Below are 72,089 nucleotides of genomic sequence, written 5' to 3' on the forward strand. Positions count from 1 at the left end.
CCCGTTTCCCTAAACGTAAAAAGCTTCGCAATTTAACATCACAAAGGTCTTTAGATTCCACACACTGGAGATTGGTTCAATCTGATGAAATCCCTTGGAGGAGTTCGTCAAAGTATGAGGCCTGAAACAAGGGGAAAATGTCGCCAAAATGACACATTAATTTTAAAATGGCTGACTTCCTGTTGGATTTGGGGTATTGCTCCAAGAGACTTTTTTGTACATCTTGATATCTTCTATAAGTTTACCAGGTTTCAGACTCATAAATAAAACACAGAGCTGGGGCTGATGATTTGAAATTTTATAGGGGGCGCTGTGGAGCCATTTTGGGATATTCAAGGAAGGTGATCACATAACAACAAAGCCTTCATCACATTGGAGGTGAGGGCCAAATTCCAAGACATTTTAAACTTTCCAAGCCCCTCAAAAGCCACTTCATTTTTCATGGTCAACCGCCTTCCCACCAGGGTGCGCCTTTCAGTTTAAAGTCACAATTTTCGCACTGGAGCATCATGAGGCACTGATGGTGATATTCACCGCTTTTGAGGTGGCCACGATGAACCTGTAAAAATCAGTACAACAAAGTGAAAGCCATGACATTTCCTGTTGCCACTAGGTGGCGCTCTGCGTATTCCCGACAATGGGCACATCAATCTGTTCAGGGCGGGTCTGACATCATACCTGTAAAGTCTGGTTCTGATCAGCTTGGATTTCATTGAGTTATACTAATTTGTTTCTCCATGGCGAGACATCAATGTTCGCCATGCTGCTGGGGTCACACCCTTTCGCGAAAACTCACAGTTTTCACTGTAACCCAACACCAACTCCTTAAGGCTTTCCTGGAGAAATTTGAGGCTGCAGATGTCACCCATCACAATACTGTATCCCAAAGTGTAAAACATGACATTTCCTGTTCCCACTAGGTGGCGCTGTCCCTTATGTCAAATATGGCAGTTGAAATATGTTCAGGGGTGGAGCCTTATCATATGTGTACTCTTTGGTCCAGATCGGACAATGTATGACAGAATGAGAGGCAATAAGATTTTCATGGCGAATCATCGAAATTCGCCGTGGCGTCACCGCCTCACCGTATTACGAAAACTCAAAAGCTCCGCAATTTAACATGGCACAGGTGTGTAGTTGACACTGACCAAAGATGAAGCTTATACGACCAAATCCCAAGGAGGAGTTCGCGAAAGTACAAGGTGTGGAAATGGTAAAATCAGAGCCCAAATGTGACATTTAATCCAAAATGGCGGACTTCCTGTTTTGTTTAGGACATGGCCATAATAGACTTTTTTGTGTGTCTACTAACGATAGATATGTGTTCCAATTTTCATACATGTAGGTCATACCCACACCGGGGGCTCGCGTTTTAGATTTTTCTAGGTGGCGCTACTGAGCCAATTTTCCCTGGCCATGTCTGAGGACATTAAAATACGTAATTTTTCACCAGACCTGACGCGTGTGCAAAATTTCATGAGTTTTTGAGCATGTTTAGGCCCTCAAAAAGGCCCTTGTTTTACCTGAATAATAATAATAATAATAATAATAATAATAATAAGAAACGGAGCAGATACAATAGGGCCTTCGCACTCTCGGTGCTCGGGCCCTAATAATTAAAGCTGCAAGCAGCGTTATGAGGGCCCTCGCACCCCGGCGCGTCAAGCCACGCCCAACACCTGAAACCAGCACGTCCGATCTGATGTCACATTGATGGAATTCATGCATTTAACCACCAGCTAACATTTCATCTCGTTCAATCATGATTAGTTAGTCGTCCCACTAGGTGGCGCTCTAACCATTAATGACAAATGGCATAACAAACATTTCCGAGCTCAAGTCTCATCACGCCTATGACCTTTGGGAGAGATTGAACATTGTGTTTTTGAGTGACAGCAGATTACTGCTTTTTGGCGAGTGACTGAAACCACGTGCCGCCATGACCACCTCGTTGCCCTGAACGTAAAAAGCTTCGCAATTTAACATCACAAAGGTCTTCAGATTCCACACAGAGGAAATCGCGTCAATCTGATGAAATCCCTTGGAGGAGTTCGTCAAAGTTTGGTGCCTGAAAAGAGGGGAAAATGTCGCCAAAATTACACATTCATTTTAAAATGGCTGACTTCTTGTTGGATTTGGGATATTGCTCCAAGAGACTTTTTTGTAGATCTTGGTATCTCCTATAAGCTTACCAGGTTTCAGACTCATAGATAAAACACAGAGCAGGGGCTGATGATTTGAAATATTGTAGGGGGCGCTGTGGAGCCGTTTTGCGCTATTCAAGGAAAATGGTTACACAACAACAAAGCCTTCATCACATTGAAGGTGTGGGCCAAATTTAAAGCCTATATAAACTTTCCAAGCCCCTCAAAAGCCACTTCATCTTTCATGGTGAACTGCGCTGCCACCAGGGTGCGCCGTTCAGTTTAAAGTCACAATTTTCGCACTGGAGCATCACGAGGGACCCATGTTAATATTCACCGCTTTTGAGGTGTCCACGATGAACCTGTGAAAATCAGTACAAAAAAGTGAAAGCCATGACATTTCCTGTTGCCACTAGGTGGCGCTCTGCGTATTCCAGACAATGGGCACATCAATCTGTTCAGGGCGGGTCTGACATCATACCTGTAAAGTCTGGTTCTGATCAGCTTGGATTTCATTGAGTTATACTAATTTGTTTCTCCATGGCGAGACATCAAAGTTCGCCATGCTGCTGGGGTCACACCCTTTCGCGAAAAGTCACAGTTTTCACTGTAACCCAAGACCAACTCCTTAAGGCTTTAATGGAGAAATTTGAGGCTGCAGATGTCACCCATCACAATACTGTACCCCAAAGTGTAAAACATGACATTTCCTGTTCCCACTAGGTGGCGCTGTCCCTGATGTCAAATATGGCAGTTGAAATGTGTTCAGGGGTGGAGCCTTATCATATGTGTACTCTTTGGTCCAGCTCGGACAATGTATGACAGAATGAGAGGCAATAAGATTTTCATGGCGAGTCATCGAAATTCGCCGCGGCGCCACGGCGTCACCGTATTGTGAAAACTCAGAAGCTCCGCAATTTAACATGGCCCAGGTGTGTAGTTGGCACTGTCCAAATTTGAAGTTTATAGGACCAAATCCCAAGGAGGAGTTCGTTAAAGTACAAGGCATGGAAACGGTAAAATCAGAGCCAAAATGTCACCTTCAATCCAAAATGGCGGACTTAGTGTTGGGTTTAGGACATGGCCATAATAGACTTTTTTGTTCGACTCTGAAAGTTATATATGTGTACCGACTTTCAAACATGTAGGTCATACCCATACCGGGGGCTCGCGTTTTTCATTTTTCTAGGTGGCGCTACTGAGCCAATTTTCCCTGGCCATGTCTGACAACATTAAAATACGTAAATTTTCACCAGACCTGACGCGTGTGCAAAATTTCATGAGTTTTTGAGCATGTTTAGGCCCTCAAAAGGCCGATTCATTTGCCGAAATAATAATAATAATAATAATAATAATAATAATAATTAAAGCTGCAAGCAGCGTTATGAGGGCCCTCGCACCCCGGCACTTCGAGCCACACCCAACACCTAAAACCAGCACGTCCGATCTGATGTCACATTGATGGAATTCATGCATTTAACCACCAGCTAACATTTCATCTCATTCAATCATGATTGTACTCGTCCCACTAGGTGGCGCTCTAAACATTACTGACAAATGGCATAACAAACATTTCTGAGCTTGAGTCTCATCACGCCTGCGACGTTTGGGAGAGATTGAACATTGTGTTTTCGAGTGACAGCAGATTGCTGCTTTTTGGCGAGTGATTGAAACTCCACGTGCCGCCATGACCACCCCGTTTCCCTAAACGTAAAAAGCTTCGCAATTTAACATCACAAAGGTCTTTAGATTCCACACACTGGAGATTGGTTCAATCTGATGAAATCCCTTGGAGGAGTTCGTCAAAGTATGAGGCCTGAAACAAGGGGAAAATGTCGCCAAAATGACACATTAATTTTAAAATGGCTGACTTCCTGTTGGATTTGGGGTATTGCTCCAAGAGACTTTTTTGTACATCTTGATATCTTCTATAAGTTTACCAGGTTTCAGACTCATAAATAAAACACAGAGCTGGGGCTGATGATTTGAAATTTTATAGGGGGCGCTGTGGAGCCATTTTGGGATATTCAAGGAAGGTGATCACATAACAACAAAGCCTTCATCACATTGGAGGTGAGGGCCAAATTCCAAGACATTTTAAACTTTCCAAGCCCCTCAAAAGCCACTTCATTTTTCATGGTCAACCGCCTTCCCACCAGGGTGCGCCTTTCAGTTTAAAGTCACAATTTTCGCACTGAAGCATCATGAGGCACTGATGGTGATATTCACCGCTTTTGAGGTGGCCACGATGAACCTGTAAAAATCAGTACAACAAAGTGAAAGCCATGACATTTCCTGTTGCCACTAGGTGGCGCTCTGCGTATTCCCGACAATGGGCACATCAATCTGTTCAGGGCGGGTCTGACATCATACCTGTAAAGTCTGGTTCTGATCAGCTTGGATTTCATTGAGTTATACTAATTTGTTTCTCCATGGCGAGACATCAAAGTTCGCCATGCTGCTGGGGTCACACCCTTTCGCGAAAAGTCACAGTTTTCACTGTAACCCAAGACCAACTCCTTAAGGCTTTCCTGGAGAAATTTGAGGCTGCAGATGTCACCCATCACAATACTGTATCCCAAAGTGTAAAACATGACATTTCCTGTTCCCACTAGGTGGCGCTGTCCCTGATGTCAAATATGGCAGTTGAAATGTGTTCAGGGGTGGAGCCTTATCATATGTGTACTCTTTGGTCCAGCTCGGACAATGTATGACAGAATGAGAGGCAATAAGATTTTCATGGCGAGTCATTGAAATTCGCCGCGGCGCCACGGCGTCACCGTATTGTGAAAACTCAAAAGCTCCGCAATTTAACATGGCCCAGGTGTGTAGTTGGCACTGTCCAAATTTGAAGTTTATAGGACCAAATCCCAAGGAGGAGTTCGTTAAAGTACAAGGCATGGAAACGGTAAAATCAGAGCCAAAATGTCACCTTCAATCCAAAATGGCGGACTTCCTGTTGGGTTTAGGACATGGCCATAATAGACTTTTTTGTTCGACTCTGAACGTTACATATGTGTACCGACTTTCAAACATGTAGGTCATACCCATACCGGGGGCTCGCGTTTTTCATTTTTCTAGGTGGCGCTACTGAGCCAATTTTCCCTGGCCATGTCTGACAACATTAAAATACGTAAATTTTCACCAGACCTGACGCGTGTGCAAAATTTCATGAGTTTTTGAGCATGTTTAGGCCCTCAAAAGGCCGATTCATTTGCCGAAATAATAATAATAATAATAATTAAAGCTGCAAGCAGCGTTATGAGGGCCCTCGCACCCCCGGCGCGTCGAGCCACGCCCAACACCTAAAATCAGCACGTCCGATCTGATGTCACATTGATGGAATTCATGCCTTTAACCACCAGCTAACATTTCATCTCATTCAATCATGATTATAGTCGCCCCACTAGGTGGCGCTCTAACCATTAATGACAAATGGCATAACAAACATTTCCGAGCTCGAGTCTCATCACGCCTACGACCTTTGCGAGAGATTGAACATTGTGTTTTTGAGTGACAGCAGATTACTGCTTTTTGGCGAGTGATTGAAACTCCACGTGCCGCCATGACCACGCCATTTCCCTGAACGTAAAAAGCTTCGCAATTTAACATAACAAAGGTCTTTAGATGCCACATACAGGAGATCGCGTCAATGTGATGAAATCTCTTGGAGGAGTTCGTCAAAGTACGGTGCCTGAAAAGAGGGGAAAATGTCGCCAAAATTACACATTAATTTTAAAATGGCTGACTTCCTGTTGGATTTGGGATATTGCTCCAAGAGACTTTTTTGTAGATCTTGATATCTTGTATAAGTTTACCAGGTTTCAGACTCATAAATAAAACACAGAGCTGGGGCTGATGTTTTGAAATTTTGTAGGGGGCGCTGTGGAGCTATTTTGCGCTATTCAATGAAAATGATCACATAACAACAAAGCCTTTAGCACATTGGAGGTGTGCGCCAAATTTCAAGGCTTTTTAAACTTTCCAAGCCCCTCAAAAGCCACTTCATTGTTCATGGCGAACAGCGCTGCCACCAGGGTGCGCCGTTCAGTTTAAAGTCAAAATTTTCTCACTGAAGCATCATGAGGGACAGACGGTGATATTCACCGCTTTTGAGGTGTCCACGATGAACCTGTGAAAATCAGTACAACAAAGTGTAAGACATGACATTTCCTGTTCCCACTAGGTGGCGCTCTGCGTATTCCTGACAATGGGCACATCAATCTGTTCAGGGCGGGTCTGACATCATGCCTGTAAAGTCTGGTACTGATCAGACTGGATTTCATTGAGTTATACTAATTTGTTTCTTCATGGCGAGACATGAAAGTTCACCATGCTGCTGGGGTCACACCCTTTCGCGAAAAGTCACAGTTTTCACTGTAACCCAAGACCAACTCCTTAAGGCTTTCCTGGAGAAATTTGAGGCTGCAGATGTCACCCATCACAATACTGTATCCCAAAGTGTAAAACATGACATTTCCTGTTCCCACTAGGTGGCGCTGTCCCTTATGTCAAATATGGCAGTTGAAATATGTTCAGGGGTGGAGCCTTATCATATGTGTGCTCTTTGGTCCAGATCGGACAATGTATGACAGAATGAGAGGCAATAAGATTTTCATGGCGAGTCATCAAAATTCGCCGTGGCGCCACGGCCTCACGGTATTGTGAAAACTCAAAAGCTCCGCAATTTAACATGGCCCAGGTGTGTAGTTGACACTGACCAAAGATGAAGCTTGTATGATCAAATCCCAAGGAGGAGTTCGAAAAAGTTCGAGGCATGGACATGGCAAAATTAGAGCCAAAATGTCACCTTCACGTCCAAATGGCGGACTTCCTGTTGGGTTTGCGTCAATGGGCCCACAGACTTTTTTGTTCGTCTTGGCATGATACACATGTGTGCAAAATTTCATACATGTAGCTCAAACGATGTGGTCGTAGGGCTGCATTTAACAAGGCATAGGTGGCGCTCTAGAGCCATTTCCCAGTGCTCATATGTAAAACCATTAAAATACAAAATTTTTCACCAGACCTGGCATGTGTGCAAAATTTCATGAGTTTTTGAGCATGTTTAGGCCCTCAAAAACGCCCTTGTTTTACCTGAATAATAATAATAATAATAAGAAGAAGAAGAAACGGAGCAGATACAATAGGGCCTTTGCACTCTCGGTGCTCGGGCCCTAATAATAATAATAATAAAATGAGCAGATACAATAGGGCCTTTGCACTGTCAGTGCTCGGGCCCTAATTAAAGCTGCAAGCAGCGTTATGAGGGCCCTCGCACCCCGGCGCGTCGAGCCACGCCCAACACCTGAAACCAGCACGTCCGATCTGATGTCACATTGATGGAATTCATGCATTTAACCACCAGCTAACATTTCATCTCGTTCAATCATGAGTAGTTAGTCGTCCCACTAGGTGGCGCTCTAACCATTAATGACAAATGGCATAACAAACATTTCCGAGCTCGAGTCTCATCACGCCTATGACCTTTGGGAGAGATTGAACATTGTGTTTTTGAGTGACAGCAGATTACTGCTTTTTGGCGAGTGATTGAAACTCCACGTGCCGCCATGACCACGCCGTTTCCCTGAACGTAAAAAGCTTCGCAATTTAACATCACAAAGGTCTTTAGATGCCACATACAGGAGATCGCATCAATCTGATGAAATCCCTTGGAGGAGTTCGTCAAAGTACGGTGCCTGAAAAGAGGGGAAAATGTCGCCAAAATTACACATTCATTTTAAAATGGCTGACTCCTGTTGGATTTGGGATATTACTCCAAGAGACTTTTTTGTACATCTTGATATCTCCTATAAGCTTACCAGGTTTCAGACTCATAGATAAAACACAGAGCAGGGGCTGTGGTTTTGAAATTTTGTAGGGGGCGCTGTGGAGCCATTTTGCGCTATTCAAGGAAAATGGTTACATAACAACAAAGCGTTCATCACATTGGAGGTGTGGGCCAAATTTAAAGCCTATATAAACTTTCCAAGCCCCTCAAAAGCCACTTCATCTTTCATGGTGAACCGCGTTGCCACCAGGGTGCGCCATTCAGTTTAAAGTCACAATTTTCGCACTAAAGCATTATGAAGGACTGACGGTGATATTCATCGCTTTTGAGGTGGCCACGATGAACCTGTGAAAATCAGTACAACAAAATTAAAGCCATGACATTTTCTGTTGCCACTAGGTGGCGCTGTGCGTATTCCCGACAATGGGCACATCAATCTGTTCAGGGCGGGTCTGACATCATGCCTGTAAAGTCTGGTACTGATCAGACTGGATTTCATTGAGTTATACTAATTTGTTTCTTCATGGCGAGACATGAAAGTTCGCCATGCTGCTGGGGTCACACCCTTTCGCGAAAAGTCACAGTTTTCACTGTAACCCAAGACCAACTCATTAAGGGTTTCCTGGAGAAATTTGAGGCTGCAGATGTCACCCATCACAATACTGTGCCCCAAAGTGTAAAACATGACATTTCCTGTTCCCACTAGGTGGCGCTGTCCTTGATGTCAAATATGGCAGTTGAAATATGTTCAGGGGTGGAGTCTTATCATATGTGTGCTCTTTGGTCCAGATCAGACAATGTATGACAGAATGAGAGGCAATAAGATTTTCATGGCGAGTCATCGAAATTCGCCGTGGCGCCACGGCCTCACCGTATTGTGAAAACTCAAAAGCTCCGCAATTTAACATGGCCCAGGTGTGTAGTTGGCACTGTCCAAATCTGAAGTTTATAGGACCAAATCCCAAGGAGGAGTTCGTTAAAGTACAAGGCATGGAAATGGTAAAATCAGAGCCAAAATGTCACCTTCAATCCAAAATGGCGGACTTCCTGTTGTGTTTAGGACATGGCCATAATAGACTTTTTTGTGCGTCTACTAACAATAGATATGTGTTCCAATTTTCATACATGTAGGTCATACCCACACCGGGGGCTCGCGTTTTAGATTTTCCTAGGTGGCGCTACTGAGCCAATTTTCCCTGGCCATGTCTGAGGACATTAAAATACGTAATTTTTCACCAGACCTGACGCGTGTGCAAAATTTCATGAGTTTTTGAGCATGTTTAGGCCCTCAAAAAGGCCCTTGTTTTACCTGAATAATAATAATAATAATAATAATAATAATAATAATAATAATAATAATAATAATAATAATAATAATAATAATAATCTCGGTGCTCGGGCCCTAATAATAATAATAATAAAATGAGCAGATACAATAGGGCCTTCGCACTGTCAGTGCTCGGGCCCTAATTAAAGCTGCAAGCAGCGTTATGAGGGCCCTCGCACCCCGGCGCGTCGAGCCACGCCCAACACCTGAAACCAGCACGTCCGATCTGATGTCACATTGATGGAATTCATGCATTTAACCACCAGCTAACATTTCATCTCGTTCAATCATGAGTAGTTAGTCGTCCCACTAGGTGGCGCTCTAACCATTAATGACAAATGGCATAACAAACATTTCCGAGCTCGAGTCTCATCACGCCTATGACCTTTGGGAGAGATTGAACATTGTGTTTTTGAGTGACAGCAGATTACTGCTTTTTGGCGAGTGATTGAAACTCCACGTGCCGCCATGACCACGCCGTTTCCCTGAACGTAAAAAGCTTCGCAATTTAACATCACAAAGGTCTTTAGATGCCACATACAGGAGATCGCATCAATCTGATGAAATCCCTTGGAGGAGTTCGTCAAAGTACGGTGCCTGAAAAGAGGGGAAAATGTCGCCAAAATTACACATTCATTTTAAAATGGCTGACTCCTGTTGGATTTGGGATATTACTCCAAGAGACTTTTTTGTACATCTTGATATCTCCTATAAGCTTACCAGGTTTCAGACTCATAGATAAAACACAGAGCAGGGGCTGTGGTTTTGAAATTTTGTAGGGGGCGCTGTGGAGCCATTTTGCGCTATTCAAGGAAAATGGTTACATAACAACAAAGCGTTCATCACATTGGAGGTGTGGGCCAAATTTAAAGCCTATATAAACTTTCCAAGCCCCTCAAAAGCCACTTCATCTTTCATGGTGAACCGCGTTGCCACCAGGGTGCGCCATTCAGTTTAAAGTCACAATTTTCGCACTAAAGCATTATGAAAGACTGACGGTGATATTCATCGCTTTTGAGGTGGCCACGATGAACCTGTGAAAATCAGTAGAACAAAATTAAAGCCATGACATTTCCTGTTGCCACTAGGTGGCGCTGTCCTTGATGTCAAATATGGCAGTTGAAATATGTTCAGGGGTGGAGTCTTATCATATGTGTGCTCTTTGGTCCAGATCAGACAATGTATGACAGAATGAGAGGCAATAAGATTTTCATGGCGAGTCATCGAAATTCGCCGTGGCGCCACGGCCTCACGGTATTGTGAAAACTCAAAAGCTCCGCAATTTAACATGGCCCAGGTGTGTAGTTGGCACTGTCCAAATCTGAAGTTTATAGGACCAAATCCCAAGGAGGAGTTTGTTAAAGTACAAGGCATGGAAATGGTAAAATCAGAGCCAAAATGTCACCTTCAATCCAAAATGGCGGACTTCCTGTTGTGTTTAGGACATGGCCATAATAGACTTTTTTGTGCGTCTACTAACAATAGATATGTGTTCCAATTTTCATACATGTAGGTCATACCCACACCGGGGGCTCGCGTTTTAGATTTTCCTAGGTGGCGCTACTGAGCCAATTTTCCCTGGCCATGTCTGAGGACATTAAAATACGTAATTTTTCACCAGACCTGACGCGTGTGCAAAATTTCATGAGTTTTTGAGCATGTTTAGGCCCTCAAAAAGGCCCTTGTTTTACCTGAATAATAATAATAATAATAATAATAATAATAATAATAATTAAAGCTGCAAGCAGCGTTATTAGGGCCCTCGCACCCCGGCGTGTCGAGCCACGCCCAACACCTACAACCAGCACGTCCGATCTCATGTCACATTGATGGAATTCATGCATTTAACCACCAGCTAAAAATTCGTCTCATTCAATCATGATTATAGTCGTCCCACTAGGTGGCGCTCTAACCATTAATGACAAATGGCATAACAAACATTTCCGAGCTCGAGTCTCATCATTCCTGCGACCTTTGGGAGAGATTGGACATTGTGTTTTGGAGTGACAGCAGATTACTGCGTTTTGGCGAGTGATTGAGACTCCACGTGCCGCCATAACCACCCCGTTTCCCTGGACGTAAAAAGCTTCGCAATTTAACAACACAAAGGTCTTTGGATTCCACACACTGAAGAATAGTTCAATCTGATGAAATCCCTTGGAGGAGTTCGTCAAAGTATGAGGCCTGAAAAGAGGAGAAAATGTCGCCAAAATTACACATTAATTTTAAAATGACTGACTTCCTGTTGGATTTGGGATATTGCTCCAAGAGACTTTTTTGTAGATCTTGGTATCTCCTATAAGCTTACCAGGTTTCAGACTCATAGATAAAACACAGAGCAGGGGCTGATGTTTTGAAATTTTGTAGGGGGCGCTGTGGAGCCATTTTGCGCTATTCAAGGAAAATGGTTACATAACAACAAAGCCTTCATCACATTGGAGGTGTGGGCCAAATTTAAAGCCTATATAAACTTTCCAAGCCCCTCACAAGCCACTTCATCTTTCATGGTGAACTGCGTTGCCACCAGGGTGCGCCGTTCAGTTTAAAGTCACAATTTTCGCACTGAAGCATCACGAGGGACTCATGTTAATATTCACCGCTTTTTAGGTGGCCACGATGAACCTGTGAAAATCAGTACAACAAAATGAAAGACATGACATTTCCTGTTGCCACTAGGTGGCGCTCTTCGTAGTCCTGACAATGGGCACATCAATCTGTTCAGGGCGGGTCTGACATCATCCCTGTAAAGTCTGGTACTGTTCCGACTGGATTTCATTGAGTTACACTAATTTGTTTCTTCATGGCGAGACGTCAAAGTTCGCCATGCTGCTGGGATCACACCCTTCAGCGAAAAGTCACAGTTTTCACTGTAACCCAAGACCAACTCCTTAAGGCTTTCCTGGAGAAATTTGAGGCTGCAGATGTCACCCATCACAATACTGTACCCCAAAGTGTAAAACATGACATTTCCTGTTCCCACTAGGTGGCGCTCTCCCTGATGTTAAATATGGCAGTTGAAATATGTTCAATTGTGGAGCCTTATCATATGTGTGCTCTTTGGTCCAGATCGGACAATGTATGACAGAATGAGAGGCAATAAGATTTTCATGGCGAGTCATCGAAATTCGCCGTGGCGCCACGGCCTCACGGTATTGTGAAAACTCAAAAGCTCCGCAATTTAACATGGCCCAGGTGTGTAGTTGACACTGACCAAAGATGAAGCTTATACGACCAAATCCCAAGGAGGAGTTCGTTAAAGTACAAGGCATGGAAATGGTAAAATCAGAGCCAAAATGTCACCTTCAATCCAAAATGGCAGACTTCCTGTTGTGTTTAGGACATGGCCATAATAGACTTTTTTGTGCGTCTACTAACAATAGATATGTGTTCCAATTTTCATACATGTAGGTCATACCCACACCGGGGGCTCGCGTTTTAGATTTTCCTAGGTGGCGCTACTGAGCCAATTTTCCCTGGCCATGTCTGAGGACATTAAAATACGTAATTTTTCACCAGACCTGACGCGTGTGCAAAATTTCATGAGTTTTTGAGCATGTTTAGGCCCTCAAAAAGGCCCTTGTTTTACCTGAATAATATTAATAATAATAATAATAATAATAATAATAATAATAATAATAATAATAAGAAACGGAGCAGATACAATAGGGCCTTCGCACTCTCGGTGCTCGGGCCCTAATTAAAGCTGCAAGCAGCGTTATGAGGGCCCTCGCACCCCGGCACTTCGAGCCACACCCAACACCTAAAACCAGCACGTCCGATCTGATGTCACATTGATGGAATTCATGCATTTAACCACCAGCTAACATTTCATCTAATTCAATCATGATTGTACTCGCCCCACTAGGTGGCGCTCTAGACATTACTGACAAATGGCATAACAAACATTTCCGAGCTTGAGTGTCATCACACCTGCGACGTTTGGGAGAGATTGGACATTGTGTTTTCGAGTGACAGCAGATTACTGCTTTTTGGCGAGTGATTGAAACTCCACGTGCCGCCATGACCACCCCGTTTCCCTGAACGTAAAAAGCTTCGCAATTTAACATCACAAAGGACTTTAGATTCCACACACTGGAGATTGGTTCAATATGATGAAATCCCTTGGAGGAGTTCGTCAAAGTATGAGGCCTGAAACGAGGGGAAAATGTCGCCAAAATTACACATTCATTTTAAAATGGCTGACTTCCTGTTGGATTTGGGGTATTGCTCCAAGAGACTTTTTTGTACATCGTGATCTCTCCTATAAGCTTACCAGGTTTCAGACTCATAGATAAAACACAGAGCAGGGGCTGATGATTTGAAATTTTGTAGGGGGCGCTGTGGAGCCATTTTGCGCTATTCAAGGAAGATGATCACATAACAACAAAGCCTTCATCACATTAGAGGTGTGGGCCAAATTCCAAGACATTTTAAACTTTCCAAGCCCCTCACAAGCCACTTCATCTTTCATGGTGAACTGCGTTGCCACCAGGGTGCGCCGTTCAGTTTAAAGTCACAATTTTCGCACTGAAGCATCACGAGGGACTCATGTTAATATTCACCGCTTTTTAGGTGGCCACGATGAACCTGTGAAAATCAGTACAACAAAATGAAAGACATGACATTTCCTGTTGCCACTAGGTGGCGCTCTTCGTAGTCCTGACAATGGGCACATCAATCTGTTCAGGGCGGGTCTGACATCATCCCTGTAAAGTCTGGTACTGTTCCGACTGGATTTCATTGAGTTACACTAATTTGTTTCTTCATGGCGAGACGTCAAAGTTCGCCATGCTGCTGGGATCACACCCTTCAGCGAAAAGTCACAGTTTTCACTGTAACCCAAGACCAACTCCTTAAGGCTTTCCTGGAGAAATTTGAGGCTGCAGATGTCACCCATCACAATACTGTACCCCAAAGTGTAAAACATGACATTTCCTGTTCCCACTAGGTGGCGCTCTCCCTGATGTTAAATATGGCAGTTGAAATATGTTCAATTGTGGAGCCTTATCATATGTGTGCTCTTTGGTCCAGATCGGACAATGTATGACAGAATGAGAGGCAATAAGATTTTCATGGCGAGTCATCGAAATTCGCCGTGGCGCCACGGCCTCACGGTATTGTGAAAACTCAAAAGCTCCGCAATTTAACATGGCCCAGGTGTGTAGTTGACACTGACCAAAGATGAAGCTTATACGACCAAATCCCAAGGAGGAGTTCGAAAAAGTTCGAGGCATGGAAATGGCAAAATTAGAGCCAAAATGTCACCTTCACTTCTAAATTTCGGACTTCCTGTTGGGTTTGCGTCAATGGGCCCACTGACTTTTTTGTTCGACTCGGCATGATACACATGTGTGTCAGATTTCATACATGTAGCTCAAACGATGTGTTCGTAGGGCTGCATTTAACAAGGCATAGGTGGCGCTCTAGAGCCATTTCCCAGTGCTCATATGTAAAACCTTTAAAATACAAAATTTTTCACCAGACCTGGCATGTGTGCAAAATTTCATGAGTTTTTGAGCATGTTTAGGCCCTCAAAAAGGCCCTTGTTTTGCCTGAATAATAATAATAATAAGAAACGGAGCAGATACAATAGGGCCTTCGCACTCTCGGTGCTCGGGCCCTAATTAAAGCTGCAAGCAGCGTTATGAGGGCCCTCGCACCCCCGGCGCGTCGAGCCACGCCCAACACCTAAAACCAGCACATCCGATGTGATGTCACATTGATGGATTTCATGCTTTTAACCACCAGCTAACATTTCATCTTATTCAACCAGGATTATAGTCGTCCCACTAGGTGGCGCTCTAACCATTATGTACAAATGGCATAACAAACATATCCGAGCTCGAGTCTAATCATGCCTGCGACCTTTGGGAGAGATTGGACACTGTGTTTTGCAGTGACAGCAGATTACTGCTTTTTGGCGAGTGAATGAAACTCCACGTGCCGCCATGACCACCCCGTTTCCCTGAACGTAAAAAGCTTCGCAATTTAACATAACAAAGGTCTTTAGATGCCACATACAGGAGATCGCGTCAATCTGATGAAATCCCTTGGAGGAGTTCGTCAAAGTACGGTGCCTGAAAAGAGGGGAAAATGTCGCCAAAATTACACATTCATTTTAAAATGGCTGACTTCCTGTTGGATTTGGGATATTGCTCCAAGAGACTTTTTTGTACATCTTCTTATCTCCTATAAGCTTACCAGGTTTCAGACTCATAAATAAAACACAGAGCTGGGGCTGATGTTTTGAAATTTTGTAGGGGGCGCTGTGGAGCCATTTTGCGCTATTCAAGGAAAATGGTTACATAACAACAAAGCGTTCATCACATTGGAGGTGTGGGCCAAATTTAAAGCCTATATAAACTTTCCAGGCCCCTCAAAAGCCACTTCATTTTTCATGGTGAACGGCGTTGCCACCAGGGTGCACCGTTCAGTTTAAAGTCAAAATTTTCTCACTGAAGCATCATGAGGGACAGACGGTGATATTCACCGCTTTTGAGGTGTCCACGATGAACCTGTGAAAATCAGTACAACAAAGTGTAAGACGTGACATTTCCTGTTCCCACTAGGTGGCGCTCTGCGTATTCCTGACAATGGGCACATCAATCTGTTCAGGGCGGGTCTGACATCATGCCTGTAAAGTCTGGTACTGATCAGACTGGATTTCATTGAGTTATACTAATTTGTTTCTCCATGGCGAGACATCAAAGTTCGCCATGCTGCTGGGGTCACACCCTTTCACGAAAAGTCACAGTTTTCACTGTAACCCAAGACCAACTCCTTAAGGCTTTCCTGGAGAAATTTGAGGCTGCAGATGTCACCCATCACAATACTGTATCCCAAAGTGTAAAACATGACATTTCCTGTTCCCACTAGGTGGCGCTGTCCCTTATGTCAAATATGGCAGTTGAAATATGTTCAGGGGTGGAGCCTTATCATATGTGTGCTCTTTGGTCCAGATCGGACAATGTATGACAGAATGAGAGGCAATAAGATTTTCATGGCGAGTCATCGAAATTCGCCGTGGCGCCACGGCCTCACCGTATTGTGAAAACTCAAAAGCTCCGCAATTTAACATGGCCCAGGTGTGTAGTTGACACTGACCAAAGATGAAGCTTGTATGATCAAATCCCAAGGAGGAGTTCGAAAAAGTTCGAGGCATGGAAATGGCAAAATTAGAGCCAAAATGTCACCTTCACGTCCAAATGGCGGACTTCCTGTTGGGTTTGCGTCAATGGGCCCACAGACTTTTTTGTTCGTCTTGGCATGATACACATGTGTGCCAAATTTCATACATGTAGCTCAAACGATGTGGTCGTAGGGCTGCATTTAACAAGGCATAGGTGGCGCTCTAGAGCCATTTCCCAGTGCTCATATGTAAAACCTTTAAAATACAAAATTTTTCACCAGACCTGGCATGTGTGCAAAATTTCATGAGTTTTTGAGCATGTTTAGGCCCTCAAAAAGGCCCTTGTTTTGCCTGAATAATAATAATAATAATAATTAAAGCTGCAAGCAGCGTTATAAGGGCCCTCGCACCCCCGGCGCGTCGAGCCACGCCCAACACCTGAAACCAGCACGTCCGATCTGATGTCACATTGATGGAATTCATGCCTTTAACCACCAGCTAACATTTCATCTCATTCAATCATGATTATAGTCGCCCCACTAGGTGGCGCTCTAACCATTACTGACAAATGGCATAACAAACATTTCCGAGCTTGAGTCTCATCACGCCTATGACCTTTGGGAGAGATTGAACATTGTGTTTTTGAGTGACAGCAGATTACTGCTTTTTGGCGAGTGATTGAAACTCCACGTGCCGCCATGACCACGCTGTTTCCCTGAACGTAAAAAGCTTCGCAATTTAACATCACAAAGGTCTTTAGATGCCACATACAGGAGATCGCATCAATCTGATGAAATCCCTTGGAGGAGTTCGTCAAAGTACGGTGCCTGAAAAGAGGGGAAAATGTCGCCAAAATTACACATTAATTTTAAAATGGCTGACTTCCTGTTGGATTTGGGATATTGCTCCAAGAGACTTTTTTGTACATCTTGATATCTCCTATAAGCTTACCAGGTTTCAGACTCATAGATAAAACACAGAGCAGGGGCTGTGGTTTTGAAATTTTGTATGGGGCGCTGTGGAGCCATTTTGCGCTATTCAAGGAAAATGGTTACATAACAACAAAGCGTTCATCACATTGGAGGTGTGGGCCAAATTTAAAGCCTATATAAACTTTCCAAGCCCCTCAAAAGCCACTTCATTTTTCATGGTCAACCGCCTTCCCACCAGGGTGCGCCGTTCAGTTTAAAGTCACAATTTTCGCACTGAAGCATCATGAGGCACTGATGGTGATATTCACCGCTTTTGAGATGGCCACGATGAACCTGTGAAAATCAGTACAACAAAGTGAAAGCCATGACATTTCCTGTTCCCACTAGGTGGCGCTCTGCGTATTCCCGACAATGGGCACATCAATCTGTTCAGGGCGGGTCTGACATCATGCCTATAAAGTCTGGTTCTGATCAGCTTGGATTTCATTGAGTTATACTAATTTGTTTCTCCATGGCGAGACATGAAAGTTCGCCATGCTGCTGGGGTCACACCCTTTCACGAAAAGTCACAGTTTTCACTGTAACCCAAGACCAACTCCTTAAGGCTTTCCTGGAGAAATTTGAGGCTGCAGATGTCACCCATCACAATACTGTACCCCAAAGTGTAAAACATGACATTTCCTGTTCCCACTAGGTGGCGCTGTCCCTGATGTCAAATATGGTAGTTGAAATGTGTTCAGGGGTGGAGCCTTATCATATGTGTACTCTTTGGTCCAGCTCGGACAATGTATGACAGAATGAGAGGCAATAAGATTTTCATGGCGAGTCATTGAAATTCGCCGCGGCGCCACGGCGTCACCGTATTGTGAAAACTCAAAAGCTCCGCAATTTAACATGGCCCAGGTGTGTAGTTGGCACTGTCCAAATTTGAAGTTTATAGGACCAAATCCCAAGGAGGAGTTCGTTAAAGTACAAGGCATGGAAACGGTAAAATCAGAGCCAAAATGTCACCTTCAATCCAAAATGGCGGACTTCCTGTTGGGTTTAGGACATGGCCATAATAGACTTTTTTGTGCGTCTGCTAACGATAGATATGTGTTCCAATTTTCATACATGTAGGTCATACCCACACCGGGGGCTCGCGTTTTAGATTTTTCTAGGTGGCGCTACTGAGCCAATTTTCCCTGGCCATGTCTGAGGACATTAAACTACGTAATTTTTCACCAGACCTGACGCGTGTGCAAAATTTCATGAGTTTTTGAGCATGTTTAGGCCCTCAAAAAGGCCCTTGTTTTACCTGAATAATAATAATAATAATAATAATAATTAAAGCTGCAAGCAGCGTTATGAGGGCCCTCGCACCCCCGGCGCGTCGAGCCACGCCCAACACCTAAAACCAGCACGTCCGATCTGATGTCACATTGATGGAATTCATGCCTTTAACCACCAGCTAACATTTCATCTCATTCAATCATGATTATAGTCGCCCCACTAGGTGGCGCTCTAACCATTACTGACAAATGGCATAACAAACATTTCCGAGCTTGAGTCTCATCACGCCTATGACCTTTGGGAGAGATTGAACATTGTGTTTTTGAGTGACAGCAGATTACTGCTTTTTGGCGAGTGATTGAAACTCCACGTGCCGCCATGACCACGCCGTTTCCCTGAACGTAAAAAGCTTCGCAATTTAAAAACACAAAGGTCTTTGGATTCCACACACTGAAGAATAGTTCAATCTGATGAAATCCCTTGGAGGAGTTTGTCAAAGTATGAGGCCTGAAAAGAGGAGAAAATGTCGCCAAAATTACACATTAATTTTAAAATGACTGACTTCCTGTTGGATTTGGGATATTGCTCCAAGAGACTTTTTTGTAGATCTTGGTATCTCCTATAAGCTTACCAGGTTTCAGACTCATAGATAAAACACAGAGCAGGGGCTGTGGTTTTGAAATTTTGTAGGGGGCGCTGTGGAGCCATTTTGCGCTATTCAAGGAAAATGGTTACATAACAACAAAGCCTTCATCACATTGGAGGTGTGTACCAAATTTAAAGCCTCTATAAACTTTCCAAGCCCCTCAAAAGCCACTTCAATGTTCATGGTGAACAGCGTTCCCACCAGGGTGCGCCGTTCAGTTTAAAGTCACAATTTTCGCACTGAAACATCATGAGGGACTGATGGTGATATTCACCGCTTTTGAGGTGGCCACGATGAACCTGTGAAAATCAGTACATTAAAGTGTAAGACATGACATTTCCTGTTCCCACTAGGTGGCGCTGTCCTTGATGTCAAATATGGCAGTTGAAATATGTTCAGGGCAGGAGCCTTATCATATGTGTGCTCTTTGGTCCAAATCGGACAATGTATGACAGAATGAGAGGCAATAAGATTTTCATGGCGAGTCATCGAAATTCGCCGTGGCGTCACCGCCTCACCGTATTACGAAAACTCAAAAGCTCCGCAATTTAACATGGCCCAGGTGTGTATTTGGCACTGTCCAAATTTGAAGTTTATAGGACCAAATCCCAAGGAGGAGTTCGTTAAAGTACAAGGCATGGAAACGGTAAAATCAGAGCCAAAATGTCACCTTCAATCCAAAATGGCGGACTTCCTGTTGGGTTTAGGACATGGCCATAATAGACTTTTTTGTTCGACTCTGAACGTTATATATGTGTACCGACTTTCAAACATGTAGGTCATACCCATACCGGGGGCTCGCGTTTTTCATTTTTCTAGGTGGCGCTACTGAGCTAATTTTCCCTGGCCATGTCTGAGAACATTAAAATACGTAAATTTTCACCAGACCTGATGCATGTGAAAAATTTCATGAGTTTTTGAGCATGTTTAGGCCCTCAAAAGGCCGATTCATTTGCCGAAATAATAATAATAATAATAATAATAATAATAATAATAATAATAATAATAATAATAATAAACAGAGCAGATACAATAGGGCCTTCGCACTGTCAGTGCTCGGGCCCTAATAAGAAACGGAGCAGATACAATAGGGCCTTCGCACTCTCGGTGCTCGGGCCCTAATTAAAGCTGCAAGCAGCGTTATGAGGGCCCTCGCACCCCCGGCGCGTCGAGCCACGCCCAACACCTAAAACCAGCACGTCCGATCTGAATTCACATTGATGGAATTCATGCCTTTAACCACCAGCTAATATTTCATCTCATTCAATCATGATTATAGTCGCCCCACTAGGTGGCGCTCTAACCATTACTGACAAATGGCATAACAAACATTTCCGAGCTTGAGTCTCATCACGCCTATGACCTTTGGGAGAGATTGAACATTGTGTTTTTGAGTGACAGCAGATTACTGCTTTTTGGCGAGTGATTGAAACTCCACGTGCCGCCATGACCACGCCGTTTCCCTGAACGTAAAAAGCTTCGCAATTTAACATCACAAAGGTCTTTAGATGCCACATACAGGAGATCGCATCAATCTGATGAAATCCCTTGGAGGAGTTCGTCAAAGTACGGTGCCTGAAAAGAGGGGAAAATGTCGCCAAAATTACACATTAATTTTAAAATGGCTGACTTCCTGTTGGATTTGGGATATTGCTCCAAGAGACTTTTTTGTACATCTTGATATCTCCTATAAGCTTACCAGGTTTCAGACTCATAGATAAAACACAGAGCAGGGGCTGTGGTTTTGAAATTTTGTAGGGGGCGCTGTGGAGCCATTTTGCGCTATTCAAGGAAAATGGTTACATAACAACAAAGCGTTCATCACATTGGAGGTGTGGGCCAAATTTAAAGCCTATATAAACTTTCCAAGCCCCTCAAAAGCCACTTCATTTTTCATGGTCAACCGCCTTCCCACCAGGGTGCGCCGTTCAGTTTAAAGTCACAATTTTCGCACTGAAGCATCATGAGGGACTGATCGTGATATTCACCGCTTTTGAGATGGCCACGATGAACCTGTGAAAATCAGTACAACAAAGTGAAAGCCATGACATTTCCTGTTGCCACTAGGTGGCGCTCTGCGTATTCCCGAAAATGGGCACATCAATCTGTTCAGGGCGGGTCTGACATCATGCCTGTAAAGTCTGGTTCTGATCAGCTTGGATTTCATTGAGTTATACTAATTTGTTTCTCCATGGCGAGACATCAAAGTTCGCCATGCTGCTGGGGTCACACCCTTTCGCGAAAAGTCACAGTTTTCACTGTAACCCAAGACCAACTCCTTAAGGCTTTCCTGGAGAAATTTGAGGCTGCAGATGTCACCCATCACAATACTGTACCCCAAAGTGTAAAACATGACATTTCCTGTTCCCACTAGGTGGCGCTGTCCCTTATGTCAAATATGGCAGTTGAAATATGTTCAGGGGTGGAGCCTTATCATATGTGTGCTCTTTGGTCCAGCTCAGACAATGTATGACGGAATGAGAGGCAATAAAATTTTCATGGCGAGTCATCGAAATTCGCCGCGGCGCCACGGCCTCACGGTATTGTGAAAACTCAAAAGCTCCGCAATTTAACATGGCCCAGGTGTGTAGTTGGCACTGTCCAAATTTGAAGTTTATAGGACCAAATCCCAAGGAGGAGTTCGTTAAAGTACAAGGCATGGAAACGGTAAAATCAGAGCCAAAATGTCACCTTCAATCCAAAATGGCGGACTTCCTGTTGGGTTTAGGACATGGCCATAATAGACTTTTTTGTGCGTCTACTAACAATAGATATGTGTTCCAATTTTCATACATGTAGGTCATACCCACACCGGGGGCTCGCGTTTTAGATTTTCCTAGGTGGCGCTACTGAGCCAATTTTCCCTGGCCATGTCTGAGGACATTAAAATACGTAATTTTTCACGAGACATGAGGCGTGTGCAAAATTTCATGAGTTTTTGAGCATGTTTAGGCCCTCAAAAGGCCGATTCATTTGCCGAAATAATAATAATAATAATAATAATAATTAAAGCTGCAAGCAGCGTTATAAGGGCCCTCGCACCCCCGGCGCGTCGAGCCACGCCCAACACCTAAAACCAGCACGTCCGATCTGATGTCACATTGATGGAATTCATACCTGTAACCACCAGCTAACATTTCATCTCATTCAATCATGATTATAGTCGCCCCACTAGGTGGCGCTCTAACCATTACTGACAAATGGCATAACAAACATTTCCAAGCTTGAGTCTCATCACGCCTATGACCTTTGGGAGAGATTGAACATTGTGTTTTTGAGTGACAGCAGATTACTGCTTTTTGGCGAGTGATTGAAACTCCACGTGCCGCCATGACCACGCCGTTTCCCTGAACGTAAAAAGCTTCGCAATTTAACATCACAAAGATCTTTAGATGCCACATACAGGAGATCGCATCAATCTGATGAAATCCCTTGGAGGAGTTCGTCAAAGTACGGTGCCTGAAAAGAGGGGAAAATGTCGCCAAAATTACACATTAATTTTAAAATGGCTGACTTCCTGTTGGATTTGGGATATTGCTCCAAGAGACTTTTTTGTAGATCTTGGTATCTCCTATAAGCTTACCAGGTTTCAGACTCATAGATAAAACACAGAGCAGGGGCTGTGGTTTTGAAATTTTGTAGGGGGCGCTGTGGAGCCATTTTGCGCTATTCAAGGAAAATGGTTACATAACAACAAAGCGTTCATCACATTGGAGGTGTGGGCCAAATTTAAAGCCTATATAAACTTTCCAAGCCCCTCAAAAGCCACTTCATTTTTCATGGTCAACCGCCTTCCCACCAGGGTGCGCCGTTCAGTTTAAAGTCACAATTTTCGCACTGAAGCATCATGAGGCACTGATGGTGATATTCACCGCTTTTGAGGTGTCCACGATGAACCTGTGAAAATCAGTACAACAAAGTGAAAGCCATGACATTTCCTGTTGCCACTAGGTGGCGCTCTGCGTATTCCCGACAATGGGCACATCAATCTGTTCAGGGCGGCTCTGACATCATACCTGTAAAGTCTGGTTCTGATCAGCTTGGATTTCATTGAGTTATACTAATTTGTTTCTCCATGGCGAGACATCAAAAATCGCCATGCTGCTGGGGTCACACCCTTTCGCGAAAAGTCACAGTTTTCACTGTAACCCAAGACCAACTCCTTAAGGCTTTCCTGGAGAAATTTGAGGCTGCAGATGTCACCCATCACAATACTGTACCCCAAAGTGTAAAACATGACATTTCCTGTTCCCACTAGGTGGCGCTGTCCCTGATGTCAAATATGGCAGTTGAAATGTGTTCAGGGGTGGAGCCTTATCATATGTGTACTCTTTGGTCCAGCTCGGACAATGTATGACAGAATGAGAGGCAATAAGATTTTCATGGCGAGTCATTGAAATTCGCCGCGGCGCCACGGCGTCACCGTATTGTGAAAACTCAAAAGCTCCGCAATTTAACATGGCCCAGGTGTGTAGTTGGCACTGTCCAAATTTGAAGTTTATAGGACCAAATCCCAAGGAGGAGTTCGTTAAAGTACAAGGCATGGAAACGGTAAAATCAGAGCCAAAATGTCACCTTCAATCCAAAATGGCGGACTTCCTGTTGGGTTTAGGACATGGCCATAATAGACTTTTTTGTGCGTCTGCTAACGATAGATATGTGTTCCAATTTTCATACATGTAGGTCATACCCACACCGGGGGCTCGCGTTTTAGATTTTTCTAGGTGGCGCTACTGAGCCAATTTTCCCTGGCCATGTCTGAGGACATTAAACTACGTAATTTTTCACCAGACCTGACGCGTGTGCAAAATTTCATGAGTTTTTGAGCATGTTTAGGCCCTCAAAAAGGCCCTTGTTTTACCTGAATAATAATAATAATAATAATAATAATTAAAGCTGCAAGCAGCGTTATGAGGGCCCTCGCACCCCCGGCGCGTCGAGCCACGCCCAACACCTAAAACCAGCACGTCCGATCTGATGTCACATTGATGGAATTCATGCCTTTAACCACCAGCTAACATTTCATCTCATTCAATCATGATTATAGTCGCCCCACTAGGTGGCGCTCTAACCATTACTGACAAATGGCATAACAAACATTTCCGAGCTTGAGTCTCATCACGCCTATGACCTTTGGGAGAGATTGAACATTGTGTTTTTGAGTGACAGCAGATTACTGCTTTTTGGCGAGTGATTGAAACTCCACGTGCCGCCATGACCACGCCGTTTCCCTGAACGTAAAAAGCTTCGCAATTTAAAAACACAAAGGTCTTTGGATTCCACACACTGAAGAATAGTTCAATCTGATGAAATCCCTTGGAGGAGTTTGTCAAAGTATGAGGCCTGAAAAGAGGAGAAAATGTCGCCAAAATTACACATTAATTTTAAAATGACTGACTTCCTGTTGGATTTGGGATATTGCTCCAAGAGACTTTTTTGTAGATCTTGGTATCTCCTATAAGCTTACCAGGTTTCAGACTCATAGATAAAACACAGAGCAGGGGCTGTGGTTTTGAAATTTTGTAGGGGGCGCTGTGGAGCCATTTTGCGCTATTCAAGGAAAATGGTTACATAACAACAAAGCCTTCATCACATTGGAGGTGTGTACCAAATTTAAAGCCTCTATAAACTTTCCAAGCCCCTCAAAAGCCACTTCAATGTTCATGGTGAACAGCGTTCCCACCAGGGTGCGCCGTTCAGTTTAAAGTCACAATTTTCGCACTGAAACATCATGAGGGACTGATGGTGATATTCACCGCTTCTGAGGTGGCCACGATGAACCTGTGAAAATCAGTACATTAAAGTGTAAGACATGACATTTCCTGTTCCCACTAGGTGGCGCTGTCCTTGATGTCAAATATGGCAGTTGAAATATGTTCAGGGCAGGAGCCTTATCATATGTGTGCTCTTTGGTCCAAATCGGACAATGTATGACAGAATGAGAGGCAATAAGATTTTCATGGCGAGTCATCGAAATTCGCCGTGGCGTCACCGCCTCACCGTATTACGAAAACTCAAAAGCTCCGCAATTTAACATGGCCCAGGTGTGTATTTGGCACTGTCCAAATTTGAAGTTTATAGGACCAAATCCCAAGGAGGAGTTCGTTAAAGTACAAGGCATGGAAACGGTAAAATCAGAGCCAAAATGTCACCTTCAATCCAAAATGGCGGACTTCCTGTTGGGTTTAGGACATGGCCATAATAGACTTTTTTGTTCGACTCTGAACGTTATATATGTGTACCGACTTTCAAACATGTAGGTCATACCCATACCGGGGGCTCGCGTTTTTCATTTTTCTAGGTGGCGCTACTGAGCTAATTTTCCCTGGCCATGTCTGAGAACATTAAAATACGTAAATTTTCACCAGACCTGATGCATGTGAAAAATTTCATGAGTTTTTGAGCATGTTTAGGCCCTCAAAAGGCCGATTCATTTGCCGAAATAATAATAATAATAATAATAATAATAATAATAATAATAAACAGAGCAGATACAATAGGGCCTTCGCACTGTCAGTGCTCGGGCCCTAATAAGAAACGGAGCAGATACAATAGGGCCTTCGCACTCTCGGTGCTCGGGCCCTAATTAAAGCTGCAAGCAGCGTTATGAGGGCCCTCGCACCCCCGGCGCGTCGAGCCACGCCCAACACCTAAAACCAGCACGTCCGATCTGAATTCACATTGATGGAATTCATGCCTTTAACCACCAGCTAATATTTCATCTCATTCAATCATGATTATAGTCGCCCCACTAGGTGGCGCTCTAACCATTACTGACAAATGGCATAACAAACATTTCCGAGCTTGAGTCTCATCACGCCTATGACCTTTGGGAGAGATTGAACATTGTGTTTTTGAGTGACAGCAGATTACTGCTTTTTGGCGAGTGATTGAAACTCCACGTGCCGCCATGACCACGCCGTTTCCCTGAACGTAAAAAGCTTCGCAATTTAACATCACAAAGGTCTTTAGATGCCACATACAGGAGATCGCATCAATCTGATGAAATCCCTTGGAGGAGTTCGTCAAAGTACGGTGCCTGAAAAGAGGGGAAAATGTCGCCAAAATTACACATTAATTTTAAAATGGCTGACTTCCTGTTGGATTTGGGATATTGCTCCAAGAGACTTTTTTGTACATCTTGATATCTCCTATAAGCTTACCAGGTTTCAGACTCATAGATAAAACACAGAGCAGGGGCTGTGGTTTTGAAATTTTGTAGGGGGCGCTGTGGAGCCATTTTGCGCTATTCAAGGAAAATGGTTACATAACAACAAAGCGTTCATCACATTGGAGGTGTGGGCCAAATTTAAAGCCTATATAAACTTTCCAAGCCCCTCAAAAGCCACTTCATTTTTCATGGTCAACCGCCTTCCCACCAGGGTGCGCCGTTCAGTTTAAAGTCACAATTTTCGCACTGAAGCATCATGAGGGACTGATCGTGATATTCACCGCTTTTGAGATGGCCACGATGAACCTGTGAAAATCAGTACAACAAAGTGAAAGCCATGACATTTCCTGTTGCCACTAGGTGGCGCTCTGCGTATTCCCGAAAATGGGCACATCAATCTGTTCAGGGCGGGTCTGACATCATGCCTGTAAAGTCTGGTTCTGATCAGCTTGGATTTCATTGAGTTATACTAATTTGTTTCTCCATGGCGAGACATCAAAGTTCGCCATGCTGCTGGGGTCACACCCTTTCGCGAAAAGTCACAGTTTTCACTGTAACCCAAGACCAACTCCTTAAGGCTTTCCTGGAGAAATTTGAGGCTGCAGATGTCACCCATCACAATACTGTACCCCAAAGTGTAAAACATGACATTTCCTGTTCCCACTAGGTGGCGCTGTCCCTTATGTCAAATATGGCAGTTGAAATATGTTCAGGGGTGGAGCCTTATCATATGTGTGCTCTTTGGTCCAGCTCAGACAATGTATGACGGAATGAGAGGCAATAAAATTTTCATGGCGAGTCATCGAAATTCGCCGCGGCGCCACGGCCTCACGGTATTGTGAAAACTCAAAAGCTCCGCAATTTAACATGGCCCAGGTGTGTAGTTGGCACTGTCCAAATTTGAAGTTTATAGGACCAAATCCCAAGGAGGAGTTCGTTAAAGTACAAGGCATGGAAACGGTAAAATCAGAGCCAAAATGTCACCTTCAATCCAAAATGGCGGACTTCCTGTTGGGTTTAGGACATGGCCATAATAGACTTTTTTGTGCGTCTACTAACAATAGATATGTGTTCCAATTTTCATACATGTAGGTCATACCCACACCGGGGGCTCGCGTTTTAGATTTTCCTAGGTGGCGCTACTGAGCCAATTTTCCCTGGCCATGTCTGAGGACATTAAAATACGTAATTTTTCACGAGACATGAGGCGTGTGCAAAATTTCATGAGTTTTTGAGCATGTTTAGGCCCTCAAAAGGCCGATTCATTTGCCGAAATAATAATAATAATAATAATAATAATTAAAGCTGCAAGCAGCGTTATAAGGGCCCTCGCACCCCCGGCGCGTCGAGCCACGCCCAACACCTAAAACCAGCACGTCCGATCTGATGTCACATTGATGGAATTCATACCTGTAACCACCAGCTAACATTTCATCTCATTCAATCATGATTATAGTCGCCCCACTAGGTGGCGCTCTAACCATTACTGACAAATGGCATAACAAACATTTCCGAGCTTGAGTCTCATCACGCCTATGACCTTTGGGAGAGATTGAACATTGTGTTTTTGAGTGACAGCAGATTACTGCTTTTTGGCGAGTGATTGAAACTCCACGTGCCGCCATGACCACGCCGTTTCCCTGAACGTAAAAAGCTTCGCAATTTAACATCACAAAGATCTTTAGATGCCACATACAGGAGATCGCATCAATCTGATGAAATCCCTTGGAGGAGTTCGTCAAAGTACGGTGCCTGAAAAGAGGGGAAAATGTCGCCAAAATTACACATTAATTTTAAAATGGCTGACTTCCTGTTGGATTTGGGATATTGCTCCAAGAGACTTTTTTGTAGATCTTGGTATCTCCTATAAGCTTACCAGGTTTCAGACTCATAGATAAAACACAGAGCAGGGGCTGTGGTTTTGAAATTTTGTAGGGGGCGCTGTGGAGCCATTTTGCGCTATTCAAGGAAAATGGTTACATAACAACAAAGCGTTCATCACATTGGAGGTGTGGGCCAAATTTAAAGCCTATATAAACTTTCCAAGCCCCTCAAAAGCCACTTCATTTTTCATGGTCAACCGCCTTCCCACCAGGGTGCGCCGTTCAGTTTAAAGTCACAATTTTCGCACTGAAGCATCATGAGGCACTGATGGTGATATTCACCGCTTTTGAGGTGTCCACGATGAACCTGTGAAAATCAGTACAACAAAGTGAAAGCCATGACATTTCCTGTTGCCACTAGGTGGCGCTCTGCGTATTCCCGACAATGGGCACATCAATCTGTTCAGGGCGGCTCTGACATCATACCTGTAAAGTCTGGTTCTGATCAGCTTGGATTTCATTGAGTTATACTAATTTGTTTCTCCATGGCGAGACATCAAAAATCGCCATGCTGCTGGGGTCACACCCTTTCGCGAAAAGTCACAGTTTTCACTGTAACCCAAGACCAACTCCTTAAGGCTTTCCTGGAGAAATTTGAGGCTGCAGATGTCACCCATCACAATACTGTACCCCAAAGTGTAAAACATGACATTTCCTGTTCCCACTAGGTGGCGCTGTCCCTGATGTCAAATATGGCAGTTGAAATATGTTCAGGGCAGGAGCCTTATCATATGTGTGCTCTTTGGTCCAAATCGGACAATGTATGACAGAATGAGAGGCAATAAGATTTTCATGGCGAGTCATTGAAATTCGCCGCGGCGCCACGGCGTCACCGTATTGTGAAAACTCAAAAGCTCCGCAATTTAACATGGCCCAGGTGTGTAGTTGGCACTGTCCAAATTTGAAGTTTATAGGACCAAATCCCAAGGAGGAGTTCGTTAAAGTACAAGGCATGGAAACGGTAAAATCAGAGCCAAAATGTCACCTTCAATCCAAAATGGCGGACTTCCTGTTGGGTTTAGGACATGGCCATAATAGACTTTTTTGTTCGACTCTGAACGTTATATATGTGTACCGACTTTCAAACATGTAGGTCATACCCATACCGGGGGCTCGCGTTTTTCATTTTTCTAGGTGGCGCTACTGAGCCAATTTTCCCTTGCCATGTCTGAGAACATTAAAATACGTAAATGTTCACCAGACCTGACGCGTGTGTAAAATTTCATGAGTTTTTGAGCATGTTTAGGCCCTCAAAAAGGCCCTTGTTTTACCTGAATAATAATAATAATAATAATAATAATAATAATAATAATAATAATAAGAAACGGAGCAGATACAATAGGGCCTTCGCACTCTCGGTGCTCGGGCCCTAATAATAAGAAACGGAGCAGATACAATAGGGCCTTCGCACTCTCGGTGCTCGGGCCCTAATAATTAAAGCTGCAAGCAGCGTTATGAGGGCCCTCGCACCCCGGCGCGTCGAGCCACGCCCAACACCTGAAACCAGAACGTCCGATCTGATGTCACATTGATGGAATTCATGCATTTAACCACCAGCTAACATTTCATCTCATTCAATCATGATTAGTTAGTCGTCCCACTAGGTGGCGCTCTAACGATTAATGACAAATGGCATAACAAACATTTCCGAGTTCGAGTCTCATCACGCCTATGACCTTTGGGAGAGATTGAACATTGTGTTTTTGAGTGACAGCAGATTACTGCTTTTTGGCGAGTGACTGAAACCACGTGCCGCCATGACCACGCCGTTTCCCTGAATGTAAAAAGCTTCGCAATTTAACATCACAAAGGTCTTTAGATTCCACACACTGGAGATCGCATCAATCTGATGAAATCCCTTGGAGGAGTTCGTCAAAGTACGGTGCCTGAAAAGAGGGGAAAATGTCGCCAAAATTACACATTCATTTTAAAATGGCTGACTTCCTGTTGTATTTGGGATATTGCTCCAAGAGACTTTTTTGTACATCTTGATATCTCCTATAAGCTTACCAGGTTTCAGACTCATAGATAAAACACAGAGCAGGGGCTGTGCTTTTGAAATTTTGTAGGGGGCGCTGTGGAGCCATTTTTGCGCTATTCAAGGAACATGGTTACATAACAACAAAGCGTTCATCACATTGGAGGTGTGGGCCAAATTTAAAGCCTATATAAACTTTCCAAGCCCCTCAAAAGCCACTTCATTTTTCATGGTCAACCGCCTTCCCACCAGGGTGCGCCGTTCAGTTTAAAGTCACAATTTTCGCACTGAAGCATCATGAGGCACTGATGGTGATATTCACCGCTTTTGAGGTGGCCACGATGAACCTGTGAAAATCAGTACAACAAAGTGAAAGCCATGACATTTCCTGTTGCCACTAGGTGGCGCTCTGCGTATTCCCGACAATGGGCACATCAATCTGTTCAGGGCGGGTCTGACATCATACCTGTAAAGTCTGGTTCTGATCAGCTTGGATTTCATTGAGTTATACTAATTTGTTTCTCCATGGCGAGACATCAAAGTTCGCCATGCTGCTGGGGTCACACCCTTTCGCGAAAAGTCACAGTTTTCACTGTAACCCAAGACCAACTCCTTAAGGCTTTCCTGGAGAAATTTGAGGCTGCAGATGTCACCCATCACAATACTGTACCCCAAAGTGTAAAACATGACATTTCCTGTTCCCACTAGGTGGCGCTGTCCCTGATGTCAAATATGGCAGTTGAAATGTGTTCAGGGGTGGAGCCTTATCATATGTGTCCTCTTTGGTCCAGCTCGGACAATGTATGACAGAATGAGAGGCAATAAGATTTTCATGGCGAGTCATTGAAATTCGCCGCGGCGCCACGGCGTCACCGTATTGTGAAAACTCAAAAGCTCCGCAATTTAACATGGCCCAGGTGTGTAGTTGGCACTGTCCAAATTTGAAGTTTATAGGACCAAATCCCAAGGAGGAGTTCGTTAAAGTACAAGGCATGGAAACGGTAAAATCAGAGCCAAAATGTCACCTTCAATCCAAAATGGCGGACTTCCTGTTGGGTTTAGGACATGGCCATAATAGACTTTTTTGTTCGACTCTGAACGTTATATATGTGTACCGACTTTCAAACATGTAGGTCATACCCATACCGGGGGCTCGCGTTTTTCATTTTTCTAGGTGGCGCTACTGAGCTAATTTTCCCTGGCCATGTCTGAGAACATTAAAATACGTAAATTTTCACCAGACCTGACGCGTGTGCAAAATTTCATGAGTTTTTGAGCATGTTTAGGCCCTCAAAAGGCCGATTCATTTGCCGAAATGATAATAATAATAATAATAATAATAATAATAATAATAATAAATAATAATAATAAACAGAGCAGATACAATAGGGCCTTCGCACTGTCAGTGCTCGGGCCCTAATTAAAGCTGCAAGCAGCGTTATGAGGGCCCTCGCACCCCGGCGTGTCGTGCCACGCCCAACACCTGAAACCAGCACATCCGATCTGATGTCACATTGATGGAATTCATGGATTTAACCACCAGCTAACATTTCATCTCATTCAATCATGATTATAGTCGCCCCACTAGGTGGCGCTCTAACCATTAATGACAAATGGCATAACAAACATTTCCGAGCTCGAGTCTCATCACGCCTATGACCTTTGGGAGAGATTGAACATTGTGTTTTTGAGTGACAGCAGATTACTGCTTTTTGGCGAGTGATTGAAACTCTACGTGGCGCCATGACCACCCCGTTTCCCTGAATGTAAAAAGCTTCGCAATTTAACATCACAAAGGTCTTTAGATTCCACGCACTGGAGATCGCATCAATCTGATGAAATCCCTTGGAGGAGTTCGTCAAAGTACGGTGCCTGAAAAGTGGGGAAAATGTCGCCAAAATTGCACATTTATTTTAAAATGGCTGACTTCCTGTTGGATTTGGGATATTGCTCCAAGAGACTTTTTTGTACATCTTGATATCTCCTATAAGCTTACCAGGTTTCAGACACATACATAAAACACAGAGCAGGGGCTGTGGTTTTGAAATTTTGTAGGGGGCGCTGTGGAGCCATTTTGGGATATTCAATGAAAATGATCACATAACAAAAAAGCCCTCATCACATTGGAGGTGTGCACCAAATTTAAAGCCTATATACACTTTCCAAGCCCCTCAAAAGCCACTTCATTTTTCATGGTCAACCGCCTTCCCACCAGGGTGCGCCGTTCAGTTTAAAGTCACAATTTTCGCACTGAAGCATCATGAGGCACTGATGGTGATATTCACCGCTTTTGAGGTGGCCACGATGAACCTGTGAAAATCAGTACAACAAAGTGAAAGCCATGATATTTCCTGTTGCCACTAGGTGGCGCTCTGCGTATTCCCGACAATGGGCACATCAATCTGTTCAGGGCGGGTCTGACATCATGCCTGTAAAGTCTGGTTCTGATCAGCTTGGATTTCATTGAGTTATACTAATTTGTTTCTCCATGGCGAGACATGAAAGTTCGCCATGCTGCTGGGGTCACACCCTTTCGCGAAAAGTCACAGTTTTCACTGTAACCCAAGACCAACTCCTTAAGGCTTTCCTGGAGAAATTTGAGGCTGCAGATGTCACCCATCACAATACTGTACCCCAAAGTGTAAAACATGACATTTCCTGTTCCCACTAGGTGGCGCTGTCCCTGATGTCAAATATGGCAGTTGAAATATGTTCAGGGGTGGAGCCTTATCATATGTGTACTCTTTGGTCCAGCTCGGACAATGTATGACAGAATGAGAGGCAATAAGATTTTCATGGCGAGTCATTGAAATTCGCCGCGGCGCCACGGCGTCACCGTATTGTGAAAACTCAAAAGCTCCGCAATTTAACATGGCCCAGGTGTGTAGTTGGCACTGTCCAAATTTGAAGTTTATAGGACCAAATCCCAAGGAGGAGTTCGTTAAAGTACAAGGCATGGAAACGGTAAAATCAGAGCCAAAATGTCACCTTCAATCCAAAATGGCGGACTTCCTGTTGGGTTTAGGACATGGCCATAATAGACTTTTTTGTGCGTCTGCTAACGATAGATATGTGTTCCAATTTTCATACATGTAGGTCATACCCACACCGGGGGCTCGCGTTTTAGATTTTTCTAGGTGGCACTACTGAGCCAATTTTCCCTGGCCATGTCTCAGGACATTAAAATACGTAAATTTTCACCAGACCTGACGCGTGTGCAAAATTTCATGAGTTTTTGAGCATGTTTAGGCCCTCAAAAAGGCCCTTGTTTTACCTGAATAATAATAATAATAATAATAATAAGAAGAAGAAGAAGAAGAAACGGAGCAGATACAATAGGGCCTTCGCACTCTCGGTGCTCGGGCCCTAATAATAATAATAATAAGAAGAAGAAACGGAGCAGATACAATAGGGCCTTCGCACTCTCGGTGCTCGGGCCCTAATTAAAGCTGCAAGCAGCGTTATAAGGGCCCTCGCACCCCCGGCGCGTCGAGCCACGCCCAACACCTAAAACCAGCACGTCCGATCTGATGTCACATTGATGGAATTCATGCCTTTAACCACCAGCTAACATTTCATCTCATTCAATCATGATTATAGTCGCCCCACTAGGTGGCGCTCTAACCATTACTGACAAATGGCATAACAAACATTTCCGAGCTTGAGTCTCATCACGCCTATGACCTTTGGGAGAGATTGAACATTGTGTTTTTGAGTGACAGCAGATTACTGCTTTTTGGCGAGTGATTGAAACTCCACGTGCCGCCATGACCACGCCGTTTCCCTGAACGTAAAAAGCTTCGCAATTTAACATCACAAAGGTCTTTAGATGCCACATACAGGAGATCGCATCAATCTGATGAAATCCCTTGGAGGAGTTCGTCAAAGTACGGTGCCTGAAAAGAGGGGAAAATGTCGCCAAAATTACACATTAATTTTAAAATGGCTGACTTCCTGTTGGATTTGGGATATTGCTCCAAGAGACTTTTTTGTACATCTTGATATCTCCTATAAGCTTACCAGGTTTCAGACTCATAGATAAAACACAGAGCAGGGGCTGTGGTTTTGAAATTTTGTAGGGGGCGCTGTGGAGCCATTTTGCGCTATTCAAGGAAAATGGTTACATAACAACAAAGCGTTCATCACATTGGAGGTGTGCGCCAAATTTAAAGCCTATATAAACTTTCCAAGCCCCTCAAAAGCCACTTCATTTTTCATGGTCAACCGCCTTCCCACCAGGGTGCGCCGTTCAATTTAAAGTCACAATTTTTGCACTGAAGCATCATGAGGCACTGATGGTGATATTCACCGCTTTTGAGGTGGCCACGATGAACCTGTGAAAATCAGTACAACAAAGTGAAAGCCATGACATTTCCTGTTGCCACTAGGTGGCGCTCTGCGTATTCCCGACAATGGGCACATCAATCTGTTCAGGGCGGGTCTGACATCATACCTGTAAAGTCTGGTTCTGATCAGCTTGGATTTCATTGAGTTATACTAATTTGTTTCTCCATGGCGAGACATCAAAGTTCGCCATGCTGCTGGGGTCACACCCTTTAGCGAAAAGTCACAGTTTTCACTGTAACCCAAGACCAACTCCTTAAGGCTTTCCTGGAGAAATTTGAGGCTGCAGATGTCACCCATCACAATACTGTACCCCAAAGTGTAAAACATGACATTTCCTGTTCCCACTAGGTGGCGCTGTCCCTGATGTCAAATATGGCAGTTGAAATGTGTTCAGGGGTGGAGCCTTATCATATGTGTACTCTTTGGTCCAGCTCGGACAATGTATGACAGAATGAGAGGCAATAAGATTTTCATGGCGAGTCATCAAAATTCGCCGCGGCGCCACGGCGTCACCGTATTGTGAAAACTCAAAAGCTCCACAATTTAACATGGCCCAGGTGTGTAGTTGGCACTGTCCAAATTTGAAGTTTATAGGACCAAATCCCAAGGAGGAGTTCGTTAAAGTACAAGGCATGGAAACGGTAAAATCAGAGCCAAAATGTCACCTTCAATCCAAAATGGCGGACTTCCTGTTGGGTTTAGGACATGGCCATAATAGACTTTTTTGTTCGACTCTGAAAGTTATATATGTGGACCGACTTTCAAACATATACGTCATACCCATACCGGGGGCTCGCGTTTTTCATTTTTCTAGGTGGCGCTACTGAGCCAATTTTCCCTGGCCATGTCTGAGAACATTAAAATACGTAAATTTTCACCAGACCTGACGCGTGTGCAAAATTTCATGAGTTTTTGAGCATGTTTAGGCCCTCAAAAGGCCGATTCATTTGCCGAAATAATAATAATAATAATAATTAAAGCTGCAAGCAGCGTTGTAAGGGCCCTCGCACCCCCGGCCCGTCGAGCTACGCCCAACACCTAAAACCAGCACGTCCGATCTGATGTCACATTGATGGAATTCATGCCTTTAACCACCAGCTAACATTTCATCTCATTCAATCATGATTATAGTCGCCCCACTAGGTGATTGAAACTCCACGTGCCGCCATGACCACGCCATTTCCCTGAACGTAAAAAGCTTCGCAATTTAACATAACAAAGGTCTTTAGATGCCACATACAGGAGATCGCGTCAATGTGATGAAATCTCTTGGAGGAGTTCGTCAAAGTACGGTGCCTGAAAAGAGGGGAAAATGTCGCCAAAATTACACATTCATTTTAAAATGGCTGACTTCCTGTTGGATTTGGGATATTGCTCCAAGAGACTTTTTTGTAGATCTTGATATCTTGTATAAGTTTACCAGGTTTCAGACTCATAAATAAAACACAGAGCAGGGGCTGTGGTTTTGAAATTTTGTAGGGGGCGCTGTGGAGCCATTTTGCGCTATTCAATGAAAATGGTTACATAACAACAAAGCGTTCATCACATTGGAGGTGTGGGCCAAATTTAAAGCCTATATAAACTTTCCAAGCCCCTCAAAAGCCACTTCATTTTTCATGGTCAACCGCCTTCCCACCAGGGTGCGCCGTTCAGTTTAAAGTCACAATTTTCACACTGAAGCATCATGAGGCACTGATGGTGATATTCACCGCTTTTGAGGTGGCCACGATGAACCTGTGTAAATCAGTACAACAAAATGTAAGACATGACATTTCCTGTTGCCAATAGGTGGCGCTCTGCATATTACTGACAATGGGCACATCAATCTGTTCAGGGCGGGTCTGACATCACGCCTGTAAAGTCTGGTACTAATCAGACTGGATTTCATGGAGTTATACTAATTTGTTTCTTCATGGCGAGACATCAATGTTCGCCATGCTGCTGGGGTCACACCCTTTTGCGAAAAGTCACAGTTTTCACTGTAACCCAAGACCAACTCCTTAAGGCTTTCCTGGAGAAATTTGAGGCTGCAGATGTCACCCATCACAATACTGTACCCCAAAGTGTAAAACATGACATTTCCTGTTCCCACTAGGTGGCGCTGTCCCTGATGTCAAATATGGCAGGTGAAATATGTTCAGGGGTGGAGCCTTATCATATGTGTGCTCTTTGGTCCAGGTCAGACAATGTATGACAGAATGAGAGGCAATAAGATTTTCATGGCGAGTCATCGAAATTCGCCGTGGCGCCACGGCCTCACGGTATTGTGAAAACTCAAAAGCTCCGCAATTTAACATGGCCCAGGTGTGTAGTTGACACTGACCAAAGATGAAGCTTGTAAGACCAAATCCCAAGGAGGAGTTCGAAAAAGTTCGAGGCATGGAAATGGCAAAATTAGAGCCAAAATGTCACCTTCACGTCCAAATGGCGGACTTCCTGTTGGGTTTGCGTCAATGGGCCCACAGTCTTTTTTGTTCATCTTGGCATAGTACAGATGTGTGCCAAATTTCATACATGTAGCTCAAACGATGTGGTCGTAGGGCTGCATTTAACAAGGCATAGGTGGCGCTCTAGAGCCATTTCCCAGTGCTCATATGTAAAACCATTAAAATACAAAATTTTTCACCAGACCTGGCATGTGTGCAAAATTTCATGAGTTTTTGAGCATGTTTAGGCCCTCAAAAAGGCCCTTGTTTTGCCTGAATAATAATAATAATAATAATAATAATAATAAGAAACGGAGCAGATACAATAGGGCCTTCGCACTCTCGGTGCTCGGGCCCTAATAATAATTAAAGCTGCAAGCAGCGTTATGAGGGCCCTCGCACCCCCGGCGCGTCGAGCCACGCCCAACACCTACAACCAGCACGTCCGATCTGATGTCACATTGATGGAATTCATGCCTTTAACCACCAGCTAACATTTCATCTCATTCAATCATGATTATAGTCGCCCCACTAGGTGGCGCTCTAACCATTACTGACAAATGGCATAACAAACATTTCCGAGCTCGAGTCTCATCACGCCTACGACCTTTGGGAGAGATTGAACATTGTGTTTTTGAGTGACAGCAGATTACTGCTTTTTGGCGAGTGACTGAAAGCACGTGCCGCCATGACCACCCCGTTTCCCTGAATGTAAAAAGCTTCGCAATTTAACATCACAAAGGTCTTTAGTTTCCACGCACAGGAGATCGCATCAATCTGATGAAATCCCTTGGAGGAGTTCGTCAAAGTACGGTGCCTGAAAAGAGGGGAAAATGTCGCCAAAATTACACATTCATTTTAAAATGGCTGACTTCCTGTTGGATTTGGGATATTGCTCCAAGAGACTTTTTTGTACATCTTGATATCTCCTATAAGCTTACCAGGTTTCAGACTCATACATAAAACACAGAGCAGGGGCTGATGTTTTGAAATTTTGTAGGGGGCGCTGTGGAGCCATTTTGCGCTATTCACGGAAAATGGTCACATAACAACAAAGCCTTCTTCACATTGGAGGTGTGTGCCAAATTTAAAGCCTCTATAAACTTTCCAAGCCCCTCAAACACCACTTCATCTTTCATGGTGAACTGCGCTGCCACCAGGGTGCGCCGTTCAGTTTAAAGTCACAATTTTCTCACTGAAGCATCACGAGGGACCCATGTTAATATTCACCGCTTTTGAGGTGTCCACGATGAACCTGTGAAAATCAGTACAACAAAGTGAAAGACATGACATTCCCTGTTGCCACTAGGTGGCGCTCTGCGTACTCCTGACAATGGGCACATCAATCTGTTCAGGGCGGCTCTGACATCATGCCTGTAAAGTCTGGTACTGATCAGACTGGATTTCATAGACGTCAAAGTTCGCCATGCTGCTGGGGTCACACCCTTTCGCGAAAAGTCACAGTTTTCACTGTAACCCAAGACCAACTCCTTAAGGCTTTGCTGGAGAAATTTGAGGCTGCAGATGTCACCCATCACAATACTGTACCCCAAAGTGTAAAACATGACATTTCCTGTTCCCACTAGGTGGCGCTGTCCCTGATGTCAAATATGGCAGTTGAAATATGTTCAGGGGTGGAGCCTTATCATATGTGTGCTCTTTGGTCCAGATTGGATAATGTATGACAGAATGAGAGGCAATACGATTTTCATGGCGAGTCATCGAAATTCGCCGTGGCGCCACGGCCTCATGGTATTGTGAAAACTCAAAAGCTCCGCAATTTAACATGGCCCAGGTGTGTAGTTGACACTGACCAAATATGAAGCTTGTATGATCAAATCCCAAGGAGGAGTTCGCGAAACTACAAGGCGTGGAAATGGTAAAATCAGAGCCCAAATGTGACATTTAATCCAAAATGGCGGACTTCCTGTTGTGTTTAGGACATGGCCATAGTAGACTTTTTTGTGTGTCTACTAACGATAGATATGTGTTCCAATTTTCATACATGTAGGTCATACCCACACCGGGGGCTCGCGTTTTAGATTTTTCTAGGTGGCGCTACTGAGCCAATTTTCCCTGGCCATGTCTGAGGACATTAAAATACGTAATTTTTCACCAGACCTGACGCGTGTGCAAAATTTCATGAGTTTTTGAGCATGTTTAGGCCCTCAAAAAGGCCCTTGTTTTACCTGAATAATGATAATAATAATAATAATAATAATAATAATAAGAAACGGAGCAGATACAATAGGGCCTTCGCACTCTCGGTGCTCGGGCCCTAATAATAAACAGAGAAGATACAATAGGGCCTTCGCACTGTCAGTGCTCGGGCCCTAATTAAAGCTGCAAGCAGCGTTATGAGGGCCCTCGCACCCCCGGCGCGTCGAGCCACGCCCAACACCTGAAACCAGCACGTCCGATCTGATATCACATTGATGGTATTCATGCATTTAACCACCAGCTAACATTTCATCTCGTTCAATCATGATTAGTTAGTCGTCCCAGTAGGTGGCGCTCTAACCATTACTGACAAATGGCATAACAAACATTTCCGAGCTCGAGTCTCATCACGCCTGCGACCTTTGGGAGAGATTGAACATTGTGTTTTTGAGTGACAGCAGATTACTGCTTTTTGGCGAGTGATTGAAACTCCACGTGCCGCCATGACCACGCCGTTTCCCTGAACGTAAAAAGCTTCGCAATTTAACATCACAAAGGTCTTTAGATGCCACATACAGGAGATCGCATCAATCTGATGAAATCCCTTGGAGGAGTTCGTCAAAGTACGGTGCCTGAAAAGTGGGGAAAATGTCGCCAAAATTGCACATTAATTTTAAAATGGCTGACTTCCTGTTGGATTTGGGATATTGCTCCAAGAGACTTTTTTGTACATCTTGATATCTCCTATAAGCTTACCAGGTTTCAGACTCATACATAAAACACAGAGCAGGGGCTGTGGTTTTGAAATTTTGTAGGGGGCGCTGTGGAGCCATTTTGGGATATTCAATGAAAATGATCACATAACAAAAAAGCCCTCATCACATTGGAGGTGTGCACCAAATTTAAAGCCTATATAAACTTTCCAAGCCCCTCAAAAGCCACTTCATTTTTCATGGTCAACCGCCTTCCCACCAGGGTGCGCCGTTCGGTTTAAAGTCACAATTTTCGCACTGAAGCATCATGAGGCACTGATGGTGATATTCACCGCTTTTGAGGTGGCCACGATGAACCTGTGAAAATCAGTACAACAAAGTGAAAGCCATGACATTTCCTGTTGCCACTAGGTGGCGCTCTGCGTATTCCCGACAATGGGCACATCAATCTGTTCAGGGCGGGTCTGACATCATGCCTGTAAAGTCTGGTTCTGATCAGCTTGGATTTCATTGAGTTATACTAATTTGTTTCTCCATGGCGAGACATCAAAGTTCGCCATGCTGCTGGGGTCACACCCTTTCGCGAAAAGTCACAGTTTTCACTGTAACCCAAGACCAACTCCTTAAGGCTTTCCTGGAGAAATTTGAGGCTGCAGATGTCACCCATCACAATACTGTACCCCAAAGTGTAAAACATGACATTTCCTGTTCCCACTAGGTGGCGCTGTCCCTGATGTCAAATATGGCAGTTGAAATGTGTTCAGGGGTGGAGCCTTATCATATGTGTACTCTTTGGTGCAGCTCGGACAATGTATGACAGAATGAGAGGCAATAAGATTTTCATGGCGAGTCATTGAAATTCGCCGCGGCGCCACGGCATCACCGTATTGTGAAAACTCAAAAGCTCCACAATTTAACATGGCCCAGGTGTGTAGTTGGCACTGTCCAAATTTGAAGTTTATAGGACCAAATCCCAAGGAGGAGTTCGTTAAAGTACAAGGCATGGAAACGGTAAAATCAGAGCCAAAATGTCACCTTCAATCCAAAATGGCGGACTTCCTGTTGGGTTTAGGACATGGCCATAATAGACTTTTTTGTGCGTCTGCTAACGGTAGATATGTGTTCCAGTTTTCATACATGTAGGTCATACCCACACCGGGGGCTCGCGTTTTAGATTTTTCTAGGTGGCGCTACTGAGCCAATTTTCCCTGGCCATGTCTGAGGACATTAAAATACGTAATTTTTCACCAGACCTGACGCGTGTGCAAAATTTCATGAGTTTTTGAGCATGTTTAGGCCCTCAAAAAGGCCCTTGTTTTACCTGAATAATAATAATAATAATAATTAAAGCTGCAAGCAGCGTTATAAGGGCCCCTCGCACCCCCGGCGCGTCGAGCCACGCCCAACACCTAAAACCAGCACGTCCGATCTGATGTCACATTGATGGAATTCATGCCTTTAACCACCAGCTAACATTTCATCTCATTCAATCATGATTATAGTCGCCCCACTAGGTGGCGCTCTAACCATTACTGACAAATGGCATAACAAACATTTCCGAGCTTGAGTCTCATCACGCCTATGACCTTTGGGAGAGATTGAACATTGTGTTTTTGAGTGACAGCAGATTACTGCTTTTTGGCGAGTGATTGAAACTCTACGTGCCGCCATGACCACGCCGTTTCCCTGAACGTAAAAAGCTTCGCAATTTAACATCACAAAGGTCTTTAGATGCCACATACAGGAGATCGCATCAATCTGATGAAATCCCTTGGAGGAGTTCGTCAAAGTACGGTGCCTGAAAAGAGGGGAAAATGTCGCCAAAATTACACATTAATTTTAAAATGGCTGACTTCCTGTTGGATTTGGGATATTGCTCCAAGAGACTTTTTTGTACATCTTGATATCTCCTATAAGCTTACCAGGTTTCAGACTCATAGATAAAACACAGAGCAGGGGCTGTGGTTTTGAAATTTTGTAGGGGGCGCTGTGGAGCCATTTTGCGCTATTCAAGGAAAATGGTTACATAACAACAAAGCGTTCATCACATTGGAGGTGTGGGCCAAATTTAAAGCCTATATAAACTTTCCAAGCCCCTCAAAAGCCAATACATTTTTCATGGTCAACCGCCTTCCCACCAGGGTGCGCCGTTCAGTTTAAAGTCACAATTTTCGCACTGAAGCATCATGAGGCACTAATGGTGATATTCACCGCTTTTGAGATGGCCACGATGAACCTGTGAAAATCAGTACAACAAAGTGAAAGCCATGACATTTCCTGTTGCCACTAGGTGGCGCTCTGCGTATTCCCGACAATGGGCACATCAATCTGTTCAGGGCGGGTCTGACATCATGCCTGTAAAGTCTGGTTCTGATCAGCTTGGATTTCATTGAGTTATACTAATTTGTTTCTCCATGGCGAGACATCAAAGTTCGCCATGCTGCTGGGGTCACACCCTTTCGCGAAAAGTCACAGTTTTCACTGTAACCCAAGACCAACTCCTTAAGGCTTTCCTGGAGAAATTTGAGGCTGCAGATGTCACCCATCACAATACTGTACCCCAAAGTGTAAAACATGACATTTCCTGTTCCCACTAGGTGGCGCTGTCCCTGATGTCAAATATGGCAGTTGAAATGTGTTCAGGGGTGGAGCCTTATCATATGTGTGCTCTTTGGTCCAGCTCGGACAATGTATGACAGAATGAGAGGCAATAAGATTTTCATGGCGAGTCATTGAAATTCGCCGCGGCGCCACGGCGTCACCGTATTGTGAAAACTCAAAAGCTCCGCAATTTAACATGGCCCAGGTGTGTAGTTGGCACTGTCCAAATTTGAAGTTTATAGGACCAAATCCCAAGGAGGAGTTCGTTAAAGTACAAGGCATGGAAATGGCAAAATGAGAGCCAAAATGTCACCTTCAATCCAACATGGCGGACTTCCTGTTGGGTTTAGGACATGGCCATAACAGACTTTTTTGTGCGTCTGCTAACGATAGATATGTGTTCCAATTTTCATACATGTAGGTCATACCCACACCGGGGGCTCGCGTTTTAGATTTTTCTAGGTGGCGCTACTGAGCCAATTTTCCCTGGCCATGTCTGAGGACATTAAAATACGTAATTTTTCACCAGACCTGACGCGTGTGCAAAATTTCATGAGTTTTTGAGCATGTTTAGGCCCTCAAAAAGGCCCTTGTTTTACCTGAATAATAATAATAATAATAATTAAAGCTGCAAGCAGCGTTATGAGGGCCCTCGCACCCTGGCGTGTCGTGCCACGCCCAACACCTGAAACCAGCACGTCCGATCTGATGTCACATTGATGGAATTCATGCATTTAACCACCAGCTAACATTTCATCTCCTTCAATCATGATTAGTTAGTCGTCCCACTAGGTGGCGCTCTAACCATTACTGACAAATGGCATAACAAACATTTCCGAGCTCGAGTCTCATCACGCCTATGACTTTTGGGAGAGATTGAACATTGTGTTTTTGAGTGACAGCAGATTACTGCTTTTTGGCGAGTGATTGAAACTCTACGTGCCGCCATGACCACCCCGTTTCCCTGAATATAAAAAGCTTCGCAATTTAACATCACAAAGGTCTTTAGATTCCACGCACTGGAGATCGCATCAATCTGATGAAATCCCTTGGAGGAGTTCGTCAAAGTATGGTGCCTGAAAAGTGGGGAAAATGTCGCCAAAATTGCACATTCATTTTAAAATGGCTGACTTCCTGTTGGATTTGGCATATTGCTCCAAGAGACTTTTTTGTACATCTTGATATCTCCTATAAGCTTACCAGGTTTCAGACTCATACATAAAACACAGAGCAGGGGCTGTGGTTTTGAAATTTTGTAGGGGGCGCTGTGGAGCCATTTTGGGATATTCAATGAAAATGATCACATAACAAAAAAGCCCTCATCACATTGGAGGTGTGCACCAAATTTAAAGCCTATATAAACTTTCCAAGCCCCTCAAAAGCCACTTCATTTTTCATGGTCAACCGCCTTCCCACCAGGGTGCGCCGTTCAGTTTAAAGTCACAATTTTCGCACTGAAGCATCATGAGGCACTGATGGTGATATTCACCGCTTTTGAGGTGGCCACGATGAACCTGTGTAAATCAGTACAACAAAATGTAAGACATGTCATTTCCTGTTGCCAATAGGTGGCGCTCTGCATATTACTGACAATGGGCACATCAATCTGTTCAGGGCGGGTCTGACATCATACCTGTAAAGTCTGGTTCTGATCAGCTTGGATTTCATTGAGTTATACTAATTTGTTTCTCCATGGCGAGACATCAAAGTTCGCCATTCTGCTGGGGTCACACCCTTTCGCGAAAACTCACAGTTTTCACTGTAACCCAAGACCAACTCCTTAAAGCTTTCCTGGAGAAATTTGAGGTTTCAGATGTCACCCATCACTATACTGTACCCCAAAGTGTAAAACATGACATTTCCTGTTCCCACTAGGTGGCGCTGTCCCTTATGTCAAATATGGCAGTTGAAATATGTTCAGGGGTGGAGCCTTATCATATGTGTGCTCTTTGGTCCAGCTCGGACAATGTATGACGGAATGAGAGGCAATAAAATTTTCATGGCGAGTCATCGAAATTCGCCGTGGCGCCACGGCCTCACGGCATTGTGAAAACTCAAAAGCTCCGCAATTTAACATGGCCCAGGTGTGTAGTTGGCACTGTCCAAATTTGAAGTTTATAGGACCAAATCCCAAGGAGGAGTTCGTTAAAGTACAAGGCATGGAAATGGTAAAATCAGAGCGAAAATGTCACATTGAATCCAAAATGGCGGACTTCCTGTTGTGTTTAGGACATGGCCATAATAGACTTTTTTGTGCGTCTACTAACAATAGATATGTGTTCCAATTTTCATACATGTAGGTCATACCCACACCGGGGGCTCGCGTTTTAGATTTTCCTAGGTGGCGCTACTGAGCCAATTTTCCCTGGCCATGTCTGAGGACATTAAAATACGTAATTTTTCACCAGACCTGACGCGTGTGCAAAATTTCATGAGTTTTTGAGCATGTTTAGGCCCTCAAAAAGGCCCTTGTTTTACCTGAATAATAATAATAATAATAATAATAATAATAATAATAATAAGAAACGGAGCAGATACAATAGGGCCTTCGCACTCTCGGTGCTCGGGCCCTAATAATTAAAGCTGCAAGCAGCGTTATGAGGGCCCTCGCACCCCCGGCACGTCGAGCCACGCCCAACACCTGAAACCAGCACGTCCGATCTGATGTCACATTGATGGAATTCATGCATTTAACCACCAGCTAACATTTCATCTCGTTCAATCATGATTAGTTAGTCGTCCCACTAGGTGGCGCTCTAACCATTAATGACAAATGGCATAACAAACATTTCCGAGCTCGAGTCTCATCACGCCTATGACCTTTGGGAGAGATTGAACATTGTGTTTTTGAGTGACAGCAGATTACTGCTTTTTGGCGAGTGATTGAAACTCCACGTGCCGCCATGACCACGCCGTTTCCCTGAACGTAAAAAGCTTCGCAATTTAACATCACAAAGGTCTTTAGATGCCACATACAGGAGATCGCATCAATCTGATGAAATCCCTTGGAGGAGTTCGTCAAAGTACGGTGCCTGAAAAGAGGGGAAAATGTCGCCAAAATTACACATTCATTTTAAAATGGCTGACTTCCTGTTGGATTTGGGATATTGCTCCAAGAGACTTTTTTGTACATCTTGATATCTCCTATAAGCTTACCAGGTTTCAGACTCATAGATAAAACACAGAGCAGGGGCTGTGGTTTTGAAATTTTGTAGGGGGCGCTGTGGAGCCATTTTGCGCTATTCAAGGAAAATGGTTACATAACAACAAAGCGTTCATCACATTGGAGGTGTGGGCCAAATTTAAAGCCTATATAAACTTTCCAAGCCCCTCAAAAGCCACTTCATTTTTCATGGTCAACCGCCTTCCCACCAGGGTGCGCCGTTCAGTTTAAAGTCACAATTTTCGCACTGAAGCATCATGAGGCACTGATGGTGATATTCACCGCTTTTGAGGTGGCCACGATGAACCTGTGAAAATCAGTAAAACAAAATGTAAGACATGACATTTCCTGTTGCCAATAGGTGGCGCTCTGCATATTACTGACAATGGGCACATCAATCTGTTCAGGGCGGGTCTGACATCACGCCTGTAAAGTCTGGTACTGATCAGACTGGATTTCATGGAGTTATACTAATTTGTTTCTTCATGGCGAGACATCAATGTTCGCCATGCTGCTGGGGTCACACCCTTTCGTGAAAAGTCACAGTTTTCACTGTAACCCAAGACCAACTCCTTAAGGGTTTCCTGGAGAAATTTGAGGCTGCAGATGTCACCCATCACAATACTGTGCCCCAAAGTGTAAAACATGACATTTCCTGTTCCCACTAGGTGGCGCTGTCCTTGATGTCAAATATGGCAGGTGAAATATGTTCAGGGGTGAAGCCTTATCATATGTGTGCTCTTTGGTCCAGATCAGACAATGTATGACAGAATGAGAGGCAATAAGATTTTCATGGCGAGTCATCGAAATTCGCCGTGGCGCCACGGCCTCACGGTATTGTGAAAACTCAAAAGCTCCGCAATTTAACATGGCCCAGGTGTGTAGTTGGCACTGTCCAAATTTGAAGTTTATAGGACCAAATCCCAAGGAGGAGTTCGTTAAAGTACAAGGCATGGAAATGGTAAAATCAGAGCGAAAATGTCACATTCAATCCAAAATGGCGGACTTCCTGTTGTGTTTAGGACATGGCCATAATAGACTTTTTTGTGCGTCTACTAACAATAGATATGTGTTCCAATTTTCATACATGTAGGTCATACCCACACCGGGGGCTCGCGTTTTAGATTTTCCTAGGTGGCGCTACTGAGCCAATTTTCCCTGGCCATGTCTGAGGACATTAAAATACGTAATTTTTCACCAGACCTGACGCGTGTGCAAAATTTCATGAGTTTTTGAGCATGTTTAGGCCCTCAAAAAGGCCCTTGTTTTACCTGAATAATAATAATAATAAGAAGAAGAAGAAGAAGAAGAAACGGAGCAGATACAATAGGGCCTTCGCACTCTCGGTGCTCGGGCCCTAATAATTAAAGCTGCAAGCAGCGTTATGAGGGCCCTCGCACCCCCGGCACGTCGAGCCACGCCCAACACCTGAAACCAGCACGTCCGATCTGATGTCACATTGATGGAATTCATGCATTTAACCACCAGCTAACATTTCATCTCGTTCAATCATGATTAGTTAGTCGTCCCACTAGGTGGCGCTCTAACCATTAATGACAAATGGCATAACAAACATTTCCGAGCTCGAGTCTCATCACGCCTATGACCTTTGGGAGAGATTGAACATTGTGTTTTTGAGTGACAGCAGATTACTGCTTTTTGGCGAGTGATTGAAACTCCACGTGCCGCCATGACCACGCCGTTTCCCTGAACGTAAAAAGCTTCGCAATTTAACATCACAAAGGTCTTTAGATGCCACATACAGGAGATCGCATCAATCTGATGAAATCCCTTGGAGGAGTTCGTCAAAGTACGGTGCCTGAAAAGAGGGGAAAATGTCGCCAAAATTACACATTCATTTTAAAATGGCTGACTTCCTGTTGGATTTGGGATATTGCTCCAAGAGACTTTTTTGTACATCTTGATATCTCCTATAAGCTTACCAGGTTTCAGACTCATAGATAAAACACAGAGCAGGGGCTGTGGTTTTGAAATTTTGTAGGGGGCGCTGTGGAGCCATTTTGCGCTATTCAAGGAAAATGGTTACATAACAACAAAGCGTTCATCACATTGGAGGTGTGGGCCAAATTTAAAGCCTATATAAACTTTCCAAGCCCCTCAAAAGCCACTTCATTTTTCATGGTCAACCGCCTTCCCACCAGGGTGCGCCGTTCAGTTTAAAGTCACAATTTTCGCACTGAAGCATCATGAGGCACTGATGGTGATATTCACCGCTTTTGAGGTGGCCACGATGAACCTGTGAAAATCAGTAAAACAAAATGTAAGACATGACATTTCCTGTTGCCAATAGGTGGCGCTCTGCATATTACTGACAATGGGCACATCAATCTGTTCAGGGCGGGTCTGACATCACGCCTGTAAAGTCTGGTACTGATCAGACTGGATTTCATGGAGTTATACTAATTTGTTTCTTCATGGCGAGACATCAATGTTCGCCATGCTGCTGGGGTCACACCCTTTCGTGAAAAGTCACAGTTTTCACTGTAACCCAAGACCAACTCCTTAAGGGTTTCCTGGAGAAATTTGAGGCCGCAGATGTCACCCATCACAATACTGTGCCCCAAAGTGTAAAACATGACATTTCCTGTTCCCACTAGGTGGCGCTGTCCTTGATGTCAAATATGGCAGGTGAAATATGTTCAGGGGTGAAGCCTTATCATATGTGTGCTCTTTGGTCCAGATCAGACAATGTATGACAGAATGAGAGGCAATAAGATTTTCATGGCGAGTCATCGAAATTCGCCGTGGCGCCACGGCCTCACGGTATTGTGAAAACTCAAAAGCTCCGCAATTTAACATGGCCCAGGTGTGTAGTTGGCACTGTCCAAATTTGAAGTTTATAGGACCAAATCCCAAGGAGGAGTTCGTTAAAGTACAAGGCATGGAAATGGTAAAATCAGAGCGAAAATGTCACATTCAATCCAAAATGGCGGACTTCCTGTTGTGTTTAGGACATGGCCATAATAGACTTTTTTGTGCGTCTACTAACAATAGATATGTGTTCCAATTTTCATACATGTAGGTCATACCCACACCGGGGGCTCGCGTTTTAGATTTTCCTAGGTGGCGCTACTGAGCCAATTTTCCCTGGCCATGTCTGAGGACATTAAAATACGTAATTTTTCACCAGACCTGACGCGTGTGCAAAATTTCATGAGTTTTTGAGCATGTTTAGGCCCTCAAAAAGGCCCTTGTTTTACCTGAATAATAATAAGAAGAAGAAGAAGAAACGGAGCAGATACAATAGGGCCTTCGCACTCTCGGTGCTCGGGCCCTAATAATTAAAGCTGCAAGCAGCGTTATGAGGGCCCTCGCACCCCCGGCACGTCGAGCCACGCCCAACACCTGAAACCAGCACGTCCGATCTGATGTCACATTGATGGAATTCATGCATTTAACCACCAGCTAACATTTCATCTCGTTCAATCATGATTAGTTAGTCGTCCCACTAGGTGGCGCTCTAACCATTAATGACAAATGGCATAACAAACATTTCCGAGCTCGAGTCTCATCACGCCTATGACCTTTGGGAGAGATTGAACATTGTGTTTTTGAGTGACAGCAGATTACTGCTTTTTGGCGAGTGATTGAAACTCCACGTGCCGCCATGACCACGCCGTTTCCCTGAACGTAAAAAGCTTCGCAATTTAACATCACAAAGGTCTTTAGATGCCACATACAGGAGATCGCATCAATCTGATGAAATCCCTTGGAGGAGTTCGTCAAAGTACGGTGCCTGAAAAGAGGGGAAAATGTCGCCAAAATTACACATTCATTTTAAAATGGCTGACTTCCTGTTGGATTTGGGATATTGCTCCAAGAGACTTTTTTGTACATCTTGATATCTCCTATAAGCTTACCAGGTTTCAGACTCATAGATAAAACACAGAGCAGGGGCTGTGGTTTTGAAATTTTGTAGGGGGCGCTGTGGAGCCATTTTGCGCTATTCAAGGAAAATGGTTACATAACAACAAAGCGTTCATCACATTGGAGGTGTGGGCCAAATTTAAAGCCTATATAAACTTTCCAAGCCCCTCAAAAGCCACTTCATTTTTCATGGTCAACCGCCTTCCCACCAGGGTGCGCCGTTCAGTTTAAAGTCACAATTTTCGCACTGAAGCATCATGAGGCACTGATGGTGATATTCACCGCTTTTGAGGTGGCCACGATGAACCTGTGAAAATCAGTAAAACAAAATGTAAGACATGACATTTCCTGTTGCCAATAGGTGGCGCTCTGCATATTACTGACAATGGGCACATCAATCTGTTCAGGGCGGGTCTGACATCACGCCTGTAAAGTCTGGTACTGATCAGACTGGATTTCATGGAGTTATACTAATTTGTTTCTTCATGGCGAGACATCAATGTTCGCCATGCTGCTGGGGTCACACCCTTTCGTGAAAAGTCACAGTTTTCACTGTAACCCAAGACCAACTCCTTAAGGGTTTCCTGGAGAAATTTGAGGCCGCAGATGTCACCCATCACAATACTGTGCCCCAAAGTGTAAAACATGACATTTCCTGTTCCCACTAGGTGGCGCTGTCCTTGATGTCAAATATGGCAGGTGAAATATGTTCAGGGGTGAAGCCTTATCATATGTGTGCTCTTTGGTCCAGATCAGACAATGTATGACAGAATGAGAGGCAATAAGATTTTCATGGCGAGTCATCGAAATTCGCCGTGGCGCCACGGCCTCACGGTATTGTGAAAACTCAAAAGCTCCGCAATTTAACATGGCCCAGGTGTGTAGTTGGCACTGTCCAAATTTGAAGTTTATAGGACCAAATCCCAAGGAGGAGTTCGTTAAAGTACAAGGCATGGAAATGGTAAAATCAGAGCGAAAATGTCACATTCAATCCAAAATGGCGGACTTCCTGTTGTGTTTAGGACATGGCCATAATAGACTTTTTTGTGCGTCTACTAACAATAGATATGTGTTCCAATTTTCATACATGTAGGTCATACCCACACCGGGGGCTCGCGTTTTAGATTTTCCTAGGTGGCGCTACTGAGCCAATTTTCCCTGGCCATGTCTGAGGACATTAAAATACGTAATTTTTCACCAGACCTGACGCGTGTGCAAAATTTCATGAGTTTTTGAGCATGTTTAGGCCCTCAAAAAGGCCCTTGTTTTACCTGAATAATAATAAGAAGAAGAAGAAGAAACGGAGCAGATACAATAGGGCCTTCGCACTCTCGGTGCTCGGGCCCTAATAATTAAAGCTGCAAGCAGCGTTATGAGGGCCCTCGCACCCCCGGCACGTCGAGCCACGCCCAACACCTGAAACCAGCACGTCCGATCTGATGTCACATTGATGGAATTCATGCATTTAACCACCAGCTAACATTTCATCTCGTTCAATCATGATTAGTTAGTCGTCCCACTAGGTGGCGCTCTAACCATTAATGACAAATGGCATAACAAACATTTCCGAGCTCGAGTCTCATCACGCCTATGACCTTTGGGAGAGATTGAACATTGTGTTTTTGAGTGACAGCAGATTACTGCTTTTTGGCGAGTGATTGAAACTCCACGTGCCGCCATGACCACGCCGTTTCCCTGAACGTAAAAAGCTTCGCAATTTAACATCACAAAGGTCTTTAGATGCCACATACAGGAGATCGCATCAATCTGATGAAATCCCTTGGAGGAGTTCGTCAAAGTACGGTGCCTGAAAAGAGGGGAAAATGTCGCCAAAATTACACATTCATTTTAAAATGGCTGACTTCCTGTTGGATTTGGGATATTGCTCCAAGAGACTTTTTTGTACATCTTGATATCTCCTATAAGCTTACCAGGTTTCAGACTCATAGATAAAACACAGAGCAGGGGCTGTGGTTTTGAAATTTTGTAGGGGGCGCTGTGGAGCCATTTTGCGCTATTCAAGGAAAATGGTTACATAACAACAAAGCGTTCATCACATTGGAGGTGTGGGCCAAATTTAAAGCCTATATAAACTTTCCAAGCCCCTCAAAAGCCACTTCATTTTTCATGGTCAACCGCCTTCCCACCAGGGTGCGCCGTTCAGTTTAAAGTCACAATTTTCGCACTGAAGCATCATGAGGCACTGATGGTGATATTCACCGCTTTTGAGGTGGCCACGATGAACCTGTGAAAATCAGTACAACAAAATGTAAGACATGACATTTCCTGTTGCCAATAGGTGGCGCTCTGCATATTACTGACAATGGGCACATCAATCTGTTCAGGGCGGGTCTGACATCACGCCTGTAAAGTCTGGTACTGATCAGACTGGATTTCATGGAGTTATACTAATTTGTTTCTTCATGGCGAGACATCAAAGTTCGCCATGCTGCTGGGGTCACACCCTTTCGTGAAAAGTCACAGTTTTCACTGTAACCCAAGACCAACTCCTTAAGGGTTTCCTGGAGAAATTTGAGGCCGCAGATGTCACCCATCACAATACTGTGCCCCAAAGTGTAAAACATGACATTTCCTGTTCCCACTAGGTGGCGCTGTCCTTGATGTCACATATGGCAGGTGAAATATGTTCAGGGGTGAAGCCTTATCATATGTGTGCTCTTTGGTCCAGATCAGACAATGTATGACAGAATGAGAGGCAATAAGATTTTCATGGCGAGTCATCGAAATTCGCCGTGGCGCCACGGCCTCACGGTATTGTGAAAACTCAAAAGCTCCGCAATTTAACATGGCCCAGGTGTGTAGTTGGCACTGTCCAAATTTGAAGTTTATAGGACCAAATCCCAAGGAGGAGTTCGTTAAAGTACAAGGCATGGAAATGGTAAAATCAGAGCGAAAATGTCACATTCAATCCAAAATGGCGGACTTCCTGTTGTGTTTAGGACATGGCCATAATAGACTTTTTTGTGCGTCTACTAACAATAGATATGTGTTCCAATTTTCATACATGTAGGTCATACCCACACCGGGGGCTCGCGTTTTAGATTTTCCTAGGTGGCGCTACTGAGCCAATTTTCCCTGGCCATGTCTGAGGACATTAAAATACGTAATTTTTCACCAGACCTGACGCGTGTGCAAAATTTCATGAGTTTTTGAGCATGTTTAGGCCCTCAAAAAGGCCCTTGTTTTACCTGAATAATAATAATAATAATAAAAATAATAATAATAATAATAATAAGAAACGGAGCAGATACAATAGGGCCTTCGCACTCTCGGTGCTCGGGCCCTAATAATTAAAGCTGCAAGCAGCGTTATGAGGGCCCTCGCACCCCCGGCACGTCGAGCCACGCCCAACACCTGAAACCAGCACGTCCGATCTGATGTCACATTGATGGAATTCATGCATTTAACCACCAGCTAACATTTCATCTCGTTCAATCATGATTAGTTAGTCGTCCCACTAGGTGGCGCTCTAACCATTAATGACAAATGGCATAACAAACATTTCCGAGCTCGAGTCTCATCACGCCTATGACCTTTGGGAGAGATTGAACATTGTGTTTTTGAGTGACAGCAGATTACTGCTTTTTGGCGAGTGATTGAAACTCCACGTGCCGCCATGACCACGCCGTTTCCCTGAACGTAAAAAGCTTCGCAATTTAACATCACAAAGGTCTTTAGATGCCACATACAGGAGATCGCATCAATCTGATGAAATCCCTTGGAGGAGTTCGTCAAAGTACGGTGCCTGAAAAGAGGGGAAAATGTCGCCAAAATTACACATTCATTTTAAAATGGCTGACTTCCTGTTGGATTTGGGATATTGCTCCAAGAGACTTTTTTGTACATCTTGATATCTCCTATAAGCTTACCAGGTTTCAGACTCATAGATAAAACACAGAGCAGGGGCTGTGGTTTTGAAATTTTGTAGGGGGCGCTGTGGAGCCATTTTGCGCTATTCAAGGAAAATGGTTACATAACAACAAAGCGTTCATCACATTGGAGGTGTGGGCCAAATTTAAAGCCTATATAAACTTTCCAAGCCCCTCAAAAGCCACTTCATTTTTCATGGTCAACCGCCTTCCCACCAGGGTGCGCCGTTCAGTTTAAAGTCACAATTTTCGCACTGAAGCATCATGAGGCACTGATGGTGATATTCACCGCTTTTGAGGTGGCCACGATGAACCTGTGAAAATCAGTACAACAAAATGTAAGACATGACATTTCCTGTTGCCACTAGGTGGCGCTCTGCATATTACTGACAATGGGCACATCAATCTGTTCAGGGCGGGTCTGACATCACGCCTGTAAAGTCTGGTACTGATCAGACTGGATTTCATTGAGTTATACTAATTTGTTTCTTCATGGCGAGACATCAAAGTTCGCCATGCTGCTGGGGTCACACCCTTTCGCGAAAAGTCACAGTTTTCACTGTAACCCAAGACCAACTCCTTAAGGCTTTCCTGGAGAAATTTGAGGCTGCAGATGTCACCCATCACAATACTGTATCCCAAAGTGTAAAACATGACATTTCCTGTTCCCACTAGGTGGCGCTGTCCCTTATGTCAAATATGGCAGTTGAAATATGTTCAGGGGTGGAGCCTTATCATATGTGTGCTCTTTGGTCCAGATCGGACAATGTATGACAGAATGAGAGGCAATAAGATTTTCATGGCGAGTCATCAAAATTCGCCGTGGCGCCACGGCCTCACCGTATTGTGAAAACTCAAAAGCTCCGCAATTTAACATGGCCCAGGTGTGTAGTTGACACTGACCAAAGATGAAGCTTGTATGATCAAATCCCAAGGAGGAGTTCGAAAAAGTTCGAGGCATGGAAATGGCAAAATTAGAGCCAAAATGTCACCTTCACGTCCAAATGGCGGACTTCCTGTTGGGTTTGCGTCAATGGGCCCACAGACTTTTTTGTTCGTCTTGGCATGATACACATGTGTGCCAAATTTCATACATGTAGCTCAACTGATGTGGTCGTAGGGCTGCATTTAACAAGGCATAGGTGGCGCTCTAGAGCCATTTCCCAGTGCTCATATGTAAAACCATTAAAATACAAAATTTTTCACCAGACCTGACGCGTGTGCAAAATTTCATGAGTTTTTGAGCATGTTTAGGTCCTCAAAACGGCCCTTGTTTTGCCTGAATAATAATAATAATAATAATAATAATAATAATTAAAGCTGCAAGCAGCGTTATGAGGGCCCTCGCACCCCGGCGCGTCGAGCCACGCCCAACACCTGAAACCAGCACGTCCGATCTGATGTCACATTGATGGAATTCATGCATTTAACCACCAGCTAACATTTCATCTCGTTCAACCATGATTAGTTAGTCGTCCCACTAGGTGGCGCTCTAACCATTAATGACAAATGGCATAACAAACATTTCCGAGCTCGAGTCTCATCACGCCTATGACCTTTGGGAGAGATTGAACATTGTGTTTTTGAGTGACAGCAGATTACTGCTTTTTGGCGAGTGACTAAATCCACGAGCCGCCATGACCACCCCGTTTCCCTGAATGTAAAAAGCTTCGCAATTTAACATCACAAAGGTCTTTAGATTCCACACACTGGAGATTGCATCAATCTGATGAAATCCCTTGGAGGAGTTCGTCAAAGTACGGTGCCTGAAAAGAGGGGAAAATGTCGCCAAAATTACACATTCATTTTAAAATGGCTGACTTCCTGTTGGATTTGGGATATTGTTCCAAGAGACTTTTTTGTACATCTTGATATCTCCTATAAGCTTACCAGGTTTCAGACTCATAGATAAAACACAGAGCAGGGGCTGTGGTTTTGAAATTTTGTAGGGGGCGCTGTGGAGCCATTTTGCGCTATTCAAGGAAAATGGTTACATAACAACAAAGCCTTCATCACATTGGAGGTGTGGGCCAAATTTAAAGCCTATATAAACTTTGCAAGCCCCTCAAAAGCCACTTCATTTTTCATGGTCAACCGCCTTCCCACCAGGGTGCGCCGTTCAGTTTAAAGTCACAATTTTCGCACTGAAGCATCATGAGGCACTGATGGTGATATTCACCGCTTTTGAGGTGGCCACGATGAACCTGTGAAAATCAGTACAACAAAGTGAAAGCCATGACATTTCCTGTTGCCACTAGGTGGCGCTCTGCGTATTCCCGACAATGGGCACATCAATCTGTTCAGGGCGGGTCTGACATCATACCTGTAAAGTCTGGTTCTGATCAGCTTGGATTTCATTGAGTTATACTAATTTGTTTCTCCATGGCGAGACATCAAAGTTCGCCATGCTGCTGGGGTCACACCCTTTCGCGAAAAGTCACAGTTTTCACTGTAACCCAAGACCAACTCCTTAAGGCTTTCCTGGAGAAATTTGAGGCTGCAGATGTCACCCATCACAATACTGTACCCCAAAGTGTAAAACATGACATTTCCTGTTCCCACTAGGTGGCGCTGTCCCTGATGTCAAATATGGCAGTTGAAATGTGTTCAGGGGTGGAGTCTTATCATATGTGTACTCTTTGGTCCAGCTCGGACAATGTATGACAGAATGAGAGGCAATAAGATTTTCATGGCGAGTCATTGAAATTCGCCGCGGCGCCACCGCGTCACCGTATTGTGAAAACTCAAAAGCTCCGCAATTTAACATGGCCCAGGTGTGTAGTTGGCACTGTCCAAATTTGAAGTTTATAGGACCAAATCCCAAGGAGGAGTTCGTTAAAGTACAAGGCATGGAAACGGTAAAATCAGAGCCAAAATGTCACCTTCAATCCAAAATGGCGGACTTCCTGTTGGGTTTAGGACATGGCCATAATAGACTTTTTTGTGCGTCTGCTAACGATAGATATGTGTTCCAATTTTCATACATGTAGGTCATACCCACACCGGGGGCTCGCGTTTTAGATTTTTCTAGGTGGCGCTACTGAGCCAATTTTCCCTGGCCATGTCTGAGGACATTAAAATACGTAATTTTTCACCAGACCTGACGCGTGTGCAAAATTTCATGAGTTTTTGAGCATGTTTAGGCCCTCAAAAAGGCCCTTGTTTTACCTGAATAATAATAATAATAATAATTAAAGCTGCAAGCAGCGTTATAAGGGCCCTCGCACCCCCGGCGCGTCGAGCGACGCCCAACACCTAAAACCAGCACGTCCGATCTGATGTCACATTGATGGAATTCATGCCTTTAACCACCAGCTAACATTTCATCTCATTCAATCATGATTATAGTCGCCCCACTAGGTGGCGCTCTAACCATTACTGACAAATGGCATAACAAACATTTCCGAGCTTGAGTCTCATCACGCCTACGACCTTTGGGAGAGATTGAACATTGTGTTTTTGAGTGACAGCAGATTACTGCTTTTTGGCGAGTGATTGAAACTCCACGTGCCGCCATGACCACGCCGTTTCCCTGAACGTAAAAAGCTTCGCAATTTAACATCACAAAGGTCTTTAGATGCCACATACAGGAGATCGCATCAATCTGATGAAATCCCTTGGAGGAGTTCGTCAAAGTACGGTGCCTGAAAAGAGGGGAAAATGTCGCCAAAATTACACATTAATTTTAAAATGGCTGACTTCCTGTTGGATTTGGGATATTGCTCCAAGAGACTTTTTTGTACATCTTGATATCTCCTATAAGCTTACCAGGTTTCAGACTCATAGATAAAACACAGAGCAGGGGCTGTGGTTTTGAAATTTTGTAGGGGGCGCTGTGGAGCCATTTTGCGCTATTCAAGGAAAATGGTTACATAACATCAAAGCGTTCATCACATTGGAGGTGTGGGCCAAATTTAAAGCCTATATAAACTTTCCAAGCCCCTCAAAAGCCACTTCATTTTTCATGGTCAACCGCCTTCCCACCAGGGTGGGCCGTTCAGTTTAAAGTCACAATTTTCGCACTGAAGCATCATGAGGCACTGATGGTGATATTCACCGCTTTTGAGGTGGCCACGATGAACCTGTGAAAATCAGTACAACAAAGTGAAAGCCATGACATTTCCTGTTGCCACTAGGTGGCGCTCTGCGTATTCCCGACAATGGGCACATCAATCTGTTCAGGGCGGGTCTGACATCATACCTGTAAAGTCTGGTTCTGATCAGCTTGGATTTCATTGAGTTATACTAATTTGTTTCTCCATGGCGAGACATCAAAGTTCGCCATGCTGCTGGGGTCACACCCTTTCGCGAAAAGTCACAGTTTTCACTGTAACCCAAGACCAACTCCTTAAGGCTTTCCTGGAGAAATTTGAGGCTGCAGATGTCACCCATCACAATACTGTACCCCAAAGTGTAAAACATGACATTTCCTGTTCCCACTAGGTGGCGCTGTCCCTGATGTCAAATATGGCAGTTGAAATGTGTTCAGGGGTGGAGCCTTATCATATGTGTACTCTTTGGTCCAGCTCGGACAATGTATGACAGAATGAGAGGCAATAAGATTTTCATGGCGAGTCATTGAAATTCGCCGCGGCGCCACGGCGTCACCGTATTGTGAAAACTCAAAAGCTCCGCAATTTAACATGGCCCAGGTGTGTAGTTGGCACTGTCCAAATTTGAAGTTTATAGGACCAAATCCCAAGGAGGAGTTTGTTAAAGTACAAGGCATGGAAACGGTAAAATCAGAGCCAAAATGTCACCTTCAATCCAAAATGGCGGACTTCCTGTTGGGTTTAGGACATGGCCATAATAGACTTTTTTGTTCGACTCTGAACGTTATATATGTGTACCGACTTTCAAACATGTAGGTCATACCCATACCGGGGGCTCGCGTTTTTCATTTTTCTAGGTGGCGCTACTGAGCCAATTTTCCCTGGCCATGTCTGAGAACATTAAAATACGTAAATTTTCACCAGACCTGACGCGTGTGCAAAATTTCATGAGTTTTTGAGCATGTTTAGGCCCTCAAAAGGCCGATTCATTTGCCGAAATAATAATAATAATAATAATAATAATAATAATAATAATAATAATAATAATAATAAACAGAGCAGGTACAATAGGGCCTTCGCACTGTCAGTGCTCGGGCCCTAATAATAATAATAATAATAAGAAGAAGAAGAAACGGAGCAGATACAATAGGGCCTTCGCACTCTCGGTGCTCGGGCCCTAATAAGAAACGGAGCAGATACAATAGGGCCTTCGCACTCTCGGTGCTCGGGCCCTAATAATAATAATAAGAAGAAACGGAGCAGATACAATAGGGCCTTTGCACTCTCTGTGCTCGGGCCCTAATAATAATAATAATAATAATAAGAAACGGAGCAGATACAATAGGGCCTTCGCACTCTCGGTGCTCGGGCCCTAATTAAAGCTGCAAGCAGCGTTATGAGGGCCCTCGCACCCCGGCGTGTCGAGCCACGCCCAACACCTACAACCAGCACGTCCGATCTGATGTCACATTGATGGAATTCATGCATTTAACCACCAGCTAACATTTCATCTCGTTCAATCATGATTAGTTAGTCGTCCCACTAGGTGGCGCTGTAACCATTAAGGTCAAATGGCATAGCAAACATTTCCGAGCTCGAGTCTCATCACGCCTATGACCTTTGGGAGAGATTGAACATTGTGGTTTTGAGTGACAGAAGATTACTGCTTTTTGGCGAGTGATTGAAACTCCACGTGCCGCCATGACCACGCCGTTTCCCTGAACATAAAAAGCTTCGCAATTTGACATCACAAAGGTCTTTAGATGCCACATACAGGAGATCGCATCAATCTGATGAAATCCCTTGGAGGAGTTCGTCAAAGTACGGTGCCTGAAAAGAGGGGAAAATGTCGCCAAAATTACACATTAATTTTAAAATGGCTGACTTCCTGTTGGATTTGGGATATTGCTCCAAGAGACTTTTTTGTACATCTTGATATCTCCTATAAGCTTACCAGGTTTCAGACTCATAGATAAAACACAGAGCAGGGGCTGTGGTTTTGAAATTTTGTAGGGGGCGCTGTGGAGCCATTTTGCGCTATTCAAGGAAAATGGTTACATAACAACAAAGCGTTCATCACATTGGAGGTGTGGGCCAAATTTAAAGCCTATATAAACTTTCCAAGCCCCTCAAAAGCCACTTCATTTTTCATGGTCAACCGCCTTCCCACCAGGGTGCGCCGTTCAGTTTAAAGTCACAATTTTCGCACTGAAGCATCATGAGGCACTGATGGTGATATTCATCGCTTTTGAGGTGGCCACGATGAACCTGTGAAAATCAGTACAACAAAGTGAAAGCCATGACATTTCCTGTTGCCACTAGGTGGCGCTCTGCGTATTCCCGACAATGGGCACCTCAATCTGTTCAGGGCGGGTCTGACATCACGCCTGTAAAGTCTGGTACTAATCAGACTGGATTTCATGGAGTTATACTAATTTGTTTCTTCATGGCGAGACATCAAAGTTCGCCATGCTGCTGGGGTCACACCCTTTCGCGAAAAGTCACAGTTTTCACTGTAACCCAAGACCAACTCCTTAAGGCTTTCCTGGAGAAATTTGAGGCTGCAGATGTCACCCATCACAATACTGTACCCCAAAGTGTAAAACATGACATTTCCTGTTCCCACTAGGTGGCGCTGTCCCTGATGTCAAATATGGCAGGTGAAATATGTTCAGGGGTGGAGCCTTATCATATGTGTGCTCTTTGGTCCAGGTCAGACAATGTATGACAGAATGAGAGGCAATAAGATTTTCATGGCGAGTCATCGAAATTCGCCGTGGCGCCACGGCCTCACGGTATTGTGAAAACTCAAAAGCTCCGCAATTTAACATGGCCCAGGTGTGTAGTTGACACTGACCAAAGATGAAGCTTGTATGATCAAATCCCAAGGAGGAGTTCGAAAAAGTTCGAGGCATGGAAATGGAAAAATTAGAGCCAAAATGTCACCTTCACGTCCAAATGGCGGACTTCCTGTTGGGTTTGCGTCAATGGGCCCACTGACTTTTTTGTTCGTCTTGGCATGATACACATGTGTGCAAAATTTCATACATGTAGCTCAAACAATGTGGTCTTAGGGCTTCATTTAACAAGGCATAGGTGGCGCTCTAGAGCCATTTCCCAGTGCTCATATGTAAAACCATTAAAATACAAAATTTTTCACCAGACCTGGCATGTGTGCAAAATTTCATGAGTTTTTGAGCATGTTTAGGCCCTCAAAAAGGCCCTTGTTTTGCCTGAATAATAATAATAATTAAAGCTGCAAGCAGCGTTATAAGGGCCCTCGCACCCCCGGCGCGTCGAGCCACACCCAACACCTAAAACCAGCACGTCCGATCTGATGTCACATTGATGGAATTCATGCATTTAACCACCAGCTAACATTTCATCTCATTCAATCATGATTATAGTCGCCCCACTAGGTGGCGCTCTAACCATTACTGACAAATGGCATAACAAACATTTCCGAGCTTGAGTCTCATCACGCCTATGACCTTTGGGAGAGATTGAACATTGTGTTTTTGAGTGACAGCAGATTACTGCTTTTTGGCGAGTGATTGAAACTCCACGTGCCGCCATGACCACGCCGTTTCCCTGAACGTAAAAAGCTTCGCAATTTAACATCACAAAGGTCTTTAGATGCCACATACAGGAGATCGCATCAATCTGATGAAATCCCTTGGAGGAGTTCGTCAAAGTACGGTGCCTGAAAAGAGGGGAAAATGTCGCCAAAATTACACATTAATTTTAAAATGGCTGACTTCCTGTTGAATTTGGGATATTGCTCCAAGAGACTTTTTTGTACATCTTGATATCTCCTATAAGCTTACCAGGTTTCAGACTCATAGATAAAACACAGAGCAGGGGCTGTGGTTTTGAAATTTTGTAGGGGGCGCTGTGGAGCCATTTTGCGCTATTCAAGGAAAATGGTTACATAACAACAAAGCGTTCATCACATTGGAGGTGTGGGCCAAATTTAAAGCCTATATAAACTTTCCAAGCCCCTCAAAAGCCACTTCATTTTTCATGGTGAACAGCGTTGCCACCAGGGTACACCGTTCAGTTTAAAGTCACAATTTTCTCACTGAAGCATCATGAGGGACAGACGGTGATATTCACCGCTTTTGAGGTGTCCACGATGAACCTGTGAAAATCAGTACAACAAAGTGTAAGACATGACATTTCCTGTTCCCACTAGGTGGCGCTCTGCGTATTCCTGACAATGGGCACATCAATCTGTTCAGGGCGGGTCTGACATCATGCCTGTAAAGTCTGGTACTGATCAGACTAGATTTCATTGAGTTATACTAATTTGTTTCTCCATGGCGAGACATCAGAGTTCGCCATTCTGCTGGGGTCACACCCTTTCGCGAAAAGTCACAGTTTTCACTGTAACCCAAGACCAACTCCTTAAGGCTTTCCTGGAGAAATTTGAGGCTGCAGATGTCACCCATCACAATACTGTACCCCAAAGTGTAAAACATGACATTTCCTGTTCCCACTAGGTGGCGCTGTCCCTTATGTCAAATATGGCAGTCCAAAAATGTTCAGGGGTGGAGCCTTATCATATGTGGGCTCTTTGGTCCAGATCGGACAATGTATGACAGAATGAGAGGCAATAAGATTTTCATGGCGAGTCATTGAAATTCGCCGTGGCGCCACGGCCTCACCGTATTACGAAAACTCAAAAGCTCCGCAATTTAACATGGCCCAGGTGTGTAGTTGACACTGACCGAATATGAAGCTTGTATGATCAAATCCCAAGGAGGAGTTTGCGAAAGTACAAGGCGTGGAAATGGTAAAATCAGAGCCAAAATGTCACCTTCAATCCAAAATGGCGGACTTCTTGTTGTGTTTAGGACATGGCCATAATAGACTTTTTTGTGCGTCTACTAACGATAGATATGTGTTCCAATTTTCATACATGTAGGTCATACCCACACCGGGGGCTCGTGTTTTAGATTTTTCTAGGTGGCGCTACTGAGCCAATTTTCCCTGGCCATGTCTGAGAACATTAAAATACGTAAATTTTCACCAGACCTGACGCGTGTGCAAAATTTCATGAGTTTTTGAGCATGTTTAGGCCCTCAAAAGGCCGATTCATTTGCCGAAATAATAATAATAATAATAATAATAATAATAATAATAATTAAAGCTGCAAGCAGCGTTATGAGGGCCCTCGCACCCCCGGCGCGTCGAGCCACGCCCAACACCTAAAACCAGCACGTCCGATCTGATGTCACATTGATGGAATTCATGCATTTAACCACCAGCTAACATTTCATCTCATTCAATCATGATTATAGTCGCCCCACTAGGTGGCGCTCTAACCATTACTGACAAATGGCATAACAAACATTTCCGAGCTTGAGTCTCATCACGCCTATGACCTTTGGGAGAGATTGAACATTGTGTTTTTGAGTGACAGCAGATTACTGCTTTTTGGCGAGTGATTGAAACTCCACGTGCCGCCATGACCACGCCATTTCCCTGAACGTAAAAAGCTTCGCAATTTAACATCACAAAGGTCTTTAGATTCCACACACTGGAGATCGCATCAATCTGATGAAATCCCTTGGAGGAGTTCGTCAAAGTACGGTGCCTGAAAAGAGGGGAAAATGTCGCCAAAATTACACATTAATTTTAAAATGGCTGACTTCCTGTTGGATTTGGGATATTGCTCCAAGAGACTTTTTTGTACATCTTGATATCTCCTATAAGCTTACCAGGTTTCAGACTCATAGATAAAACACAGAGCAGGGGCTGTGGTTTTGAAATTTTGTAGGGGGCGCTGTGGAGCCATTTTGCGCTATTCAAGGAAAATGGTTACATAACAACAAAGCGTTCATCACATTGGAGGTGTGGGCCAAATTTAAAGCCTATATAAACTTTCCAAGCCCCTCAAACACCACTTCATTTTTCATGGTCAACCGCCTTCCCACCAGGGTGCGCCGTTCAGTTTAAAGTCACAATTTTCGCACTGAAGCATCATGAGGCACTGATGGTGATATTCACCGCTTTTGAGGTGGCCACGATGAACCTGTGAAAATCAGTACAACAAAGTGAAAGCCATGACATTTCCTGTTGCCACTAGGTGGCGCTCTGCGTATTCCCGACAATGGGCACATCAATCTGTTCAGGGCGGGTCTGACATCATATCTGTAAAGTCTGGTACTGTTCAGCTTGGATTTCATTGAGTTATACTAATTTGTTTCTCCATGGCGAGACATCAAAGTTCGCCATGCTGCTGGGGTCACACCCTTTCGCGAAAAGTCACAGTTTTCACTGTAACCCAAGACCAACTCCTTAAGGCTTTCCTGGAGAAATTTGAGGCTGCAGATGTCACCCATCACAATACTGTACCCCAAAGTGTAAAACATGACATTTCCTGTTCCCACTAGGTGGCGCTGTCCCTGATGTCAAATATGGCAGTTGAAATGTGTTCAGGGGTGGAGCCTTATCATATGTGTACTCTTTGGTCCAGCTCGGACAATGTATGACAGAATGAGAGGCAATAAGATTTTCATGGCGAGTCATTGAAATTCGCCGCGGCGCCACGGCGTCACCGTATTGTGAAAACTCAAAAGCTCCGCAATTTAACATGGCCCAGGTGTGTAGTTGGCACTGTCCAAATTTGAAGTTTATAGGACCAAATCCCAAGGAGGAGTTCGTTAAAGTACAAGGCATGGAAACGGTAAAATCAGAGCCAAAATGTCACCTTCAATCCAAAATGGCGGACTTCCTGTTGGGTTTAGGACATGGCCATAATAGACTTTTTTGTGCGTCTACTAACAATAGATATGTGTTCCAATTTTCATACATGTAGGTCATACCCACACCGGGGGCTCGCGTTTTAGATTTTCCTAGGTGGCGCTACTGAGCCAATTTTCCCTGGCCATGTCTGAGGACATTAAAATACGTAATTTTTCACCAGACCTGACGCGTGTGAAAAATTTCATGAGTTTTTGAGCATGTTTAGGCCCTCAAAAAGGCCCTTGTTTTACCTGAATAATAATAATAATAATAATAATTAAAGCTGCAAGCAGCGTTATAAGGGCCCTCGCACCTCCGGCGCGTCGAGCCACGCCCAACACCTAAAACCAGCACCTCCGATCTGATGTCACATTGATGGAATTCATGCCTTTAACCACCAGCTAACATTTCATCTCATTCAATCATGATTATAGTCGCCCCACTAGGTGGCGCTCTAACCATTACTGACAAATGGCATAACAAACATTTCCGAGCTTGAGTCTCATCACGCCTATGACCTTTGGGAGAGATTGAACATTGTGTTTTGGAGTGACAGCAGATTACTGCTTTTTGGCGAGTGATTGAAACTCCACGTGCCGCCATGACCACGCCGTTTCCCTGAACGTAAAAAGCTTCGCAATTTAACATCACAAAGGTCTTTAGATGCCACATACAGGAGATCGCATCAATCTGATGAAATCCCTTGGAGGAGTTCGTCAAAGTACGGTGCCTGAAAAGAGGGGAAAATGTCGCCAAAATTACACATTCATTTTAAAATGGCTGACTTCCTGTTGGATTTGGGATATTGCTCCAAGAGACTTTTTTGCAGATCTTGGTATCTCCTATAAGCTTACCAGGTTTCAGACTCATAGATAAAACACAGAGCAGGGGCTGATGTTTTGAAATATTGTAGGGGGCGCTGTGGAGCCATTTTGCGCTATTCCAGGAAAATGGTTACATAACAACAAAGCGTTCATCACATTGGAGGTGTGGGCCAAATTTAAAGCCTATATAAACTTTCCAAGCCCCTCAAAAGCCACTTCATTTTTCATGGTCGACCGCCTTCCCACCAGGGTGCGCCGTTCAGTTTAAAGTCACAATTTTCGCACTGAAGCATCATGAGGCACTGATGGTGATATTGACCGTTTTTGAGGTGGCCACGATGAACCTTTGAAAATCAGTACAACAAAGTGAAAGCCATGACATTTCCTGTTGCCACTAGGTGGCGCTCTGCGTATTCCCGACAATGGGCACATCAATCTGTTCAGGGCGGGTCTGACATCATACCTGTAAAGTCTGGTTCTGATCAGCTTGGATTTCATTGAGTTATACTAATTTGTTTCTCCATGGCGAGACATCAAAGTTCGCCATGCTGCTGGGGTCACACCCTTTCGCGAAAAGTCACAGTTTTCACTGTAACCCAAGACCAACTCCTTAAGGCTTTCCTGGAGAAATTTGAGGCTGCAGATGTCACCCATCACAATACTGTACCCCAAAGTGTAAAACATGACATTTCCTGTTCCCACTAGGTGGCGCTGTCCCTGATGTCAAATATGGCAGTTGAAATATGTTCAGGGGTGGAGCCTTATCATATGTGTACTCTTTGGTCCAGATCAGACAATGTATGACAGAATGAGAGGCAATAAGATTTTCATGGCGAGTCATTGAAATTCGCCGCGGCGCCACGGCGTCACCGTATTGTGAAAACTCAAAAGCTCCGCAATTTAACATGGCCCAGGTGTGTAGTTGGCACTGTCCAAATTTGAAGTTTATAGGACCAAATCCCAAGGAGGAGTTCGTCAAAGTACAAGGCATGGAAACGGTAAAATCAGAGCCAAAATGTCACCTTCAATCCAAAATGGCGGACTTCCTGTTGGGTTTAGGACATGGCCATAATAGACTTTTTTGTTCGACTCTGAACGTTATATATGTGTACCGACTTTCAAACATGTAGGTCATACCCATACCGGGGGCTCGCGTTTTTCATTTTTCTAGGTGGCGCTACTGAGCCAATTTTCCCTGGCCATGTCTGAGAACATTAAAATACGTAAATTTTCACCAGACCTGACGCGTGTGCAAAATTTCATGAGTTTTTGAGCATGTTTAGGCCCTCAAAAGGCCGATTCATTTGCCGAAATAATAATAATAATAATAATTAAAGCTGCAAGCAGCGTTATGAGGGCCCTCGCACCCTGGCGTGTCAAGCCACGCCCAACACCTGAAACCAGCACGTCCGATCTGATGTCACATTGATGGAATTCATGGATTTAACCACCAGCTAACATTTCATCTCGTTCAATCATGATTAGTTAGTCGTCCCACTAGGTGTCGCTCTAACCATTAATGACAAATGGCATAACAAACATTTCCGAGCTCAAGTCTCATCACGCCTATGACCTTTGGGAGAGATTGAACATTGTGTTTTTGAGTGACAGCAGATTACTGCTTTTTGGCGAGTGACTGAAACCACCTGCCGCCATGACCACCTCGTTGCCCTGAACGTAAAAAGCTTCGCAATTTAACATCACAAAGGTCTTTAGATTCCACACAGAGGAAATCGCGTCAATCTGATGAAATCCCTTGGAGGAGTTCGTCAAAGTTTGGTGCCTGAAAAGAGGGGAAAATGTCGCCAAAATTACACATTCATTTTAAAATGGCTGACTTCTTGTTGGATTTGGGATATTGCTCCAAGAGACTTTTTTGTAGATCTTGGTATCTCCTATAAGCTTACCAGGTTTCAGACTCATAGATAAAACACAGAGCAGGGGCTGATGATTTGAAATATTGTAGGGGGCGCTGTGGAGCCATTTTGCGCTATTCAAGGAAAATGGTTACATAACAACAAAGCCTTCATCACATTGAAGGTGTGGGCCAAATTTAAAGCCTATATAAACTTTCCAAGCCCCTCAAAAGCCACTTCATCTTTCATGGTGAACTGCGCTGCCACCAGGGTGCGCCGTTCAGTTTAAAGTCACAATTTTCGCACTGAAGCATCACGAGGGACCCATGTTAATATTCACCGCTTTTGAGGTGTCCACGATGAACCTGTGAAAATCAGTACAATTAAGTGAAAGCCATGACATTTCCTGTTGCCACTAGGTGGCGCTCTGCGTATTCCCGACAATGGGTACATCAATCTGTTCAGGGCGCGTCTGACATCATACCTGTAAAGTCTGGTTCTGATCAGCTTGGATTTCATTGAGTTATACTAATTTGTTTCTCCATGGCGAGACATCAAAGTTCGCCATGCTGCTGGGGTCACACCCTTTCGCGAAAAGTCACAGTTTTCACTGTAACCGAAGACCAACTCCTTAAGGCTTTCCTGGAGAAATTTGAGGCTGCAGATGTCACCCATCACAATACTGTACCCCAAAGTGTAAAACATGACATTTCCTGTTCCCACTAGGTGGCGCTGTCCCTTATGTCAAATATGGCAGTTGAAATATGTTCAGGGGTGGAGCCTTATCATATGTGTGCTCTTTGGTCCAGCTCGGACAATGTATGACGGAATGAGAGGCAATAAAATTTTCATGGCGAGTCATCGAAATTCGCCGTGGCGCCACGGCCTCACGGTATTGTGAAAACTCAAAAGCTCCGCAATTTAACATGGCCCAGGTGTGTAGTTGGCACTGTCCAAATTTGAAGTTTATAGGACCAAATCCCAAGGAGGAGTTCGTTAAAGTACAAGGCATGGAAATGGTAAAATCAGAGCCAAAATGTCACCTTCAATCCAAAATGGCGGACTTCCTGTTGGGTTTAGGACATGGCCATAATAGACTTTTTTGTGCGTCTACTAACAATAGATATGTGTTCCAATTTTCATACATGTAGGTCATACCCACACCGGGGGCTCGCGTTTTAGATTTTCCTAGGTGGCGCTACTGAGCCAATTTTCCCTGGCCATGTCTGAGAACATTAAAATACGTAAATTTTCACCAGACCTGACGCGTGTGCAAAATTTCATGAGTTTTTGAGCATGTTTAGGCCCTCAAAAGGCCGATTCATTTGCCGAAATAATAATAATAATAATAATAATAATAATAATAATAATTAAAGCTGCAAGCAGCGTTATGAGGGCCCTCGCACCCCCGGCGCGTCGAGCCACGCCCAACACCTAAAACCAGCACGTCCGATCTGATGTCACATTGATGGAATTCATGCATTTAACCACCAGCTAACATTTCATCTCATTCAATCATGATTATAGTCGCCCCACTAGGTGGCGCTCTAACCATTACTGACAAATGGCATAACAAACATTTCCGAGCTTGAGTCTCATCACGCCTATGACCTTTGGGAGAGATTGAACATTGTGTTTTTGAGTGACAGCAGATTACTGCTTTTTGGCGAGTGATTGAAACTCCACGTGCCGCCATGACCACGCCATTTCCCTGAACGTAAAAAGCTTCGCAATTTAACATCACAAAGGTCTTTAGATTCCACACACTGGAGATCGCATCAATCTGATGAAATCCCTTGGAGGAGTTCGTCAAAGTACGGTGCCTGAAAAGAGGGGAAAATGTCGCCAAAATTACACATTAATTTTAAAATGGCTGACTTCCTGTTGGATTTGGGATATTGCTCCAAGAGACTTTTTTGTACATCTTGATATCTCCTATAAGCTTACCAGGTTTCAGACTCATAGATAAAACACAGAGCAGGGGCTGTGGTTTTGAAATTTTGTAGGGGGCGCTGTGGAGCCATTTTGCGCTATTCAAGGAAAATGGTTACATAACAACAAAGCGTTCATCACATTGGAGGTGTGGGCCAAATTTAAAGCCTATATAAACTTTCCAAGCCCCTCAAACACCACTTCATTTTTCATGGTCAACCGCCTTCCCACCAGGGTGCGCCGTTCAGTTTAAAGTCACAATTTTCGCACTGAAGCATCATGAGGCACTGATGGTGATATTCACCGCTTTTGAGGTGGCCACGATGAACCTGTGAAAATCAGTACAACAAAGTGAAAGCCATGACATTTCCTGTTGCCACTAGGTGGCGCTCTGCGTATTCCCGACAATGGGCACATCAATCTGTTCAGGGCGGGTCTGACATCATATCTGTAAAGTCTGGTACTGTTCAGCTTGGATTTCATTGAGTTATACTAATTTGTTTCTCCATGGCGAGACATCAAAGTTCGCCATGCTGCTGGGGTCACACCCTTTCGCGAAAAGTCACAGTTTTCACTGTAACCCAAGACCAACTCCTTAAGGCTTTCCTGGAGAAATTTGAGGCTGCAGATGTCACCCATCACAATACTGTACCCCAAAGTGTAAAACATGACATTTCCTGTTCCCACTAGGTGGCGCTGTCCCTGATGTCAAATATGGCAGTTGAAATGTGTTCAGGGGTGGAGCCTTATCATATGTGTACTCTTTGGTCCAGCTCGGACAATGTATGACAGAATGAGAGGCAATAAGATTTTCATGGCGAGTCATTGAAATTTGCCGCGGCGCCACGGCGTCACCGTATTGTGAAAACTCAAAAGCTCCGCAATTTAACATGGCCCAGGTGTGTAGTTGGCACTGTCCAAATTTGAAGTTTATAGGACCAAATCCCAAGGAGGAGTTCGTTAAAGTACAAGGCATGGAAACGGTAAAATCAGAGCCAAAATGTCACCTTCAATCCAAAATGGCGGACTTCCTGTTGGGTTTAGGACATGGCCATAATAGACTTTTTTGTTCGACTCTGAACGTTATATATGTGTACCGACTTTCAAACATGTAGGTCATACCCATACCGGGGGCTCGCGTTTTTCATTTTTCTAGGTGGCGCTACTGAGCCAATTTTCCCTGGCCATGTCTGAGAACATTAAAATACGTAAGTCTTCACCAGACCTGACGCGTGTGCAAAATTTCATGAGTTTTTGAGCATGTTTAGGCCCTCAAAAGGCCGATTAATTTGCCGAAATAATAATAATAATAATAATTAAAGCTGCAAGCAGCGTTATGAGGGCCCTCGCACCCTGGCGTGTCAAGCCACGCCCAACACCTGAAACCAGCACGTCCGATCTGATGTCACATTGATGGAATTCATGGATTTAACCACCAGCTAACATTTCATCTCGTTCAATCATGATTAGTTAGTCGTCCCACTAGGTGGCGCTCTAACCATTAATGACAAATGGCATAACAAACATTTCCGAGCTCAAGTCTCATCACGCCTATGACCTTTGGGAGAGATTGAACATTGTGTTTTTGAGTGACAGCAGATTACTGCTTTTTGGCGAGTGACTGAAACCACCTGCCGCCATGACCACCTCGTTGCCCTGAACGTAAAAAGCTTCGCAATTTAACATCACAAAGGTCTTTAGATTCCACACAGAGGAAATCGCGTCAATCTGATGAAATCCCTTGGAGGAGTTCGTCAAAGTTTGGTGCCTGAAAAGAGGGGAAAATGTCGCCAAAATTACACATTCATTTTAAAATGGCTGACTTCTTGTTGGATTTGGGATATTGCTCCAAGAGACTTTTTTGTAGATCTTGGTATCTCCTATAAGCTTACCAGGTTTCAGACTCATAGATAAAACACAGAGCAGGGGCTGATGATTTGAAATATTGTAGGGGGCGCTGTGGAGCCATTTTGCGCTATTCAAGGAAAATGGTTACATAACAACAAAGCCTTCATCACATTGAAGGTGTGGGCCAAATTTAAAGCCTATATAAACTTTCCAAGCCCCTCAAAAGCCACTTCATCTTTCATGGTGAACTGCGCTGCCACCAGGGTGCGCCGTTCAGTTTAAAGTCACAATTTTCGCACTGAAGCATCACGAGGGACCCATGTTAATATTCACCGCTTTTGAGGTGTCCACGATGAACCTGTGAAAATCAGTACAATTAAGTGAAAGCCATGACATTTCCTGTTGCCACTAGGTGGCGCTCTGCGTATTCCCGACAATGGGTACATCAATCTGTTCAGGGCGCGTCTGACATCATACCTGTAAAGTCTGGTTCTGATCAGCCTGGATTTCATTGAGTTATACTAATTTGTTTCTCCATGGCGAGACATCAAAGTTCGCCATGCTGCTGGGGTCACACCCTTTCGCGAAAAGTCACAGTTTTCACTGTAACCCAAGACCAACTCCTTAAGGCTTTCCTGGAGAAATTTGAGGCTGCAGATGTCACCCATCACAATACTGTACCCCAAAGTGTAAAACATGACATTTCCTGTTCCCACTAGGTGGCGCTGTCCCTTATGTCAAATATGGCAGTTGAAATATGTTCAGGGGTGGAGCCTTATCATATGTGTGCTCTTTGGTCCAGCTCGGACAATGTATGACGGAATGAGAGGCAATAAAATTTTCATGGCGAGTCATCGAAATTCGCCGTGGCGCCACGGCCTCACGGTATTGTGAAAACTCAAAAGCTCCGCAATTTAACATGGCCCAGGTGTGTAGTTGGCACTGTCCAAATTTGAAGTTTATAGGACCAAATCCCAAGGAGGAGTTTGTTAAAGTACAAGGCATGGAAATGGTAAAATCAGAGCCAAAATGTCACCTTCAATCCAAAATGGCGGACTTCCTGTTGTGTTTAGGACATGGCCATAATAGACTTTTTTGTGCGTCTACTAACAATAGATATGTGTTCCAATTTTCATACATGTAGGTCATACCCACACCGGGGGCTCGCGTTTTAGATTTTCCTAGGTGGCGCTACTGAGCCAATTTTCCCTGGCCATGTCTGAGGACATTAAAATACGTAATTTTTCACCAGACCTGACGCGTGTGAAAAATTTCATGAGTTTTTGAGCATGTTTAGGCCCTCAAAAAGGCCCTTGTTTTACCTGAATAATAATAATAATAATAATAATTAAAGCTGCAAGCAGCG

This window comes from Perissodus microlepis, chromosome 16, assembly GCF_051167445.1.
Source record: "Perissodus microlepis isolate ML-2025 ecotype Zambia chromosome 16, ASM5116744v1, whole genome shotgun sequence".
In the NCBI taxonomy this organism is placed as follows: Eukaryota; Metazoa; Chordata; class Actinopteri; order Cichliformes; family Cichlidae; genus Perissodus; species Perissodus microlepis.